A 70,845-nucleotide genomic window follows, 5' to 3' on the forward strand; every position below is an offset into this window, starting at 1 on the left:
TTTGTTTCCTTTTACTTTGTTCTATTACTCCTCCACACAGAAATGCTGATGTTTGATTCTTTTCTGTATCAAGAGAGGGTGATAGTTGCATAAAAGAGCTTGGCAACCAGAGTTTATATTTTACTTTGATTTGCTGTAATGGTATTGTTTGGAACAGCTAGTGAGGCATTTAGGAAATATATTCAGCGTCACTAGTTTTGCTTAGAAATGTGACTCAGTGGTAAGCCTGGATAAGTGAGAAAAGAGTTCTGCTTTCTTTTTCATCCCAGCTGAAGAGGTATTGGAGCACCTGGGAACTATCTGTTTGTTCAGGTCTGAGGTACTCAAGACTTCCAGCTCACCTCAAGCAATGACTTGATCAGGTTGCTGCCTGGAGGATAATCTCCTTGTGCCTTGTGGCCAGTGTTCAGAGTTGCCATGTGGAGAGAAAAGTCAGGAATGGAGGTCACATTCAAAGCTAGAGCTGATGAAATTTTCCCCAATTCCGCCCAACTGTCCGTCTTCTTTGTCCTGAAAACCAGTTTCCAGAAAGTGTTTTCTGGACATCTTTGCTGCCCTCCTGCCCTCACCATAATCCCTCATCTAAAACTTCTGCATTCTGCTTGCATTTTGCTACTGTTACACCTAGGGCTCCCTCGGAATTTGAGTCTTGAACATCTTTGAAACTGTGAAGTCATGGCTTCCCCATCTTGCTGTGCAGAAAACAATTCCCTAAGGTTTAAGTGGGAGATGCAAAGTTAGTGATCATATCTGTTTGCCTACAGCTGCTCCACTTGTGCCCTCTCATATTCCCAGAGTCACATCTATGTTCACGTAGAAGTGTCTCCACAACATCTGACTGAGACAAAGCTGTCATTCCAGGTTTCCCCCACCTTAGACCAGTGGGTGATATTGTGTCCTCTCTAGAAGCATCAGACTCTTTATTCTGCATATCTGGCTGAAGCTGACAGTGACCATTTCCCTGGCTGTATTACACATTTAACAGTGAGTTAAATATATCAAAGGCCAGATATGGAAATGAGAGGGTTACACATAAATCTCTTCTCCCAGACCCTGCAGTAGCCTGATGTATAAGGTGCCTGGAAAGGTACCATGTGCCTCTGATAACAGAGTTTCTGAGAGTATTTGATGTTAATAAGGCACCTTCATCTTACAGAGTTTGCTCCAAGGACCTGCAGAGACTCCATCACAGGCTGTGCACAGTTGAGAACAACTGAAGAGGTAGACAAAACAGGCAGGGGGGTGGGCATTTGCTGTACTTGTTTAAGGAATGGCTTGGAGGGAGCATCCTTTGCTTCTAGAAAACCTGGAGATCACTGCTGTGTTCGTTGTCAGTGGGTGAAGGGATCAGTTTAGTCCTTTAATGCTCCCTGTCCCAGAAGCACGAAGTACTATATAGATACAGGTTTGGAGGGATTTTGTTTTTCCTATCCTAGGTGAGTAGTGGGCCAGAGGCAGGCCACATTTGGATTGGAATAGCATGGCTGTATCTCTAGGCTTCTGTTTAGTGTGGCCAGCAGCCTGCATGCCTCACTGGGCACTACTGATGGTGGGTTAATATTAGGATCCTCTTGTTCCTATGCCATTGTTTTGTATTTTAAAAGCAATCTGGACTGTACTCTGTGTACTGCTGAAGTCTGGTTGTGGAGGGAATCAGAAACAAATTGAAAGTGCAGATGTCTGCAGCTGTGTCATGATGTTCTGCAAAAACTGCTGTGACCTCAGCGAGGGTTTTCATGGCATACCAGGTGAATTTATTTCCTCCTTTAAAAAAAGTGTGACATTTTTTGTCATGCTCGGCTTCCCTAAGAAGCAGGGGGAAGGATTGTATCATATATCGCTGTCAGCTGTATCATGCCCCTCAGAAGGTAAAATATTTGCCTCTTCTTGCTGTTATTATCAGCCTTTACTTTGACATTAGAACTCTCATTATTTCCTCAATTATATTTGTATTGGCCAGCAGAGACATCTCCCATAAGTAGACCTACATATTCAAGTATGATTTCTTGCACTTTGTTCCTTTACTCCAAATGACACTTCCCTCTAATAGCACTCCCACAGTCTCTTTCAGAAATTATAACTGCTGCAGACTGCATGCCCCAGGAGGTGATCTCTGTAAATTGGCAGCTCTTCCTCTCTGTGTATCTTCTGCCAGCTTGCAGAGTTCATGTGGTTCATCCTTCAGGCTAGCAGCCTCTTTATATTTAAGCACAGACATACACTCACCCTTGCAGTGAATTTTTCATCTTGACTCAGAAAATAACTGCAACCTTCTTGCTATTTTGTTAACATTTACATGAAAATTGGTGCTCCCTTTTATAGTCCAGCCACATGAGCTGGTCAGCCACTGTGTTTGAATTTTTGGTAATTTAAATGGGCTTCTAATTTTGGCCTTCTTTGTGCTCATACTTGGCTCTTTAGGAACAGCAGTTATTGTAAATTATAGTTGATATGAGTAACATATATAATAATGGATATATGTGTTCGTGAATATGTTATATTCGAACTACACTGGGTCTTAATCACGTGTGTAGCTTATCTGCTCATGTCCCATCCTAAACTGTTCTGAAAAGCCTGTACCAACCAGAGGGGTCAAAGCTATTAAAGGACCATCAGCAGATGCTCTTAATTAGTCACAGACATGTTGTATTCCTTGTTTTTAATATGATTCTTCTATGGCTATAGTCATGTATTGTTCTTGCTTCTTGTTTGGCAAGGAAATAATTAATATACAGTGCCTACATTATATATATATATATCTATGGGAAACACAGCCAGTGCCAGGGAATGTGATATTAAATACTGTATTTCAGAAAAAAAACAGGAATTAGATTTGTATAAGTTCATCTGAAACATGATGGATTTGTGGATCCACTGCAAAATTCAGTACTGTGAATTTGTGCTGAAAATGTTGACCTGAGCACCAGTTTTAATTTTTTGTTATTTGCTCAATTGCTCTTTATCCTTTATCCTTTGCCATAAAGTAACAGCTTCTGGGGGCCCTCTTGCCCCCCACCCCAAAGTCACAGGGGCTGCTCAGAACCAAAGCTGGGCATTTTGAGTATGATGAAAAATGTGCTTGTTTTCCCAAACCTGGGAAGCTCTCTGTCACCCTGTTGCTATGGCAACACCTCCCATCCACATTCCTTCATCACTGCTCACTATTACTTTACTGCTGTCTTGAAGCAATCATTGTCTTTTCCTATCGTTGTGCTGAAGCAAGGAGTGAAATCACATAGAAACTGAAGGAATAGCCATAAGCACACAAGGGCAGGTTCATTCTGGGTATAAGACCACCAAAGTGATTAGCCCTGAGTACAAGTTAGCCAGAGAATGATAAATTGATGATTGGAAAGTGCAGCTCTGGTTCTCATCAGGTAATTCACTGTGTGACTTTTGTGTTGACAATTGCACAGATCATTCCGTGGTGTAGCTGCTTTTGCTCATGATTCTGAAATTCTGGGTTGTTCCCAAAAGTGATTGCCTGGGATTTCTCTGCATGAGTTACAGTTGGCTATCTGGCCAAGCTAAACATCTGGTGAAGGCTTTTTCATAGAAAGCAGGCTGGCTAAAGGCCATGGGAAGTATTGTGAAGGTATTTAAGATGACATGCTTACACTGCCACTTCCCAGAAGCTTTATTCCAAAAAGTGATGCCCAGTACATTTGTTGAAAAAGCCTGACCCATGTGGTTGGAGCTTTAGTTGTGTAGCTGGTGATCTCTGTATAGCCTGTACATCTTTCTACTAGAAAATGCTTGATGGCAACCAACCTGACAAACTCTCCTTGTAGATACCAGCAATGTGAGCCAGCAATGTGCCCTTGTGGCCAAGAAGGCCAATGGCATCCTGGGGTGCATTAGAAAGGGTGTGGTTAGTAGGTCAAGAGAGGTTCTCCTCCCCCTCTATTCTGCATTGGTGAGGCCGCATCTGGAGTATTGTGTCCAGTTCTGGGCCCCTCAGTTCAAGAAGGACAGGGAACTACTTGAAAGAGTCCAGCGCAGAGCTACTAAGATGATTAAGGGAGTGGAACATCTCCCTGATGAGGAAAGGCTGAGGGAGCTGGGTCTCTTTAGCTTGGAGAAAAGGAGATTGATGGGTGACCTCATCAATGTTTACAAATATGTAAGGGGTGAGTGTCAGGGGGACGGAGTTAGGCTTTTCTCAGTGATGACCAGTGATAGGACAAGGGGTAATGGGTGTAAATTGGAACATAGGAGGTTCAAGGTGAATATACGAAAAAAAATTTTTACTGTGAGAGTGACAGAGCCCTGGAACAGGCTGCCCAGGGAGGTTGTGGAGTCTCCTTCACTGGAGACATTCAAAACCCACCTGGATGCGTTCCTGTGTGATGTACTCTAGGTGACCCTGCTCTGGCAGGGGGGGTGGACTCGATGATCTTTCAAGGTCCCTTCCAACCCCTAAGATTCTATGATTCTATGATTCTATGATACCACTTATGTCACCCACATTAGTGTATGTGTGCTAGTTCCCTAAGCAAAGTAATTTTTATGAGGGTTATGATCCTTTTCATATAGGTCTGTACCTCTTCTTTTGGTGTAGCTGGCTAGAGGTGAAATGTTTTTGGTGTGCTCTGAACCTACGTGCTGTGCAACACAAACAAGGAAGTGTGGGCCACATCTTATTTTGATGCAAATGTTATCTCACCTAATTACAAAGTTCTGTATGGTTACCTATCTTTAATTATAAACATTGATAATTATCTATTGCAAAGTGGATAATTGTAGTACTTCTGACTAAAACTCACTTGCTGGTGTCTTCTAGAATGTGAATGAGGGCTGTGCTCCAACTCCTGAAATGTGCATTTTACCCGTCATGGCTTGAGACTAGGAGTGTCATCATGGGATGTCCTGATCTCTCAGCTGTAGTTATCTTGATAAGCAACCCTGCCCCAGCACCTTGTGATGCTCATTTGTGCTAGATGAATATTCTGACTCTATTAAAGCAAAGAGAGTTTGGCAGGGAGTTGCATATACTGGTCTGGGACCATAAGTGTCCTGCTCTTCTGTAGTATGTGTAGTATTCTCCCAGTAAGCAGCAGTTTGAGGCTCTTATGCTGTAGTGTATGCATGTTTGTATAACAGAAGTAGCTCTGAAAAGAAAGAATGAATCTGTAAATATTGTATGAAACCATTTCCCCAAAATGTATCTGATCATGAGGTTTCCATTGATTCAGTAATGTATAGACAGCTCACAAGTCAGTGGATGAATGGACATAAAGCTGCTGTTTACATATAAAAGTATCTTTCAGTGTGACTGGAATCCATGTTAGGTAGGTCTGTTGATTTGTGATAGGAATTATTCCTCTAACTTCCATCAGATGTAGGCATTGCAGGTATGAGCTGAGGATGGATGCAGTCGGGGCAGAAATGTAAATGCAGGCATGAGAAGCCAGGCAGTTAAAAGTGATTACCATGCTGTGGGCCATGTCATGCTTCTCTCTCCATCAGCCTCAGTTTTGACTTCTGACTATCTGAGGAAGTGAGGAGCTCTGAAGAGCTTCTTATTCGTGAAAGTTGGGTTGAGATCCACCAGGAAAATACCTGTCTTTTAAAGAAACTCTTGGAGTTTCCTTAGCAATATTGGTTACATACAAAACGTTGCTTATGAATAATGAAGCTAATATTGCCAGCCTGCAAAGTGCTGATGCATACCCTCCAGGTAAGAAGCATTACTTGTTTGAGCTTGATGGAAAGACACCCTCTGCTGGAAGGGTCACTGAAGCGGTATTTCATTGAGAAAACAGACATTAGGAGTAGATAGCCTTTTGAATGCATGGCATTTCCCTTATGCTTCCAGTCATCATTCATTGTAGTTCATATTTTACTATGTCATGACACTTTTAATTTAATTGTTTTGTGTGGGTTGTTTTTTTTTGGAGTGGGGGGTTGAAATTACTGCTTAGAAAATTGTCTCCTTTCCGTTTAGTTACAAAATGCAGATCTCACAATATACAAGACTGTGAAGACACTTTTCTGTGCTTTAAAATTCCATTGTAATTGGTTTAGGAGTGGAATTCTCTCCTCAATTCTACAGCTGTGGTGGCCAGAAAGTGCAGAAGAAACTGTCATAGTGGAAACTAAGGAAAATACAAACACTGAACATCCAACAGGCTTAATAGTATTTACATAAACTTGTAAAGATTTCATTTTTAATCAGTTCTAGTAAGTGTTAATTCAAATACCTGTTGAGTTCTGCTGATGGTAGATTAGTCAGCCTCACTGACAACTGCACAAATGCACTTGAGTGTGACGCTAAAACGACAGTAGTGGTGTTGGGAAGTCCCCAGCCTGATAGTGAATGTTGCTGGTGTTTCATAGATGCCAGTCAATCAGTTAGTCGACTGGGAACAAATTCTTTCATTTTTGACTCAGCTTTGAAAAGTAAAGAGAGAGCAAAATCAACTGTTACTTTGCTGCCTGGAGTTGACTCTTCTCCTCCTACAAAGAGTACATTTTGTAGAGCAGTTATCTCTGGTTACCTGTAATGTACTCTGTACTTGTATCAGTACATTGCTGTCTCTGAAGATCACTTTTCTGTAAGCACTAGAGTGTGGGCCTTCAGAGACAGTTTTAGCCCCAGAAACAAAGGAGAGTATAAAGTCTTGACTGATCTGTGTGGAGAGAACTGAAGAAATTAGATCTAGGATGCCAGAGAAATATTAGAGGAGATAATGGTAGTGAAGTGTGGTAAAGAAGAACTGGGCAGATCTTGAAAGTCATCCAAAATGGGAACATCTTGGAGGAATAAGCCAGTGGGATATTAAAAAGAGTGAAAATGAAGACCATGCATAATGGCTGGTTTAGTAGGAACAGGAAGATATCTTGGGATATTACCCTTGCTGGAATTTTTTTTTTTTTGCCAGGATTGTGGTTCAGTATAAATGACTGAACTGCATCTTTTCTGTAGATATCACCAAACCACTTCCTTGTATTTCCAGGGAGACATTCTTTAAATTGCAGTCTGGTCTCATGATAGACACAGTACTACTGTGTTTGCAGCTTCTCAGTTGCTTGTTATGATAGCTCTGTTGTATGATCAGTTTTCACGTTCAGTTCGACCAATGCTGCAATCAGTTGGCATGTCCCATATAATACAATTTGATGTGTTCAGTTCAGTCATTGTTTCAAATTTGTAGAATTGGACAAAATATTTTGATACTCTTGAAAAAGACATTGCTAAGATTTTATTCATTGACATTCAGTGATGACACAGTAAGGCTTTGGATGGAGGTCAAGATATTTTCATTTTAACTTTCTAGGTTGAGAATTTTTCTTGGTTTCAGAAATTTTGTACTTTTTTTTCCCAGATGTTTTGTTTTGCAAAAAACAATAATTTTTAAAAAAAGTCCGATCTGTCAGGCCAATTCCAACAGGCCAAAGTTGCTGCTGTTCTGGATAGCTTGATGTCAGTGTTACTGAACTGAAACTCTCTGGTTCATTGCATCCGTAAAAAAATGCACTAGCACTTAGCTAATCTTCCTAGCAGCCCTAGAGCTTGTTTTGTGTGTTATGTACTGGTACAAAGGATCTAGCAGATCTGCATTCAACAGTTCTCTTTCATGTGCATTTGTGGGTGCATCTATGAACCTCATGGTTCCCACAGCCATTTCCCATGAGGTCTTTTCTCTCCCAAATATTATGGTTTTTGGTCCTGTGATGCTCCTTGTTCAGTCCCCGAGGTCAGTAATTCCCCCAAGGAGTCAACGCAGAGAATAAGGTATTTCCATTTACCAGCAGGTGGCATTAACAGAGCAAACAGAGACATGCTGGGGACATTGCTGGTGAAGAAATTAGCACTACTTGCTTCCTGGGAAGTTTGGCTTATCCTTGTTACCTTCTTACTTGCCAGCTCGTCCCATTAGACTGTACCTGGGTGGCTTTTCTGACACGTTGAAATCTAGAGCAGAATGATTGCCTTCGTGGGGTTTTCTTAAGTCATATGGCCTTATTTCTAATCTCTGACCATAAGATGGAAATGTTATACTAGCCTTGGATAAATTACTAGGAATAAGGTTGTAGAAAATTAAACATATTTGACAAAGTATTTTGCATGCTCCCAATCCAAATGAGAATTTGTTCACTTCAAAACTGCAATGTCTGTCAGTTGGAAGAGATTTTGGATTGTGAAATGAAGGCATTAATTTATCCAAATGGATGTTAATTTCATATATCACAAATTATGATTCATTTTCATCAGTGGCTGTTCAGTAGAATGCAATCTTCCTTGTCTTGTATGAAGTCCTCTCGTTGCTAAGAGCAATCCTTCACATTTCCACACTGATGTGCTCCCTAAGGGAATCGTCCAAACAATTCTTATACCAACCAACATCTTAGTGCAAGGTTTTCAACTGGGAAATACACACATGACTTTACAGCAAAGATTGTCAATCAAGTGCACACTAAGGAGTGTCCAGTCTCTTCTTTCATCGAGTCTTTGTCGTGGTTCCTTGTCTCTCTTCTGCCCGGCTCGCCATTAATGTCGTGGTTTGGGCCCAACACTGACAACAAAGAACAGCCTTGAGGTTGCTCACTCAACTGCCCCCCCACACACACTCTGGGACAAGGACCAAGCACCTGGGTTGTGACAAAGGACAAGGAGGGTTCTTCACCAATTAAGGTCCTGGACAAAACAGACTCAACTTGAAGGAAAAAAAATAATACTTTAATTTCACACTAATCAAACACACACAGGACAGAGACAACACAAAGAACAGGGCTTACATATGTTACCCCACCCCTCCCTTCTTCCTGGGCTCAATTCACTTTGTTCCTGGTTTCTCTCCCTCCTTCCCACCAGTGGCACAGGGGGATGTGAATGGGGTTTAGAGTCATTTCACAGGCTGGTGATTTCTGCAGGCTGGTGGTTCCTGCTGTTCCTTCCTCCTCAGGAAGAAGGATACCTTACAGTCCTTCCCTGCTTCCCCACGGGGTCTCTCCCATGGGAGAGTCCTCCACCAACCTCTCCTTCATGAGTCCTTCCCACGAGGTCCAGAGCTATTCCAATAAACTCCCCTGGCACCAGGATCTTCCAAAGCTGCGCAACCAGAGTCCACAGGCAGCAAATCCTCTGGCCAAAAAATCCAAGTCTACTGGCCAGGTTCAGCCCTCCTGGTGCCCTCAGGGAATGTTCCACCACGTTCCTCCACGAGTGCAGGGGGACAGCTGCAATCTCGCCGTGGCTTGCAGGGAAACTTCTGCTTCGTCACCTTCTTCCCCTTCTTCCTCACCAACCACCAGCATTGCTCTCCTTCCCCTGCACAGCTCTTCCCCTTCCAGCACAAGTCCTAACTCTGCTCAGGTGTTACAGCTGTTATTTCGTATGTTAATCACTGAGGTGCATCTATTGTCCCTCTAATGGATCTTTGGCTGGGTTTCTGAGCAGGGGGAGCTTCTCAGCTTCTTACCAGAGCCACTCCTGTGGCACTTCACTCGCTACCAAAAAACCCACCAAACCAGAGCAGTCTTAATAAAGGATTACACGGGAAACTATTAAGTAGTAGAACAAAAATAGTGCAGACTAGAGACGTGTATGTAACGGCAGTGGGAGGGTTGTTAAACCGCACACTTAGCACTTATAAAGGCTGTAATTGCCACCCATAAACCAAGACCTAGAGGCACCTGGTGCTGTACAGCCAGTGTAAAACAGTGATACAGATTTCTGCAATGTGCTTGGAGACTTCCAAGAAAATGTGATTTCTGTGAAAATGCCTCGATCCACTGAATTAGTAGACTTGTGCAAATTGCCATTTAAAAAAAACCATCAGGGCATGGCGGAAGAGGGTGGAATTTTTTCCTGGCTCAGCGAATAGTGATGTTTCAGAGGAAAAGAGAGTAAGGCAGGCCCATCAGTGTCAAACTAAGTAAAGGGAAATGATAGCTAATCAGTATTTATGAACACTTTTCAGCTGCTGCTGATCTCAAAGAAGTATTTTTCTGACAATGATAGATGGTGTGACCTGGGATGTAGAGGCTGCAGGAAGTGCTTTCCCAGGGTGTTGGTTTAACTCAGCAGTGTCTGGGTCTGTTAGCGTGTAGTGCGTATGTGCTAAGAAATAGCCAGCACCTGCTCAAAAATGACAGGGCCAGAGAAGGGAAATTTAGGCAAAATTCCCAACTTATTTCAGTCTATTAAATATATGGTTTGAAATGCTCAGGATTCAGCAGTGATGTTTACACATGTATGGTCCTTAGCCTCTGCTGACTAATTATGATTCTACCTATGTCTGTACTTAGCAAGCAGACACCATTTGTTCAACGGGGCTCTTGCCAGCTGTGCTGGTGAAAGTGCTTTTCAATAAGATTCAAATTAAATGCTTTATTAATATTTACAGGTTGCAGTTGTTGGTAACATGCATTTGCCCAGGAGAGCTTAAGTGAAATGCAGCAAGGAGAGGGAGAAAAATGATTCTTCAGTTGTTTGTGTTCACTGCATGGAGTGTTAAGTGTTGATACAGATCCAGCCCGTGACTGGCCAAGGTCCCTGTTCCATAAATTCCCTGCCCAGGACCTGGTGCAGAGTGGCTGGCAGGCTCTGGTGAAAAGGCAGCCGCTGCGTGTTTGTTCAGCAGTGAGGGTTGGGCAATAGGGCTAGCATAGTTTTAGTTCTGTCAATGTTTTACACAAAGCAAGTAGTTCCAAAGGTGTTTCTCAGAAACTGGCAACAGAGCTCACATTGGGCAATGCGTGTTCCCCTTGGTCCAGTACTGTACCATGAGAAAAAATGGCCCCTCAGACTAATGAAAAAGCTGAATTTGGCTTGGCCTTTTAGTCTTGATAGTTCCCAGATATAGCAAATCAAGTATGAAACAGGAGCAGTGAAATCCAAGCCCTCTGAAGTGGACACAAACCTGAGTGACTGTCAGATTGTGTGGGACACCTGATGCACAGATGCAGTAGCGTGGCCACAAGCCCAGGGAACAGATGGGTTTAAAGCATTTCCCAAATCAAAGTTTTAAATGAGTACAATCTCCTTCCCTCTGTCACAGCTGATTATACCAGCCATGGTTTTCAAACATCTGAGCTGAGTAATTTCATCAGCCAAACTCCACTTGAGTTAAAACAATTGTATGGTTTTATTAAAGTGCAAATTGTTCCTTTTCATTAATATTTCTGTATAAAATTGGTGCCTTAGAGCAAACTCACCTCTCCTTGCTTTCAGGAGTGATGGTGAGAAAAATGCGAGGTGGAGTTAAAGGCTTCCTAACGTTTGAAGCCTGGCAATTAAAGTCTTTGAATTAAATGCTTGAAATGCTGAATTTAGACACCTCCCTCTGGCCATCCCATCAGTCTTCAAGCATACATATATTTATGTATACATCTACCAAAACAAAACTTCTGACCTGTAAGCCAGACCTTTTGATTTTTACCAATTATGCCACTTTCACACTGAGGTTTTTTGAAAAGTCAATGCATTTGTTGTGCCTTTGTTGTAATCTCTTGTGGCTGTATTGTGGTTCTGTTTCTGTTATTAAGCTGATCCCAGCTGAGAGTAATTCCAGGGCCGTTAAACTAGGATGGAGCTGTTGCAAAGACGAAAGAATTATTGCATTGCTCTTTAGGATTGATTATTTCTCCTGTGCATCTGAGCATTTATGAATGATTGTCAATTCTGAACAGAGTTTTTCTTCCCCGGGATTTAAGAAAAGAACTTAATGAGATGAATTGCTTATCTGCAAGAGGCTCAAAGCTTGCATTTGAAGGCAGAATAGGCTGCCATTTAGTAAAAAACAAGTCACCATTTCTTGGGGATGGTTCAGGTTTACTCCCCTTTTTGTATTAAACTTTGCTATGCTTCACATTTTGTTTGTCAGTTGTTCTATAAATAAGATACCTAGCTAGAGTGTTGCTTCCACTGCTCCATGTTGAAAACTAAATGCTGCAGATTAAACCAGCTCCACAACTGATGCATATTGATACCTCTTCTCTTAGTCCTGTCTGTCTTAATTGATAGGGTTTATTTATGTGCATGGGGAGATTTTTCATATAATTAATTAAAACCCAGTGATACGGGTGCATTCAAAATGCTGCTATTCATTTGCAGGAACAAATTTGACTAATCAACATTGATTTTTCTTACTATCTTTTTTCATGGATTTAAATAATTTTTAGAATGTCTGAGCACAGATATAATTATATACTCTTTAAACAGATTCAATTCATGTTTAGACTAATGTAAAAGTAATGTTGGATTTAGCACAGTTTGAGGAAGTGATTCCATTTCAGATGTTTAGGGCTCAATTCTGCATGTGACAGTTGAGGAGCCACCACAAGAGAGTGTTGCAAGTTTTGTTTACTAAACGGACAGAAGTTAGGACCCATGGGGAATTGAGTTGGTAGTGGGTTATCTGAATCTGGTTAAACACTTGTAAATTTTTGTTCCAGGAAAATATTCTTGGGTCAGAGGGAGAATGAGACAATGTGCAAAGCCACTTGTGTGCCATGGAGGGCAGATCCTACCATTGTTGAAGGTTGGAGGAGCCCAACCCAGCCAGTAAAAAGGCAAACACTTGAGCACAGGAAGACTTGCCTTTTAGGCAGCCTTTTACCAGATGCTTTATAAAGTAAATTTGCAACTCTTGTCATGTATCAGGGCATGTGAGTCTGCACTTGGCCCCTTGTCTTGACACAACATCTGAGAGTGGCTGGAATAGAAATGAGAACATCATTTACCGAGATGGCACATGTTTTCATTAATATGTAATCTTGCACCTTGTAATAGGATAGATAGCAATTTCAGGATTGAGCTTCGTATACAGTGGGGTAGGCACAGTGAAAATTAATTTTTTTTCATTATCTTGAATGGTAAGGCCATCTGCCAGATACAGAGTAGTGCTGAGTATTGCTTGTTCCATTTTTCCATGAGGAAACTAATTAAAAGATTACAGCTTCTGTGTGTAATAGTTGTTCAAAATACATTGGTGGCACTGCTTGTCATTCAAATTACATCCTGTTGCAAGCAGCAAAGGGAAAGTATGCTGACACTTTCCTCTCTTTGAGCTTCAGTTCATCTCATTTGCCTTCTAATCTGATCTCCCAGGATATCAAATGAGGGTTTCTGTTTGTTAATGAATGCCCAATGCTAAATGAAAGTTAAATGAAGCCAACACCAGCAGTGATCAGGTTTATTCTGTAGTATGCCTTTCTGGCGGTGTCCTAGAGAACTCCTGTTTCATGTCCAAAGGAAAATTGACTTCCTCAGTTTTCTGTAACTGAAACAGTTTTGGCATGCTTTAGTGGCTGCATTGACAAGTCATTGTTTCTGTGGGATATTTGTAAAGTCCTCTTAATAAGGGTGCTGAGAAACACTTAATGTTAACTGCATCCCACACAGTCCAGCTGAAGTGGGAGTTTCCATCCACAGCAAACTTACGATGGTCTTTTTAAAACCAGTGCCGTGCTATCTGGGATCCCATGTCTGTCTCTTGTTGACTTGCATGACAGGTGAGAGTTAGAACTCCACTGTTCTTTCAGTGCTGTATTCTTCACTGCAGTAATTAATTATCCTTTCATTCAAATGGATGTTTCTTCTTTTTTTTAAGTTTTCACCTTTTTTCCTCTGCTTACAGAGAAAAGTAAATTATTACTAAGTTGGGAATTAAGACTCTGGAAATCTGCTTTTGAAATGAAATATGAATGAATTATCTTCCTGCTCTAACTGTGTAAGAAAGGTTTTAAATTTTCAGAATTATTTCTGCTTTATCTGGCCCCTGCAGGAAGAAATTACTATTGCCCAACAGTTTCACCAGTTGCACTTTTATAATGAGTGGGATGATTAGGGGACCTAATTTAACTAAAATTTGACTCATACCTTCGACTTTCTGCATTAGGTGTGATATTTTTCTTATTGGAATTAACTTATATCTTAATTTCTGCATTCTCTAATACTTGATAATAAAAAAAATCACAAACTGCCCCTTGGTGCCTCTTTTGGCATAGCCCCTAGATTCCATTACTTCTTTTGAAGATCACCATAGAAGTTCTCTTTGCAATGTTGGTCCCATCCTTCTGGGAGCAGTTGATCTCCCTTGAAAACAATAGGGCTATTCTAGGATAAATTGGAAAGCAACAGGTTGCAAACCTTTTGCAGATTTTGTTCAGAAAGAAGAGTTTTATACCTTGATGTGTTTGCCATTGGAACTTATACCTTTCTGAGTGAGAGCACTTTTATTGATAGTAAAGGCATTATTTAAGCAAAATTGACAATATTTTAAAAACCCATGACAACTGATCCCAGTATAGCTAGAGTTAAATTGGATTCAGAACAGAGGTTATACAGGAGCCTACTGAATTCTTTTATTTTTTGATACAGGTCTCTGTTCACTTGAGATTTATTCTTCCAGTGAGTTCCTTCTGGGAAGGATTTTCCACAATCTTCAGAATTTGTTCTTTCTCTGTACTGTTAAAGTTCTTCCTTCTCTGTTATTACAGTCTCTTTTTGGCTGAGATCCTCTTTGATTCCTCCCAAAGGATCCTTTTAAAAAAGCAAACACAAGAGCAAAGCTGCTTATTACTGATATTCACAAAGATAATTGCTCTAGTAACTCTTTACTCCCAAACAAATGTTTAAGATTATATGAAATGCAGATTTTTGTCTTTGCAACCAAGGAACTTTAGAGGTTGTTAGTAAGGTCAGAAGTAGTGCTGCTGTTGCAGAAATGTGTTTTGCTTTGAAACCTTTTCACCAGTTATGGCAAAGTTTCTTGTGAAAGTTTAATAAGAACTGGGAAAACTGTGTTAGGTAACTTGACAGGCATAAGAGAGTCTGTTCTAGGCAATCTCAAAATAAACTGCCTTCTTATTTATCTTGTTTGTGAATGCCCTCAGGTGAGGGTGAAGGGTTATTCCAGCAGGGGATTTCATACCAAGCACTGTACTGCAAATGGTCTAATACTACAGTCTTCTTGGAAAATGTGGTGCATGTCAGGTAAGGATGGAGGGTGTGAACAGGTGAACAAATGCCAATTACTTACCCCTTTTGCTTCACAGAGCATGTTTTTTAATTGTGTTTCATAAACTGGCTTTTTTTTACTTACACTTTAATGTGAAATAAAGCAAATCAAAGCCTCTGGTGGAAATAAGACTGAAAACTCAAAATTGTTTCTCCACCAATGGACAGTTTCCCTACTAGTTGAAAAGGGTGCTAATGATAAATATTGCTATCTTGTGGATCTACTTCAATTCCAGGCAGAATGGGCCCATGATTCAAATACTGGGTGGACCGTGTCTCCATCTATATGTCTGGGTTTTTTTCTGTTGCTTGAAACTGTGTGGAGCTTGATCACAGTGTTCACTTCCAGTGTGCCGTTTACAGTGGAGTGTCTGGGATTAAATAACAGGCTGATCTGGGACAGCTAATGCTCATCTGGTGTGATACACAGTGGAGGAGAAAGAGTTGAGGAATCAGACTATAATCATAACCAGATTGCCAAGAAAGGGGCAATCTCTTGGCTCTTGGTTGTGCCCTTGCTTTATAAAGAAGAGAAGCTGCACTGAACGAAGCTGGATGAGGTGAGCAGTGAATATTGGAATTACTCCAGCTATAGCTGAAATTAACAGCTAGGGTTTCTTTTTTTCACCTAAAATCCTGACTAAGTTTTGCTTCCACCTGCCAAGGTGCAGGTTCCTTTCTGCCATGGAGTATTCACTACCAGAGTGTTAATACAGTGACTCAGTGATAACATGAGCAGTGAGAGAAGAGGGGTTTTGTGTGATGAAAACAAGGATGTATGTGGGTGTGTGCCTGCCAAGCAGTGATATATGACTGCAGCTAGTGTAGCCATGCCAAGCTAGTGAGCTTGAAAACAACTAAGAACTGGTAAGAGCTGCCCAGTTATTGATAGGAGCAGTGGCTGAAGCCCATATGTGTGGCTGTGCTACAGCCAGTTCAGGTATGCCAGTACAAGGTGGGAACGTGCCTTGGACTGCACAGCAGATCAGTCAGTGTCTGGATCAAATGCCTACCCTCTCTCCTGGTTCCATGTTGGCCTTGATTTGTTCTTCTAAGAATTCAGCAAATGCCTCCAAGGTATGCTCCCCATCATAGGCCACCTCCTGAAAAGAGTTTTAAGTATTTAACTCCATACACAAAATGCTGGAAATGACAGCATAATCAGCTGGAGGATTTCAATTCTTAGGACTGACCCAACTCTAAACCTTCTTCTCAGTTTAGAAAGCGTGGGCAGTGGCACAGCAGGTTCCAACATGATCTGAAACACAAGTGTAAGTTTGAAATAGATGTATAGCCCTAAGAAGAAAAGGAGTTGTATAAAAACTATAACCATTATTATATACTAACAGCCCTGGATCCTGCCAACTACTGACCAGTGTCCTTTCTGTGTTTAACAATAAACAATTTGCAAAGTATTTTGGAGAGCAGAGTCTTTAAGTGTCTATCTGTAATGCTTACAGCTCTCTAAAGATTTTGATGGTGATTAAAATTTTGAAAAAGCTTTGAAAGACACAATCCAGAAGTACCAGCTGTTGCACAGCTTGAAAGAACAGGAGGAGGGTGAGCAGTCACGTTAATATTCTTATACTTCACCTTAAGTTGAGAGTTTACTGAGGATTTTCCTCTGAGGAAGCTTATTGGAATAAGCACTTTCAGTTTAGAGCTTTCAAATTCTCTGAGGATGTCTAGGCACCATCCTGTATTTTAAAGATCTCTCCTAATGCCTTTGCTCTCTGGAAATATAAAAGGATCTTGCACAAGTCTTTTAACATGAAATTGTAGAAGATTGTGTACATGACATTGGAAATTGTTTGCTCATACCTGAGTATATTTAGAAATAGGCAGATACCTATTCTCACTTAAGTTCACTCCCATTGAGACCAATAGTGCTAAGTTACTTTATACTAGTTACTAGTAGGTCTGTTTTGAGTTTGAAGGACTGACAATGAAACACCTCAATTTTCTGATGAATTCACTAAAGGTTTACACAGGTTTGATATTTACATTCAGTAAGGTATTCTCTTATACTAAAAAGTGAAGCCTTGAACTTATTTTACGTTTGCGTAAATGTATTTTACGTTTACTTATTTTACATTAAGTTTCTTGAGAAAGATTATTTGATTCTTCAGAGGCGATTAACATTCTCAGACAGGTCTTGATTTTTATATGCTCTGATGATGGCTGGAACAGTAATTTCTTAGAGCCTGAAGACCTGTAAAGCCAGAGAAGCAGCTTTGTATCCTGTGCTCTGACTTTCGTTGACTTCTAGATAAGGGCAAGTATATGTGGGAGGGTTCCCAGTCTAACTGCTGCTTGGGTAGGAAATGACCGAGAGCTGTTGCTGGGACTTTGCATTAACTGCTTGAGTGTGTTGTGGATCAGTTATGATTGCAGTGAGTAAAGATGTCTGTGACCAGCTGTACATTTAGTGTCATAAGAAAGAAGGCCAGAACACTTAGGTCTGCAAGATCTGAGATATCTGCAGGACACCTGTACCTGTAGTCAAGTACAAGTTAAAATGTCTGAAGTTGAATGAACTAGTATAAAAACATGGTGTGCAAGAAAGAACTTGATGTCAAATACTGTTTATTTCAGGGTATTTGTATGTATGACACAACCCCTTAATAGTTACTGAAAGTTGTTACCAATACATTTTTTATGAACTGACATTTATTATGAGCATTTAATGGGCTTCTGTGTTTTTGCATGAAGACCAAATACTATGTGAGCATGCAGGACTGCAGTTCAGTTCATTAGAAGCTGTGCATGCACATCCAAGAGGAAAATCTCTCCCTCTAAGATTAAATGAGGACATGGGCAAATGTCTTAGAATTTAATTTCAGTTTGGAACTAAGAAGAAAAATGAAAAGCTTAGTAATGTCTTGATTATAACTGTATCTTAGAATTATTTTTTTTCTTCAGACATACTTTCTTTTTAATTAGATTATCTGTATAGCTGGAGAAATATAACTCTTCAGTATTTTTCTTTGCTTTCTCTTTCAGCAGCCTTTTCTGATTATTGTGTAACATAGCTGATGGCAGCGTATCGTAAAGATCATTACTCTTGATAACAAATTTTTATGGCAAATTGAGGCTGTCATACTGGAATGAAGTAAAATTACTGGCATAAGTGTATAGAAGAAAGGTTTTTTTGGGTTTGGGTTTTGTTAAAATGTAGAGGATATAATAAGAGTAGTACCAGCATTTTAGAGGCTGTAGTCATAACCTGCTCCAGAAACAACTGGCTTAGGGTAGTTCTGTGACAGTGCACCTCTTGTCATGCTTTGAAGTAAAAAGGCACTGCAATGATGTCTGCAGGTTCACTCTGATTTGGGACTGTTGCTGAAACGCAACAGGCAGATTGGAGGTTGTTAAACAGCAAAGTGTAAGGGTGTAGTGACTTTTAGGTCCAAGTCAGTAAATGATGCATGGGCTCTTGCCACAGCCTCACACATAGGAGAAGACAGTAAATGGGTTTCTCCTCTAATTCAGGTTCTTGACAGCAATTAATCCAATGTTGCTTAAGGAACTCCTTTCTCACCACAAGACACACACACACACAAAATCCCACTCAGTGTGCAGCTGTGTCTCCACATTCTTTGCTGACAACTTCTCACCTGGTAACCTGGTCCAGCAGGGAAGAGTCTGAAGAATGGATAACGACCTAATCCAACAGACAGGATATCATTTGCTGTGACATCTATCTTTGCAATGATTATGTCTTTGTGACTTTCGTATTGCTCTCCTAGCTTATCCCAGATTTGCAGGAGTTTTCTGCAGTCATAGGACCAAGGGGCATCTGCAAATTTAAAAAAAAAAAGTAGAAAGATGCAGCCCGGCAGAAGAGCATATGCTGGTGCAATCACTAGGACCCATTTAGCCCTTAAATTTAACAGGGTTTTGGATTTCAGTTGTTGTCAGTCTCTACTTGAAACCATTCACCCTGAATGAATTTTATGAGTTTTCATGTAGTGATAACTAGTTGTTCACTAAGGCATTTCTGATGATAGTGCTGCTTTAGCTCTGTTTAGCCTTTCATTACTTTAACAAACACACTGTCTTTGTGATTTGACTTGGCAGGAGAGGAGTGCCAGATAACCAACGCAACCCAAGTAAGTCTTACATCATCCCCATCATGAAAGACTTACCAGAAGCACAGAGTGCTTTCTGCATATTAAAATTAACTGTGTTCATAAAATATGCTACATTTACATTGAAAGGAGGAGTTTGAGGTTGATAGTTCAGTGCTTTACCAAAGTAACTAAGGCACAAAGTAATCCCTGCTTGCTGGTACAGGGATAGGACAGTGGTTCCTTGCTGAGAAGACTCAAGCAGGAAAGCCACTTCCTTTGCCGACAAGAGGAAAATAAGGGGTTACAATTTGCTAAACCACAAATCCTGTCTGGAATGTAATCTTAGAACATTATAACAAACCTCACTTAACTCTCAGTCCTTGGAAGACAGCCTGTCTCACACTGTACAATGTTCCACTGTACAGCATGATGTTCTAGTGTCTTTTTGCCTTTCAACACTGAGATTTGATACAGCCTAGAGAAATATGTACTTAAGGGATCCAGTGTTACTCAGTGCAGCCCTAAGTCAGCAAAGGTATTACAGAGTTTCCATGGATGTGATACAAATTTTTCTTCAATGCTTTCATCAAACAACCAAAATTCATTAAGCTCAGCTTCTGCAGAGTGAAAAATTAGTTTGGTATTTAAGCAGGAGCTTTCATTTTTCATTTCCAATTTATCATGTTAAAGCAACTTAAAATCTGCATCCAACAATAACACTTACAAAACATAACAAACACAGTTGTGGTCTTATTGAAGACAATCCTGTTGAAATTCTTCCCAACAAGCACTTTGACAGGCATCTTCTCCCAGTCCTCCGGAATTTCTTCACTGGGGAGATGTAGCTAAGCAGAAACAGAAACACTGCTGTGAAAGTGCAGGGAGCATTTAGAAGCTGTACTCCAGCTCAAGGTAACATGAGACCAATGGGACCTTTCTCTACCTAGTGTGCACTGTTACTATATGTTATTTTTTACATCTGCATCCTAGCCAGCCTCCTGCTACCACCTTCTTTCCCTTCAGTGGGGAGCTGGGGTCTTGCACTTCTTCATTCATGGTGGTCAGAATTACTTCTCCCTCTGTTCAACACAGACCCCATTGTAGATTGTCTGAAAATCACCTTTGGGAACACATTTGCATTCGTTGTCCTGAAATCTTGTTGCCCAGTGTTCAGAAGCTAGACTCCTGAAAAGCTTACCTCTTGTGGGCTCTCAAAAGTGGTGTAAAACATGGAAGAAAGTGTGCATTCCCTGCTTAAATCTCTGCCTTCATCACCAGACACAATCTCCTTCCATTTACAGTACCTTAGCTGGGAATTTCTTTTCTTTTTTTCAATGTAGCAGTAGAAAAGCACACATTGTCTATGGAGGCTGTACCTTAGTGGGAGTGTGCCACTCAAGCAGGTCTTGGAGAACAAGAGGGAATATCCCCACCTCTTCTGTCCTGCTCCCCTACAAACATTGAGATTGAGAACTACAACTTAAATCTCTTAAATTCCGCCAGATGTCAGACTGACTACTTAGTCTTTTCTCCTCATGATGGGAACAGAAATAAATCACCCTTAAGAGCACTGAATAAGCAAAACATTTTAATGTATTTTTCACATGAGGGTGGAAGATGAACCCTCATATACTGTATTTGCCATCAGGAATGATCCCCCCAGTGAAAATTCATGCTGCTAAAATCACAACAAATACCAAATCTAGCTTTAGTCTATCAGTTTTCTATTTACTGAACTTCTCTGTAGCCTCAAAATCAGTTGCAACCATTTTTTGCATCTTTCCCAACTGAGGCAGTGAAATATCTCCATTGTAGTATTGGAAAGATTGAGACTTTAGGCAGTTTTTAAACTGCTGAACATACATCAGCTGAAATAAACAAAAATATTAGGCCATAAATGACTTACCCAGTTCTTACCTAGGAGGACTGGAGAACTTTGCAGTCTACTGCAGTTGTTAAATACAGAGGAATGCTCTGTCAACAACTGCAGATAAAAGCATCAGAGCAAGAGTAAATTGATAAACTGGTGATCCAAGCCACACACTGTTGTAATTTAAAAAGGGATGTTTTGCAAATCTTTTAGTGTTGTAGCTGGTGTATAAAGCAGTATTTCATTAGTAATGGACATACCTTTGCTTTTCCATTTAGGTAGCTGTGGCAAAATTCTTTGAGGTTCTCCACAGTCACCTCATCTGCAGGCATTTTATACTTCGCATCACTTGTCAGATTTAGGATTCTCACAGCGGGAACATCAACCTCCGTGATGCGAAAATACTCAAAAACTCGTCCATTTTTTGTTTCATTAGTATTCACCAAGACAAACATGATCTGATAACAAAGAGAGAGTCATGCATCTGGAGAGTCATGCACCTTCTAACTTTAGTTTAGCTATTTTAGATAAATGGACCATCGAGCCTGGCAGTCTTTTAACCTCAAAGGCGAGGGATTGTGTAGAGCCATATTTTGGTCCCAGCTGAACAACCAGCTGCTCTGTGAGCTTTATCTTACCTTGATCCTAGTTAGAAATAAATGCTAAAGCAGCCAGAAGGGGAATGGAGCTTTTGTCCACAGAGCTCTGTCTTTTTGTGGTGGTTTGCTGTCATCCATTTTAGTAACAGTTCTAAATTACCCCTTAAAGCTCTTGCTGCTCTTTCTAATAAATCTGAACAGGGCAAAAGAGCTGAAACACCTGCTATCTGTATGTGTTTATCAATACTAATGTGTGATATTTTATTACAAGATGACTTACCAATCTTCAGTGTCTCATATGTTTGGAGCAGGAGTAGCACCACAGTGATGGACAATGGAGAACTGAAATATTTCTGGGCATGATTATCTATACCTGTTTTTATACACGCAAGCACGTGTGCTGCAAGCAAGGCTATGCAGATGCCATGCAGTATTTTGCAGGTTTTGTAGCTAGTTCCAGCTCTTGGTTCAGGCAATACCCTGAGATCCTCATGGCATTTCCTGGTGGTGGCAGAAATTGCCAGAACCTTGCTAAAAATATCTTTAGTTGGAAGTTGCTCAAAAAAAGTCATATCTGTAGAATTAGAAAGAGGTTTATTTAGAGCAGGTGGGATTAGTGTTGGTTTATGGGGTCTTTGAGTTTTAAAGAACCATTTTCAAATTAAGTTTAATTTTCAGCTTGGTTCTTTAAATTAAAATAAAATGTTACTGAAACTATTTTAAGATTGTTTGGTACACTTATAAAATGAACTGACAGTGGTGTCAATTTACCAGTAATATTGGCAAGTGTTTTTCCATTGACCTGGGGTCATTGGTAGTCATATTTGCAAAGCAGGATTCAGTGTTACAAACCTTTCCTCTAAATTCCGCAGCAGCAGACTTGTAGTTTTCATAAATCACATTGAATGTCTCTGAGTTCATTGGGGTGAACAGCACGATGTGATTTTCAACAGGGATATCAAAAATCTTCACAGATGTCTGGGAAACAAAATACTCAACATCTGTTCCACTCTTTGCAGGCAGAACAATGAATCAGAGGCTCAGAGTATCAGTATCATTCAGTTTTGCTATTTCAAATTTTACTTTCAAGACTCAGTTCCAAATAATTTCTGTAACTGTTGGATTTTTTCATTGTTTGAAAGAAGATAGTGAGAAGAATCAGCAACTGCTGAGTGTTTTCTCAGTTCCAGGAAATCCCTCATAGTTATTCATAGATTTTTACAGTCAGAAGGGACTGCTACAATCTTCTAGTCTGACCTGCATAACACACACTGAAGAATGTGCTGAAGATAAAAGGCAATGTTACCCAGAGGCCCAACTGCAGCTGCTGCAGGAGTTTGACCTGATTGGGGTACTTCTTTCACTTCTAGTTGTTATCAGCAGCTTACATCTCTTCCCCTGCGCAGGGTTGCCCCTTTTCTCATGCCACGCCATGATTAGAGGCAATGGGGTGTCCCTCAGGCAAGCAGGTACTTCTATGTCTTTCTTTTCCTACCTGCACTATCAACAGTTACTGCTGGTTTCTGTCTTCCTTGTCTTGGCCCAGAAGACCTGGTTACTGCATGGAAGTGGAAAGGTTGGAGCCAGGATAGGGACCAACCTTCCAGCCTCCCACCCCAACTGTTTTGCTGCACAGATGTTTGCATGTTGAGGCAAATTGATGGTTTGGCCACCCATTCTCTGTCTCCGCTAAGAAACAACATCTTGGCACAGGGAAGCATCGTTTGGTCTGGATTAGAACAAGAGCTGCCTGTTGGGTTCTGCTGGTGTTTCTAGATGTGCTTAGGGCTGAATCAAACAAGTTCTCAAACACTAAGGTGCAGAGTAGCTACCTAGGTCTCTTTCTGCATGTATTCTTGTCTTTCCTGTCATTCTCCTGTGACTTTTGTTAATACAGTGAAACACACATACCTCAAGATTATATTCAGTGACCAAATCCAATGTAAAAGTTTTGATTAGCCTTGTTAGATCCAGCTTGTTCTGTCTGCCATCTTCAAGTATTTCATTATGCACAGGTTTTCCCTTGGACAAATAGTGAAGTTTGTGAGGTTGTTGGCCTTATCAATAGGAGCAGACTCTGTCTTTAAAATGTTGTTCTCAGCCTTGTCATTTTATGATCCTCAGTAACTGAAATTCTGTATCTTGTAAAGTAAATGTCACAGGTAGATTACTGAACAAGATTGTAGCTAAAATTCACAGTACAGCTGACAGTTTTAGTTTGTTCAGTAATCTGAACATTCTGAAAGAACTTTTCTGTATCTGTACACTCTATCTGTGACATATGCCCACTCAGTATGTCCTTGGTCTGACTACTTCATAGCCTTGAAGTTGGTGCTACTTCTGTGTAGTTTTGTTCTTATTGTTGGGCACTTCTTCTGTTGTGGATTAGAAGAAAAGGAAGATTTCTGACCAAAAACAATACAAAGGTCAACGTCTGTGAAACCCACTGAACCTGGCAGCATGTGTTGAGTTGGAAAACAGCTTTTTTTTCTAGATCCTTAACAATAAATTAGGAGATTGAATGTAGGCAGCGAGATTGAATGTATCAGTTGTCCAAAGGTGCTGTTTGTCTCTTGCTCCTCTGTAAATATAACTCTGTGTGTGTGTTAAACTGTTTTAATTTCAAATAGGAAGTATTTTAACCTGTAAAATTCCCAAACTGCTTTTCTGTAGCTCAGAGCTGCCCCAGCAGTCCCTGCACATTGCCTGCCAAGCTTGCATTCCTACCTTCTCAAAGACAACCAGGGTGTTCTTGTGGATGCCATAGTTAGCACAGACGTCCTTGCTGGCTGTCATCCCAAAAGGCATCTCAGGCACATCTCTTGCTGTCTCACTGAAAACTTCCATACTGTCATCGTCAAGTTCCTAGTCCCAGAAAGAGTATGTATTAAGACTGTGTCCTGCATCCAGCTAGGATGTGTAGGAGTGAGAGCTAGAGATGAGGCAGGCCCCTAAGGGCTTGTGAGGCAGAGACAAGAGTTTAATTGTAAAGTGGTTAGAGCTTGCCATGATTACGTCTGAGGGAGACCTTCCCAATAGGGAAGATCCTGGGAGTGCTGTGACACCACTAGCATATTCACCTTTCCAGCTAGTGTATGGTCCCCTATGTCCTGCCTGTGTTAATCTCATCTGCCCTGCACTCCCCTGATGTTTCTACACTCTGCAAATACTTGTGCAGGTGTGGAAGGATCATGCCAACAGCTGGTCCTCTGCTGCAGCTTGTCTGCACAGCTGGCAAAATGCAATGGGTTAGAGAGGAGGGCTCTTGGCTTGCAAGAGGACCTGACTGATGTGTTTGGTGCTGTGACTGAGTGCTCTTCAAAGCAGGGACCTTGACTCTTACAGCTGTCACTGTGCTGTCCACCCACAAACTAATAGTAAATAACCATGATAAAAGGCAACAGCACTTCCAGATTGGGTTTAATCAGACAATTATTTCATGCTAGATGAATCGTAATTTGTATGCTGAGACCTCCCAACACATCCTGGCACTCACATTTGTGAGCAATCTGTGACTAATAGAAGGTCAAATACAGCTCTTTATTTACTTGGGCATTATTTTGTTGGCATCCACCCGTTACATTTCTGACGTGCTCTAGCTCGTGCTTATCTATTGTCATTTCAGCCTCCGAGTGAAATCATGGAGTGCAGTCAAACACATCTGCAGGCAGTAGCTGCCATCAGCAGGGTTCAGGGGACTCTCCAGCACCACTGTTACAGCAAGGGCTTCTCAGTCTGGACCAGCACTGGAAAACTGCCTTCCTTCATAAATGGCTGCAAGCAGATTGCTGTGCAGCAAAATTCTGGGCACTCTGAGCATTTTCACATTTTGTCCTATTACGTTATTTGTGTTCACCAGCTCTGTTACTATGGGGCATTTTGGGAATGAATCCTGTTTTCCACATCAATAAAGCCTGGACTACCCACTGTAGGTAGCACATTTGGGACCTTATCAGTTCAGATACGAGTGTAGGCACTGTGCTTTTAACTGGGCAGAATAATACCAGAATAAAAGTCTCTGTAGTGAGAGAAAATCCTTGATTGAAGGTTCAGATTTTAAGGACACAGTGAAAAAGCAGGAAAAACCTATTACTATTTTACTGACTTGTGATTTCATACCTTGACAGCTGAAATTTCTTTTCCACTATTTCACTATTGTTCTGTATCATTCAGCCCCAAATCCTAAGAACCATATTCAGCTCTGGAAACAGGTAGGAATTTGCATGAGAAAGGACTACATGAGTTGGATCTTATACAGTGTAATATTTTATGACTTCCTGTCTATGCAGATTTCTTATCTGACAGGAGCTAAACCCCCTGTTAGCATGATATTCATGGAGCTGTGCAGCCTCTCTGAGTTTCACTGACATTGTTTAAATCATCAAGTGGAAAGATGGAGAAAAGGCACTCCAGTATATTAGACAATATTTACTGCTTTTTTAATGGATTGCAACAGGAAGGGAACATTTCTTCACCAAAACCGCCTGCAACAATTCATGTCTGTGATTTTACACTGTTTGCATAGAAATACAGTGATCAGGTAACCCTGGAGTTTTAGATCAGTGGTAGGTCTCTGTGCCTGGGAAAAGTGCTGTGGTGTGAGTTGTTCTTATCCTTGCCTGGGTTGCTTATCTTGAAGTGTAAAAATGTAGATGGAAACAAAGTTTTTTTAAAAATGCAAAGAAAACTGAGGGCCTGTTTGTTTTTTTTTCATGTGAGTTCTAGGTCTTTTGTATTTGAGAGATTTGGTGGCCACAGCAGACAGTCGGGACAGAAACCAGCCTTAGTTTTCCAGTAAATTACCTTAAAAAAGCCAATCACTGCCAGATCATCAGCATGAATGATGGCTTCAGCCTGCTCGATAGAGTTGATTAAAATAGTGCTAGGTCCTGTTCTTCTCTTTACCCATGTAATAAAGGCTGAAGCCTGTCTGACTCCTGTGGACGGAAAAGAGAGTTAGAATGAATAACAAATTTCTGTGCAATCAAGATAGAGGCAGTGGAGGTGCAAGAGGATGCTGAATAAAAATGGACTTCTTAGGATTGAGGTCCAAGCTCACTCAAAGCAGATATGGGGCATCCAAATTCAGCCTCAGGTTCTACCCACTAGATAAACTTACTGACTCTAGAGTATGAATCAGTTCTATGTTCTCTGAGACCTCTGCAAATGGCTGTATGTCCAATTAGCTGCTTAATCACAGATGGAGAATTGAGATGAGGAAATTTAGACAAGTAGAAAACCTGCTCTGGAAGATTTCATGTATCCCAAAATCACATCAAGCTATAAAGAGCTATCGACCCGAGTTTTAATCCAAAATGGCTTCAAACCAATTGCAGATTTTATTGAACTGTCTGTTCAATTAAATTAGGTGTCAAAATTGTTCCTTTGGTGCTGCAGAAGGGATCTGATAGGCACAGAGACATGTTAAAACTCCTCCATGGTGCTGCAGCTTCACTTTTCATTTCAGATATAAGAAAAAAAACTGAAGTGGCAAACTTGTCCTTTTGTTCTGGATTGTTCCATCTTTTGGGTTCCAAATTACTGCTGCCTGTTTCACTGAGTTTACAGTCAATCTGTTTATTTAGTAGATTCTCTTCAAGCTTTTAGGAGTTTTACAAATCTCGAGTCTCTTTAAAAAATATATCTTTTCTAACTGTCATCTTTTCTGAGGAATTAGAACCACTAATCAAGGCTGAGGAGGTGAAAATCTCAGCTGTAAAATAGCCCTTTCATCTCTGTGGGTATGACATCTTAGTTGGACCAGAGCAAGAGTCCAGCAAAAGGTTAATGAAAATTATATATAAAAAAGTCTGTATGGTGTGAAGTGCTAGAGTCAAGATGTACAGTACAAGTGGGTTATCAAAGATGCAAGTCCTGGTACTGTGCATTTTAGCAATATGACAAGATCAAAATTGAGTCAGACCATTTTACTGCCATCAAGTCATTTTGAAGCAGGCTGCAGTGCAACTAGTTTAAAATACTATTATTTTTTTTTAAGGTGAAGCAGGCAGATGTCTGCTCAGGAGTGCACAGGCTGCAGAGAAAAGCACAGAGCAGTATCTAGTGGCCACACAGTGCTTGACTTCTGCTGTCTAAATACGGATTTGAGCTCTTGGAGTTTATGTCAGTGACAGAACCCCTCAGCATGTTTTCCATGTGGTTAATCTTTCTATCAGGTTGTTATGAACAGCTTGTGCAGCTTTTTTATACTGGCCAAGTTCTGTCCTTGGAGTTGTAAATGGTGATTGTACAAAACCTAATATTTGGCTTTCATGCTATGTCCATTGCCAGGACAACCATTCAAAAATCCCATCTTCCATAAAACACTTAATTTATTGTTTTAAGTGAGGTCTGCAATGTCTTTTGTGGTATGAAATATGCCAAGTTCTGTATGAGAAGTCACTGGGTGGTCACTGTGCATTTTCAGTTGCCAGTTCTCAGTGGTTGATGGGTGAGATTTTACTGGTTGTACATAAGCATTTATCAAGTCAACAAAATATAACTTAACTCATTATTGGTGGTACATGTTGGTGGTACATGTTCTCTGAACAGTTGATGCTATATTCCACAAACCACAGAGCAGAAGCCAGTTCCCTAACTTCTGGAGATTTGCTGGTCTCTCATACATAGCAGCTCTCTGCTGAAGGGTGACCATGTGTGTGCTGTGTTACGATACTCGTATTCACTAGTTCTCATTAGTGTAGCTGTCAAATAGGTTTACCAGTTTAAAAGGTTTTCTTGTCAATGCTACAGATTGAGACAGAGACTGAAGGTAGGTGTTTTCACTCTCATGTATGAGCACCTCTAATAAAGGTTTAGTATGGAAAATCACACTTCCAGTGGCAGAAGCTGCTGTTTGCACAAGTCTAGATGATGGGAACTTGGTGAGAAAACTCAGTAACAAGGAAAAGCAAGTTACTAAAATTACTGAAGACCAGCTTGCAGCAGCAGCAGCTCAGCACTTAAAGAAGTCAGAACACTCAGTTGTGTACAGGCACAGCGGGCAAACTTTTAGGTCCTTTTTTTTGTTGTTGGTTGTACTAAACTTGCGAATCAACTGTATCTGCTTAGAGTACACTAGCAGACACTTGGCCAAGTAATGCAATTTTTGTCAACTCTGAAATTTCATCATTTTAGACAAAAGAAAAAATTAAATATCTTTTATGCATATATGTTCAGTGAGAGAAAAATTCTAACAAGGCCTGGATTTCTTAGGATTGCTCTAGTCATTCCCATTCCAATATTGTTGTCTTTGCTTAATAACTTTCCATCAAAGATTTCAAATTATTCCATGTTTTTTCTGAGCCACATATGAGCTCCCTCTGATGGCTGATTTGCAAATTTCTTTTCCTTTGTTCAGGAAATGTATCTGTATACTTAGTGTCAACTTAGTGAATTGACAATTTATTGTTGGATGCACAGAGTATTGTTCCTTCTGTAGGCGTGCTACCCATGGGAATTGCAGTGAACTAGAAGTGCAAGTGAAGCAGGTTTGGGACCTGGTGTAGCTCATTTATTTATGCTTGTTGTAGTAAATGAGAGTAAGTAGTCTTGCTGGGGTGATTCTCTGTAGTTGCTGGAATTAAGTGAATTTGGCTGTGTGAACTAAACATACATTTCAGCTACACACCTGGAAGGTGAATTCAAATCCGAGTTCTTGTATTGGTAAAGGCATAATAATATGTTTTAAACCCTAGGCAAAACCATTTTGCTACCTTGCATATTCTTTATCTGAGCATATCTTTATCGTTATCTTAGTGCATAAGACAGTTTACCTTTGCAGTCTATGGGATCTTCCCTCCTGCCATCCACAAAAAATTTCACAGTAGGAAACTCACGAATATTAAATTCTTTTCTCAAGTCATGTTGGTGTGTGACATCAATTTTGCCAAATTGGATTCTTGGGGCTTCTTTTTTAAGCTGTCGTGCAGCCTCAGCAAACTCTTCAGACAAATTCTGAGATGACTGAGATAAAGAAACATCTGGAAAGGATCAGCCAAAAGAGAATGGGTTACACAGGCTGAGCATGAAGCTTTCTAATGCAGGTTGTGTCATGTAGTAGCTGGAAGGGTTGAATAAGATCTTTTATGACTCAGAAATAACTGACAAAATATCTTTACTTTTTACTTTGTGTTGATGCTGATTGTTCACCACTCAACATGTCCTCGGATCAATCACAGTGAAAAACTAGTAGGATTGCAATGGTTCTCTGCTGGGAAGAAATTTTGTGGAATTTAAAAGTTATTTGACTGACTGACTGACTATGCTGGGTAAGAATTAAAGGGAGGTCAAGGGTAGAGTTAACTGTTATTCACATTAGGACTCTTTGATAAGATACCTTTTCTTTAAGCACTTCACTGAGGCAAAGCTTTGTAATGCAAAAGGCACTTTTCCAGATAAGATATGGGGCAAGGAAGTAGAGCAACAGAAAATGGTCTTTTAGAGACTAGCAGCATATTTCTACATGCCATGCTGTGTTACCAGCCCTTCTCTAGTTCAAGTGTTGTGTGTTTGGAGGAGGGGGAAAGATCTTCCTAATCTGGGCCCTGAAGTTATATTAACATGAAAAGTAGTCCCACATTTGCTCTGTATTTAAGAGCTGAAGACGTGGAGCCTTTACAGTATTGCAACTTGGGTTGAAAAGAAAATCCATTTAACTTTCCGTTGATAAAATTGAGATATGCTATCTTTTTAGATTTATTCTATCAGAGCAAAACGTTTTTCTTTAGATTCTGCACAACAAATCTTTCATTTTTTAAATGTACTTTTCAAATAGGAACAGATGAAAAACATCCTGTTCACCTTGGTTTCATACATTTGTGTGTGTATGTGTATATACACATGTTCAGATCTATACTTACACAGGCACACACACACGTGCCAAAGCATAAATCTGACAAAATTACAAGTGCACTTCTCTACAACCTACCTGGTGAAGACATTGCCCAACATAATTATAACCAAAAAATGAATGAAGACTTCTGAATGAGCTCTAAGAAATGAAAAATAAAACCACTAATCTAGCTCAGTGCTGAGTTAAATTCCTTGTGTTATTCATCCTTACCCTTTCTCAGAATCCCAGCCATCAATATTTTTCTTCCACCTAAATGCCACAGCAAGGTGTAGCATTAAATAATGTTATTTTCTCAAAATAATGACCTGATAGGCCCTTTCAGATTCTTCCACATGTAAACCCTTCTTGGCTTAGGCTTACAGAAACTCTGGCACTGGAACAGCTGCTCCACCTGCTGACACGACAAAGGGGGTCCTTGTCAGTATAAAAAAACTTGGTGTTTGTTAGGGGGACACTCAGATACCATCATCATGAATAGAAGGTACTTCTCTAACTAAAACCATAAATGAGCCTTAAGACATCAGTCCAAAGCAATCTGTTTTAATTGCCTGTAAAATTAGTTTCGTCAAATACATTTATTTTGATTTTTAGAGAGATTTGACCCTAACGTCCTTTTCCTTAATTATAAAAAGGGTCTTATGAGGCTTTTTACCAGCAAGTTTGTAATGTGTTACAAACACAGGACATAAGAAATTGGAGTTGTATCTGCAGTTGTATCTCAGTACGCTTCATACGTGTCTGCAGAAAAGCATGGTGTCTATTAGAAGCTCCAGCACATGTCTACTCTATGAAGATGTTGCTGCTTCTAGGGACAGTGTGCATTGAGCCTTGATGAAGTACCTTTGCTTAAAATGATGTAGATATTGGGGGAGGGGGGGTGTTAGGATCAATTTTTCTATTAAATATTTAAATTCCAAACAGATATTTCAAGAATGCTCTCTTATTGCTGAATGACCTGAATAGGCAGAGTTGCACTTAACTAGTAGTGTAACTAGCATGGTTAGATAATGAGAATTGGTAGAGTTGTTGGCTACTGGCTGGAGCTGGGAATAGTGCGAAATTCATCACATAAGGAGTAATCACTGCACTAAGAGACCTGGCAAAATCTGAATACCATTAACCTGATAACTGAGAAAGTTCAGCAAGTGAACAGCCTTTTTCATCAGATAGGTAAAAACCGTTTCCTTGACTACCCAGAAAGCCTGTGGAAATACCCATCGTGCACCTTTCCCCTGCTTTCCTGAGTGATTAGACTCCTCTTCAGCTTTCCATCAATTCCTTTTCATTCCGCTCATTCTGTTTCCCTCCCAGGTGCTTTATTTTTCAGGGCACTTGAGTGTTGCAGAAAATCATCACTGCTTTTGTTTGGAGTCTTTTCTGGAGTTTTGTTTTGCTTCCTCTGTTTCAGGTTCTTATTCACACTGATTGTTTGAGGCATTGGGGTGAGGAAGTAGCTGCTGAGGCTAAAGTAGCACCACAGGTTCCATACCTGAGGAGAGCTGAGTGCCAGCAGAGCAGAAGGGCAGACACAGTTGAGAGGTAATAGAGTTGGTGGCAGCATCAGCAGGGAAGACATGTGTGGGTGATGGGATGCCTGTGTAAATCAGTGTGCTGTACCACAGCTGCCAGAAGTGAGAGGCCCTTCAAAGGTTGTCAGCTCAGGAACAGCACTGTATTGACAATGGGAGAATGTCTTCAATATCAGTAGTTTTATTTGGGTCTTAAATTAAAAAAAAGGAAAATTTAAGGTATTGTTGAGATTTATTTTTTTATCCTTGTTGGTGTTTTTGACCTGTCTTTTGGAAGTATCACTGAATTCTCTCCCACCCTCTGTCATTGCGGTTTTGTGAAATGTCATTTTCAAAACAGATGGGAACCTCTCCAAAGGAGCATCTTAACAGATTGCCACCACTGTTTGAGGGTTCTGAGGACTGTTGTTGCACAGAGAAATATGGAACAGTTGCAAATTTCTGTGAAAACCATTGTGATGACAAATTTGGAAAGGTTTATGAAGGGCTTTTGAAGAAAATTTAAATAGGAGTTGTGTGTTACCGTGTTGAGACAGTTGCTGTCCTTAGGAAAACTTGAGTTAGCTATTACTTCAGCTGGTCACAGTTTGCAGCGGTGTGCAGCAGTGCTGGTCATGTTTGTTTTTGTAAGTGCACAGAGTTAGCCCTCCCTGTGGTGAGGATTTTTGTTACGGTGCTTGGGAATTTTTGGTGTGGTGTTTTTTCTTCAAAGCAGCAATATTCTGCAATGAAAGTTAACACAGGGACTTACACTTAACCTAATGTAAATAGGAAAACTCTTCCATGTAGGCAGCACTGGTATAAGATCTACCTTATGCTGGTGTCAAATGCTCTATATTCCCTGTGCTCTTAGGCATTTGAGTAACATTGAGCTCAGTTTAACATGGATGAGGAGATGCCACAGGCTGCAGAAGAAGAGCCCTTTCAGGAGAGCTTTGAGATCAGGTGCTCCCAGGGCCCACAGAGCACATGTAGTTCAGCTGGGCAGGCAGCAGGGGTGGCATCCACAGGAGAGCAGGCACGTTGTTGTGTGCTGCTCAACAGCGCTTTCAAACATTGTTCCAGTGCCTCTCCTAAAAACCAAAGAGAAGCTGGAATCTCTGTTTTGTATATCATTCTGCTGCCCCTTCAGGTACTTTCTTGTTGCAAAACTCAGCTGGAACAAGGGCAGAAGAGTGCCCTGGCTCGTTACTCTGTTTCCATGCTGGGTACTTGCCCTGTGTACTTTGCTCAGCTCACAGAGTAGCCTGATACTGTGTGGCAGAAAGCCAGGCTGTTTTTTTATAGTAGAAGAAGGCAGACCTGGGACACAGCGAGGGTGGAATTGAAGGGCATTAGGAGGACTTGGGAAGAACTTGGCCAGAAGATATGAAAGCAGGCCTCTCCTGATAAGTATTGTGGGATTGGTAAGTAGATAATGGTATTACTAAGGAAAACGTTGAGGTTTTTACATAATCAATAATCATAAGGTGGATCCTAGAGCTTTGAATCAAATTTGGAGCTCAGACTTCCCCATGTTGGTACAGCAAGAGAATAAATCCCACTTTCTGGGAAGTATGGGATTCCTTCCTGTTCTCTGACGTGTCTCTGTGGTTGAGAATGGGTCAAGAAAAGAAAGGTTTCACATTTTGTGTTCGTTCTGGATTTCTGAAGCTAATTCCTGGCTGCTCCACAGATTTCCTGTGTGATCTGGGGAATATTGCTTTGTCTCTCATCATCTAAGTTCCCTTAATAGTTCCATGTTAACACAGACTATTTATTTAAAAAGCCTGTTTTAAGGAGTACGTCATAAAATACTAGGGCTTTATAGCCTTTCTTTGCAGGTGCATGTGTATGTCCCATCTTTAGTCTCTTTGTCCTGTGACAATGCAAATTATTATGGCAAATGAACCAGCTGGTTTAGCATTGTGGACTCAGGCTTCCTACATCCTGGAGCAGTGCCTTGCTGCAGGGTAGCTTTTCAGTGCCCCAAAGGCATGTCTCCCAAGGGAGCTATTGAGACTGAGGCCAGTGATTTCCAGTTAATTTATCTGAGCTGTAGAGCTTGTCACTCTCATGAGTGGTTTCATAATTCTCTACAGGGACTGTAGATGCTTTTATGGTTTGTGGGGGAAAATGCAGTCCATGATTTTTCAGTAATCTCTTCAGGTAGACATGGTAACCTTGAATCCCAACTAGAAGGCAGTGAGGATCACTGGAGAAGATGTGGTTGGGGAGCAGTGTTTCAACTCTGACTTGTGGAAGATGTGGCATATAATGGAAGAGTGTGTTTGTCCTTCCCTTCCAGAGAATGCCAGTTGTGGGGCTGGTGGGAGATCAGATAATTTTTCTGACAAATTAGTTTTTTCCCAAAGTAATGCATCTTCAGGGAGATCAGAGGAGTTCAGAACTGCAGATTGAATTTGGCAAATAGCTTTATACTCTCTACAGTTAAAAATAAAATTGTGCTGAATTTCAGCACTTTAAAAAGTGTTTAAGTCTTAGACATTAAGATTTCAAGACATAAAATGAGTGTTCTGAAAAATTTAAAAATATTTAAAGTTTCCTGACATTGTTTCAGGATTAATGAAATGCTTGATATGATCCAAACGTATTTTAGTTTAATCAATCTGTTAGTGTATTTTAGTTTTTGTTGTTAGAAAAATATAAGTGTTTTCACTGTAGAGTGGCCTACACTCCTACTACCTATTATCAGATTTGGTAGTGAGGCAAAAGAAACTGTTGCATGCATTTCTGCAAAGTTAGGATGTTGCCTTAATTTTAAATATCCTTTCCAAATACAGAATAGATTGGGTTTTTTTCTTGTTCCTGTCTCTAATGCTCACCTCTAAAGGAGAGCGAGTTAGCAACATGTTGGTATAATTCAAGGCTAAGTGGATGTGTGTTCAGTGAGTATAGCACAGTGTGGAGCAAGTTCAAGCCCAAGCAAGAGACACTAAGCTTTTGCTGTCATGCAGATTGAAAAGTTTCTGCTACCAGCAAGCTGCTAGGAAATACAGCTCCATGTTTATACAGAGGGAAATTATTCAGCGTCTGAACTTCTAGATGGGTAACATCATGAGAGTATACCATTTGGCTTTTGTGATTTATTTTCTCTAAGGGTCAGGTGGCCAGACCTTCTAACAAAGTTAGTTACTTAAAAGGTCCCAATGTTTTTCTCCCCGTGAGGAATCAACATGAACGTAATAGAAAAACCACCAACCAGGCTCTGCCTAACCAAGTGCTGATTTCAGTGTAGTTCCTTATAATGAAATTACAGGCACCAAAATATTGTAAAAAGTCATTCCCTGAAGCCCAAATTCTCACAGAGGAGAGATGCCATCTGGCAAAAACCTCATAAAAAACACTGATGAAAATGTAAGATAGAGAAAATCCCTCTCTGATTCTTTTTTTTTTTTTTTTCATATCTAGAGTTTCACCCATCACTGTTGTGAAACACTTTTGCAAAATTAGGCAGTGGAAGCACAGAATGCCAACTGAACTCTGTGTGAGGACCCAGCTGACTATCAGTATCTGAAGTAGCAGACTGGTATTTAACCACACCAAAAAGGAATTAATTACAGTAGTCATGGTCAGAACTAGATACATGGAGAAAAAAAACAAACTACCAAGGAGTACTGAAAGACAAAGCAACAGTAAAAGGAGTATACCTAAGTACCCCAGCATCAGTCATGCTCTGCAGAGCCGTCAGGGTAAGAGACAGTGGAAATTGATACTCACAGAACTCCACCAGCAGGTACTTAGTTTCCTTCAGTGCTCTGTCAAAGTTGCTCTTTTTCAGCAAGAGTACGTTGTTCTCCTTTTTTATTTTGGGAATTTTGGGTTTCTTTGACTTTGTTTCACTTGGGCTTATGCTGTCTGCTGCCAGAAAGGCTGTGAGAAACAGTAATAGCAGAAAGAAAAACACATGATTCTTCATCTTCCCCTGTCTTTTATCCAGTTATTGAGACAGAAAGAAGAAAAGGAGCATGAGGCAGCAGGGTTTGTTGCCTAAATGGTTGATTGGCCAAACTAAGAGGCTGATAAGGCTGATAACAGAGTCTAGCACCAGCGGAGACAACTGCACCTTTCCATGGGATGATTAATGTAGTTCATTACTTCCCCATCTTTAGCAGTGTTTAGGAGAAAAAAATAATAAAATATCTGTGTGGAAGGTGAGTTTACTCTTTCTGTAAATAATCAGAACCCTGGGGGGAAGGTGAGAGAGCACAGGAGGAAACACTTGCCTGTGGAAGCAGCAGTAGATTCACAGTGCACTTCTCTAGTTAGGCAGCTTACTCTTGTCACCAGTACCCAGTGCAGAGCTACAGGCAAAACATTAGGTGAGGAACCTGGGAAAGTATTTGATGGCTGCTCTTCTGCTTAGTATTTGTTTGTCTGTTGCACTTACAGAGCTACTTTTTATGGATCTGATTCAGAGCATGCTGTAGTCAGGGAAAAACTCATTACACTGCAGATGTAATTTTAACATCTGTATTTCTTCAGTACCCTGTCTGTGAGGTTCCCATCTCTGCTTAAGTGCCCAGTTGTAGCTCAGGTAATATACTACCTTGTGGGTTAAACCAGAGGATTTTGCCTTTGATTTTCAGTGTTGCCTATTAAACAAGAAGATTGTGGCTCAAAAAGTTTTAAAAGCAAAAATTCCACACCACACCCCCATATTGAATGAGGGGAAAACTCCCTTAGATTTAAGGTAGTGGGTAGATTAAGGACTTAATTACACTCAAAACTAGTTTATCAGAAGATTCTGCATCTGTGAATAAAAATTCAGTTTTCTTGACTTCCAAGGTTGGGCTTTAAATAACTGCAGTGTCATCTATTCTGTTTCCTCCACATCTACCTGCATGTTGTGTAGGAAAGACTGGGAGAAACTGGAAGTTCTGGAATTTTATTTGCAAATTTTACATGTATCTTTTTTGAAGTTGCACACTGCAGCTGAAGTGCAAAGGAAATGGAAGCCTTTGGCCTTTCACCTTTGCTTGCCTAGTGTTCATTTTGTGTTTATTCAATGCCCCCAGTGAAAACAGAACTCACAAGGGAAGAACTGAGATAATAGTCAGTTTTATTGGTGCATAAATTCAGCGTGAATCGCCATCTAGTGTATATTTAAGACAGCATAATTACAGAGGCCTTTTAAATCAAGGGGATATACAAAATGTACTCAAAACTCTTTCTAGGTACTGGCATTTTATTTCTGTAAGCAGAAATTTACAGGAATCAAGAGAGATATTTAGAAAAGGACTGGCAAGTGAAAGTTTAGAGAGGAGATAGGAGATTCATTCATCAGGTGACAAAGTAGAGGATAAATATTATTATGAAAAAACAGTGTACAATCTCTTAGCCAGGAAAGGAGGAGCACTTACTTTAAGAATCACGTAAAATAATGGGGGGAAATGGGGTTGTGCAGAAACAACCTCTTTATTCAAGCTGGTTTGCATTTAATTTTCCAACATCACAAACTCCATAGCATGCAATACCTAACTGGCTTTACACATATTTTCTTTCATTTCAGATGACTGATTCCTGTAGTTGTGCACCTGATTTTTTCCCCACTGTCTGATAAAGCATCATTTATCATGAGAACATTAATTAAATCATGGATTCCTCGGTGTCTGTGGATTCTCAAGTCTCCTTGCAGATCATTCCATGGATGCAATAAGCTTCTTACATCTCAGATTATTTTGCATTATGACTCTATAAACCAGTGTAAAAAGGAACTGCCAGAATATTTCAACTTTGCAACTGATGTCTTAGATGAGTGGTCACAACTGCAAAAGGTAGTGTTTTCTTTTACTTCATAGACATTGGAACAAATCTCAGATGTTACAGATCAGTTTTGCTGATGAATACTGCATAATATTGGCTGCAGAGTAGAATGCACTACTTTATTTTCTTTATCACTTTAAGAGACTAGTTTCCAGGGATAAGTTGCTGAGTCTGGGGTTCTTACCTTTTAAGGTAATCAATCCTTTTAAGGATCCTTATTTTAATGTCTTCTGTTGTGTTCTAGGATGGAAGACGACCAGCAAATCCAGCTTTTTGGTGGGTAAATGATGAGGGAGAGGAAGTGAAGTGGAGCTTTGAAGAGCTGGGATTTCTGTCTAGGAAAGCAGCTAATATACTTTCAGAGGTGTGTGGTTTGCAGAGGGGAGACAGAGTTGTAGCTGTTCTTCCTCGTGTTCCTGAGTGGTGGCTACTGTTTATAGCCTGTATACGAGCAGGTGAGTAACCTTGGATGCAGAGAGAAAATAAATAGAAAAGATGAAAAACATGCTAAATTAATTTGAAAAAAATGTAATCAGGAATATGCTGCTGTGCCCTATACGATTCAGCTTTTGCACAGAAGGAGAATTGGCAGCACCCACACAGGAACAAAAGTGACCTTGTACTAGGTGCTGAAGAGACATTGTCCACCTAAATGACATCCTCAGTTGAAGCCAGTGAGGGCTGAATGGTTACAATCTTAAGGCCAGATTTGACCAATATATTACCATTGTGGACAGCTGAAATGCATTAAGTTATGTGACAGTCTGGTTAATAATTAAAACAATATTTTTTTGCTCTGCTGCTACAGTTTTGCAGATTTAGGAAAAAATTGACCCATTACATTTTCAGACTGCTAATGATCCATGATGGAACAACTTGGCATCAACAGGGACATGATCAATATTTTTGTCCCACATGAGGCTCTGTAACTCTTGCAGGTTGTAAATGTGCTTAAGACTCAGGGAATCTGATTATATTATATCCAAGATTTTCTGGACAGTGACATGAGAATATTGTTCAGTATCTCAGCGTGTCTGTTTTCCAATTGTAAAATTTGGTAGATACCTCTGAAGGTGCAAGAAGACTGAAATCCATCTGTAGGTCAAGTCTATTGTAGTCCTTGGGAAAAGGAGGTATAGAAATGCACTAAACTGATATTCCCTCCCCCTCCCAAAACAGTGTGATTTCAGGCCCATTGTACTCCGTATCCAAATTCATATTTGTTCACATTGCAAAATTAATCCAAATTTAAGAGATATGTTGACTGAGCAATGTATGTAAGCTACCCAACCTCCATCTATTTGTCCCATATCAGAGCTATCAATTCCTTATTGATATGAATTATTAATTTATTCCAGATGTAAATATAATCTAAGTGCTGTCCATAAATTGCTTGTTTCTCTTTTCCAGGAATTGTCCTTATTCCGGGAACATCCCAGTTAACAGCCAAAGACATCTTATACCGACTCCAGGCTTCGAAGGCCAAGTGCATCATTGCCAATGATACACTGGCACCTGCAGTGGAATCTGTCATGTCCGATTGCCAGTTTCTGAAAAGCAAGCTAATTGTAACCAAAGGGAGCAGAGAAGGGTGGCTGAACTTTAAAGAACTCCTAGTGTGAGTATATACCTGTTTTATCATCATTCTTGTGAGGTGAAGGAAGCTGTATCAGTCAGGTGAAAAGGCTGAGTTTTGGGATTATTTCCAAAATACAAGTTATTTATATTTTTATATATATTTATATTTTTGCATCCATCTACCAGCCCACTGTAATTACAGCAACTTCTCCAACACACTTTTTGGGAGCTGTATTCAGGTCTTTCAGCTTCTCCTTACTAATCAGCCTGCCAGCTTTTAAAGGCTTTGTGCTCCTACTGTAATCACAAGACAAGCACACAGGCTACTAATCTTGCAGTTGTTTTGTCCTTGTCTTGTAGAGCCTAGCCTAGTGCCTCTTGATTTCCATGGGAAGACAGCCATTGCCAGCTCTTGGTGCTCAGCTAAGGTGGCACCAGTTATTTCTTCCCTTTACTGTCTTGGTAGCCCAGTCAATCGAAATTGATCATTGGTCTCTTGAACATAAGTGGTATAGTTCATTATACAGTATGTCCAAGACCACCTTATCTGGCATAATAGCTTGAATATGGCCCCCATTGACTTCATATTAGGAGAAGGTATATGTTGAAGGCAGAAGTTGTGTTTGCATCTACCTGCTGTTCCATAACAAGCACCTTGAGTACCTTTGCAAAATAGCTGTAGGCAAAGTCACTGCAATATGCTGTAGTTGCTTACTTCTTGAAAATGATGGCATACAGAGCACACTTTTAACTAGCAAAATGTGCTCTCTGACTCTTTTATCTGTGGTATCTGATGAAACTACTTAGTGAGATCATACAGTTTTGGTCCATTTTCCTGTTTATGACACAAACCTTAAAAAATACTGCTTTGTCTGTGAGAAACTACATGTAGTAACCATCATATGCTGTTTCTTCTGAAGGGTGACATCTGCTGACCATAAATCTGTCAAGACAAGGAGTCAAGACCCAATGCTGATCTATTTTACTAGTGGAAGCACAGGCTATCCAAAAATGGTGGTGCATTCCCACAGCAGTTATGGTATTGGATTTGCAACCACTGCCAGGTATACCTTGCAGTTGTTCCCAGTGTCCTGATCAAGTGACATGATCACAATTAAATTGAAAATGTGGCCATAAAAACTCCAGTAAATGTAGACATTTCATTAGTGTAGGAACTTGCTTCTTTCTGACCTTTCCCCTCTTGCAGTGAAACCCTCATTATTAAAAGCTTTTTGAAGACTCAGTTTTGATCATCAAACACAGAGTTCTGTCTCCCACAGGGCTGACTGCAGGATAGCAGTAAAGATAGCCTCTTTATAGCAAAATCAGAGTGCTTCAGTATTATGTAAACCTTCCTTGAGAACCAAAGCAACTTTGAACTGTAGCATCATACCATAAAAGTTACAGTTCAGTTTGAGTCTGTGACTTGTTACTGATCTGCTTGCATTTAACATATTTTGTTTATGCTTCTCTGGGAGTGAGAAATTCCGTTGAAATCAAAGGATACATTTCCTAATGTGTTCCGACTTGGAAGTTGATGGTATAGAGTCCATAGAAGTAATTTGGTTAGTTTCCTAGGGAAATAAGATGTGATTTAGCTGGTTTCTCTAATCCACAATGTGGAATGGAGTAGGAATGCCTACTCCAAATAATCTGTTCAGTCTTTGATCTAGATTCAGATTCTGAAGCTCAAGCCAAAGATGTTTTGTATTGTTCAGGAGAAAGGTAAATGCTTGAAATGTTAAAGGGAAATAACAGAATGTTTATGATTCTCTTCCATTCTTACAAACTTTCTAAAGAGCCGCACTTGCTGACACTGCATCTTCTAATGGAAGCTTCCTGCCCTTTAATTATGCTGTAATCTGTGACTGAGTCTCTCACACTCTATGAAGCATTTTTTTCATCTCTGCTTTATAATCAGGTACTGGATGAATTTGACTCCTTCAGATATTATGTGGAATACCTCTGATACTGGCTGGGTAAAAGCAGCTTGGAGTAGTGTTTTTGCACCATGGATCTCTGGATCATGTGTCTTTGTACACAACATGCCACAGTTTAAACCAGCAGTTGCTGCAGAGGTAAGTGTAATTTTTTATACTGTGAGTTATATTTTCTTTTTGCATAAATGAAGCAAGCAAGGTGGTCTCCAGTGCATGGGTACCCACTGCTCTGTAGCAGCAGGCATAGTACTTCCCACATCCCAAGCAATCATCTCTCTTTTAGGTGCCCAGAAAGCTAGAGGAACAAATGTTTTACCTCCTTGTTAGACCATGTGACATGACTGCAGTGTAGAGGACATATAGTGAATGATGCAGGTCAAAAAGAACTCGGGATCACTGCTGTCTTCTCCCATACTTAGCCTAAAGCTCACTTTAGAAAGTTTGCTTTAAGTCTGACCTTCCAGCTATTTTATGCTCAGGGTGAGCATGGGCGAGTAATCAGAGTGTGGCATAGACCTGAATCAGGGCCCTGTTACCCTGAATTTTCAATGAGTTACCAGAATGCCTGTTCCTCCTCTCTGCCATTTCACAAAACCAGTCAACTGACCTGTTCTCCTTAACATTGGCCTGTTGTGTGGAGAAGAGACCCAGACTTTCCCAAGAACAAAATTGGAAAAGCTTTCATCTAGTTCACAATTGTCACTTGGTCTTAAGCCTGGGACACATTCACCTTGGTAAACAGAAAGCAGTCTTAGTTGGAATTACTACTCTCAGTGGTCATTCATTTCCATGAGTGATTTTGGTTGGGCAGAAAGCACAGTGTTTGCTGCAGCAGCAGGACTGACTGGTACAGCCAGGAGTCATAGTCACTAATCCATAGTCCTTCTCTGGATTTAATGTATCTTGCATTTTTATGGTTTTAATTTTGCAGACATTTGAGCATAGGAGTTGTGCTAATTGCCTGCACATTTCAGACCCACCATTACATTTTCTGTTCAACCAAGTAACTTTCTGTTTTTCTAGACTCTCTCAAGATATCCCATCACTGTCTTTTGCACGGCTCCCACCGCCTACCGCATGCTGGTCCAACATGATCTGAGCAGGTACTGCACATCTGTCTGTTGCAGGGCTAGAGAGGCTGGGATATAGTGCTGTGGCAGCTCTGGCTGTTTAGTTCTATGTTGCACTTTTTTTTTTTTCAAATAAAGGAAACTTAGTTAGCAAAATCTGCTCTCAGAAAAGAAAGCTCTGTTCTGAAATAGAGGATAACTCGTCACGCCTTAGGCCATTCCAGCTTCAGGAATGGGTCTTTGAAACAACAGCACAGGGAAACAACTGAGGGGTTTGTTTTTCTAAGTTGTCACTTCCTCTGAATTTAGGGTTCACAGTTAAGTTTAAGTCAAGGTTTCGGGCAGCACTGGATCAGGAAGTTTCTGGAGTACAGTGGAATTGTACTAAGAATGTAGAGAACAGTTAGAGGACTTTCACATGCTGAGAGTTATCTGGCAGCTGTTCCCACTAGTGTGTTACACTGTAAAATACTCAAATAATGAGAAGCAATCAATGTGGTCTGCAAGGAGTTTTCACACCTTCAGTAAGGTACTTATTCTTCTCACATCAGTCTTTCATCCTGACAACAGCCAAGCCCATTTTAGCAGTGCTCAGGCTCTCTGTTCCTATTTAGCCTTCCTTTTCCTCTAGAAAATTCTAAGTATGTTATTTTATGTTGGATGTTGGCACATAACAGCTTTCCACAAACATTTCAGATTTCTCCTTTCTTGTCAGCTCTTCCAAGAAAATACCAAACACCTTTGCTCGCTCTTTCTCCAGAATAAAAACCTACTTCCAGTGAGGCAGAAAGAAACCACATTATCCTCAGTGGTCACATGAGCATAACACAATCAAAGACTGCGTAACACAATTATTACTAAAATTTTCAAAGTAGCTTATGAATTTTTAGGTGTGCTTGCTTTGAAAGTTGGAAGGAGGCTGCTTAGTTGAGACTATTCACTACTCTTTTCAGAAATTAAGAAAACTATTTCATTTGCCGTTTCTTTTAAGCTACAAGTTCATGAGTGTGAAACACTGTCTATCCGGAGGGGAACCACTCAATCCTGAAGTGATGGCAAAATGGAAAATCCAGACAGGACTGGATATCCATGAAGCTTATGGCCAGACTGAAACAGTACGTTAGCATTAATTCTTCAAGTATATATATTTCAAAGGTAGCAATATCAGAGACACAATATACTTGATAAATCAATGGAATTTAATTTTTATAGGAAATACTATGACTACTGAGTTCAGACCCCCACAAATTCATGCCAGAGATTACCTCAGATCAAATAACTTGTAGTAGATACTTTGATTATCTTTACTTAGAAGGCAAACTTAAAAAAAAAAAAAAATTCTGGTTATCAATTTGGCCTGTCTAAGATTTTAATGAAAAATATTTAATCAGTTCACATCCCAAACTTCTCTGTAAGTGAAAGTTAATGAACCTATTAAGAGTCAGGTTTCAGGCATTCTCTCCTCTTACCCTTGATATGGTCCCAAATTAATTGTCCCTTTATTGAAAAAAGACTGTAACAATTTCACATTTCCCATCTAACAAATTCAACTGTTTGCAGAAGAATTCTCTGGCTCAGACTGAGCACAAGCAATATCATTCCACAGGGCTGACCTGAAAGGCCTCTTGGCCCCCATCTGGTGTGCTTGAGTACCACAGGGCTTTAGTCCTGACTCAGCCCTTGTGGCGACAGAGTCATGAAGAGGTGTAATGCCTAATGCAAACCTGATGTTGCATAAATAAAAATTAAAAAAATCTGTTATGCAGGTGACGATATGTGCCAATATGAAAGGAGTGAAAACTAGACCTGGCTCTGTGGGAAAAGCTGTTCCCCCTTATGATGTGCAGGTATGTTGAGATGTCACATCTGAGCTCAGCTGCACTTGTGGGTACAGGAGTAAGGGAATCCTGGCTATGTCCCTTCTTTGTCCTGCACTGGGCTATAACAGGTACAGCAGTGAGCTAATCAAAGGAATAATGGTATGTCCTTTCTGCAGATCATAGATGACCATGGGGCTGTTGTGCCTGTAGGAGAAGAAGGCAACATTGCTATCCGAATTCAACCGACACGACCATTCTGTCTATTCTCTGAGTACTTTGTAAGTCTGAGTTTGTCTGTGACTGCTTAGAAGCTCAAGACACAAAGTAGTATTTAAATACTCATTTTGAGAACAATTTAAGAATTGTCTAGATCTTTTTTGGCACCACTGCAAAGTAAATGCATCAAATTCCAGATGCATTTTTTGAAATGTTTGATCCTTGTCAGAATGATCCAGAGAAAACTGCTGCCTCCGTGTGTGGAAATTTTTATGTGACGGGGGACAGAGGAACTATGGATGAAGAAGGATATGTCTGGTTTGTTGGAAGAGGTGATGATGTAATTAATTCTGCTGGGTAAGTCAGTTGCATTTGGCTTTGCTTCTTTGCCTGTTAAAAATATCTCTGGAAAGACCTCCTGAGTGGCTGTCACATCTGCATTTCCTCCTAGGTATCGCATTGGTCCATTTGAAGTCGAAAATGCATTAATACAACACCCTGCAGTCTCTGAGTCAGCTGTTGTCAGCAGTCCTGATCCAGTTCGAGGGGAGGTAAAAAGAAATGCACTAAGCATGGCCCTATATATGCTAGGCTTCCTTGGAGTTAAATGTGTTGCAGATTTTTTAAATCAAAATGGGTTAAAAAACTTTAAAAACCTTTCCTTGACAGATCTTAGAATTTCAGAATTATTTCTATGTGTTCAGGGTTTGACATGGAATAAAGTTAGGCTCTTCAGACTTATTGTGGCATTTTCTTGTCTCAAAAAATAGAACCCAGATTATTTCTTTTTGTCACTAATTGGCAAAATGGTGGCAATGATATCAAGAGGGTTTAATTTTTCTTTTATTTTTTGGCATTTTTCAACTTTGCAATATTTCTTTGCTCTTTGAGCCCCAGGGTGAGATTTTCAGACCTCTTTTTTTCTGTTCTGCAAATTTTTGAAAGTTCAGTAGCATATTAAGTTAAGAAAAAAAAGTGGAAAAATAGCAAAAAACCCTATGTACTTTGTAACATTGCATTCTGTAAGAAACAGCCAAAGAAAAGGGAACTTAAAGAAAAAAAATCAAACTTTTGTATTCTGAATTTTAATACTCAGTTTGGGCAGCAAATATAACACTTTATTGCCACATCTGGAAGTTAATGGAGCCCCTTAACTTTTGTGACCCAGGTAGTCAAAGCCTTCATTGTTCTGGCTCCTGCTTTTGTATCACATGATCCAGAAAAATTAACTCATGAGCTTCAGCAACATGTCAAGAAGGTGACTGCACCTTACAAATATCCGAGGAAGGTAAGTATGCCATAAAAAGACAGGTCTTCTAATTTTATTAAAAAATGAACAGTTTTTTGTCCTGCCTTGGCTTTATTTTTACAGCATTCTGACAAAAACTCAAACTATAGTTTAAAAAAAAAAAGTAAATTACAGGGTCTCTTGCAGCTTTGGCCTTGAGTTCACAGGATGTGCTAGAGAGGACCCAAAGGGAGGGATGTTAACTTATCCTTGTCATGGTCCAGTCTTCCTTTCATGAAACACCAGGGTTTTCACAGCAACTCAGCTGGGCATGGTGTTCAGCTCTTACTATTCCTCCCTTCTGTTGGTACTCTCAGCCAAAGCTAAGGGGCAATTCTTCTGGCATCAGAAGGGTTGGAATCCATCCCATACAACCAGGAAAGCCACCAGTAACTCCCTGTCCTGACAGCTGAAGTGCTTATTGCTTCAGGACTGTGGTACTTGTCCCTGCAAGCGCTGCCTGTGCAGTCAGCTAAGATGTGTAGTAAGGAATTTCACTGTCTCATTCCCAAGCTGTGCAGTTTCCCTTTTTCTCTTCAGCCATAATAAAAAGCTGTCTTTACTTGCACCTGAGAGACTAATCAGAATGTGTTTGGCTAAAAGTGAACATTTTTGCCTATCAGGTGGAGTTTGTTCAGGACCTGCCGAAGACTGCAAGTGGGAAAATCCAGAGAAAGGTTCTAAGGAACAAAGAGTGGGGAAGAGTATAACGTGATCTGGAAATTGAGGAGAGAAAATTTTCATCATCTGTACTAGCCATAGCACATCACACCTGGCATGTGGTCATGACCCAGAGCACAAGGAAAACATATGAAAACAAAAAGCTAAAGGAAAAAAAAAAAAAAGAAATCACAATCACATGAGGATGTGTGGTATCGGAACCACTTTTGCCATTGACCTACAGATTTTCAGAATGGAGAAGGTGCAAGTAATTAAGAATGATGAATGGGAGAGCGAAGGGTCAGATCCGGTAGCTTACAAAAGGTTAAATTTTTTATTGGAATTAGTAAGAAATCACAACCACATGAGGATGTGTGGTATCGGAACCACTTTTGCCATTGACCTACAGATTTTCAGAATGGAGAAGGTGCAAGTAATTAAGAATGATGAATGGGAGAGCGAAGGGTCAGATCCGGTAGCTTACAAAAGGTTAAATTTTTTATTGGAATTAGTATAAACAGCTTCTGAAAGACTTGTATTTTGGTAATTACAAATAAATGAGAAATGAGTATCAGCAGCAAAGTGATATTCTCTCTTCAAAAACCAGCACTATAACATTTCCAAATGCTGCATAGGAGGATAAAAACATATTATTTAAATTAAAGTGGGAGAAAAGGGAAGATACAAAGTGCTTTAGGTTAAGGTACAAATAAATTATGCATAATTAATGGTGTAAATGATTACAAAGAAAGGTTACTCCAGAGAAAGAATTGGGCTGCCTGGTCTGTTTTGTGCTATGTTCTGTTCTCATTACTTCAAAAGAAGCAAATTATAAAGTAGAAGGGTTTCACTCCAAATCTTTTTTGACAGCATCCAGGTTTCACATCTCTAGATAAAAGCTAATGTTTACAGTGCTTCATTTGGGAAACATGTCCTGAAAGCTGAAGGAAGAGGATCTACCCCAGCCAGCTCTAATCCACACTATCCACAGCAAGCAGGTCAGAAAATGTTATTTGTCTGAATTCCTGGTGTTGCTGATCATTTAGAAGAAGCAGATGGTACTAAATCAGGGAAATAATTTCTGTTTCTTTCAGCAGTTCAGAGGACTTTGCCATTACTTGATCTTTTTCTCAATTGTCTTTGTTTTCATTTCTGAGTTTGCAGGTGAAAAGTGCTAAAAACTGTTGAAGACTTAGAGCAAAACTTTGCAGACATTTTTGTAGACCACTAGGTAACCCTGGATTTAAAATGTTTTTCATGTTGTCAGTTTTGAGTACCATTTGCAATCTTGAATGCTAATCCCAAATGTGCTTTCTCCTCTTTTCTTTACAAGCTATTGAGTAGATGTTGTCACTGCAATGCTCTGAAATCTGTAGATTATAACTAAAACACAGAATTAGAACATGCTAAAAAATGAGAAATATCTTTGTTATTTAAAAGAATAATAAAAATTATTAGGCTTTTCTGTTAAAGGAATGAAAGTGAATTGATTGGGTTTTAGCATTAACTGATGGTCACAATCTCAAGGAGAGGTTAGATTTAACAAAAATCTTTATTTGTACTGACAGTTGTTTCCTTAAGTAGGAAAATACAGTAAGAGTGAACATGTATCCCAGAATATGACATAAAAACTCTTTATTAACATCTATTTTCTATGGACATATTTAGGAAATATTTAAAAGATAGTTTTTCACCCATAAAACCATTTTAGATTCTTTTTTTTCCACCAGGTCACGTTAATAGAGTTTTGATATAAAATGTAAGTACCATCTAACTTTCTGCTCTATAATCCTGATTCTGAAGTGGGTGGCACATAGGGACATAGTAACACTTAATTTTACATCCATGTCCTGTGATACTTTCTCAGGAGCAAATGTTATCCTGTAGGATTATTTACATCTGCTCAGTATTTCTCTCCCACAATCTCCATGTAGCATGGAGAACACAGTGAATTACTGCTGGTTTTCACAAAGTGTTCTGGGGAGAAAATCTGCATCCAGATTTGTTATGTTGTCAGATACCACAGAAAAGATTAAGTTGTGCAGTTTCAAAGTATTTGAGTTTATTCGTCTGATAGGCAGGTTAAATATTACTGTAAAAGCTCCTGCTAAGGAATAAGGAAATAATTCCACTGTTAAATAAGTTACTTTTTCTTGGAGGATTTAATTTGACCTAAACTGAGATCCATGCATCAGAGATGTAAGGATGAGTGGTTACGGTTGAGGACATGGGACAAGAGGTAAATGAACAGAAAAGGAACTTTAAAACCTGGGACGAAGGGCAAAACTTGGCAGCTTCATTCTGGCCACAGCAATTCCACATGGAAAATAATTTAATCAACACTTTGCCTCTAGTTTTTGCCTAGTTTGTGGTTAGCTTCATTCTTTGTAAGAACAGAAAATTAACCTGTATTCCAACACTCACCTAACCTTGTATTGAGTTTAGTAACTTGAGTTTAATGGTTGAAAAAGGAAAATCAATAGATGGACCCAGGTTTTGGAAACATCATAGACCTCCAGGTCTCCACTGGCTTCTGCTCTTTTATTTATTTTTCCCATGTTTGATAGTCCTCATGTGCACTTATAAGAAGCCTTTAAATAGCAGTAAAATTTGACAGTTGAGCACAGTTCTGAAGAAATCTTCTGGACTACTTAATAATTATTGTAATATTAAAAGAGAGAAAGAAAAAGAAGAAGAGTTCCAATAATTTGACTTAAGAGCTTTTAGGATCATCATGGTGATTACAGATGGAAGAGAACATTTACAAAGAGTAAATGTAGAAGTGTCTAAGTCAAATTTGAGGACACACTTAAGGGTTTAATGAAGTGAAGGTTCTTGGGATACGTGTGGCGAATGGATATATCAGCCAGCAACTGTTCAAGCTAAAGCAGTGAGAATCATGATGGAAATCGTCTGGAAACATCCTTCAGCTCCATGTGAAAGAAAAGGAATAGAGAATCAGCTACTGAATGCTTTGGTGTAACAACCAGTAACCTTCTTATAATGCAGACAGTAACATCTGATGTTGTGTTTGCCAAAGAAGAATTCTGGACAATTAGCAGCCCCAAGGAACACATCAAGGATCTGTAAGGATCAGCTGAGCTATAGACAAGATGCCAGATCAGTACAGTACATTTACTCCTTAAAAAGCTGATGATAAAAAATATGAGAAGCAGAAACTGTTAAAAACATCAGTTTGGCTGTGACTATCCTAAGTGACTTGAACTCATAACTGAATTGTCTTCGGATAATCTCAAGATACTTTTTTTACTTTTTCTTTGGTTTTTTTTTTCTTTTTGTTTCAGAATTCATAGCAACAGTTCTGCTATTTTCTTGGCTAGTCTACAGCATCTACATACATCATCTTTTTGCCATGAAATTGTTTAAATTACAGACTCTAAAATCCTTTTGGACTCTGAAGCCTCCTAGTAGGACTTTCCATGGACACCTCAGGTTGCTTGCCTCTGATGTATACTCACAGTACCAGGCTGTCAGGCGGGGTGAAGAGGAAATACCAAAGTACTTCAACTTTGCAAGTGACGTTCTGGACAAATGGTCTGAGATTGAAAAGGTAGATGATCTTTTGTTGTGCAGATGAGATACTTTAATTTGAAATTTAATTTGAAAGAAGTTGGGGGGGTTTGTCACAAAAATCAGTTGCCAAAACCAATTCACAGTATGAAATTATACAAAATCTCGTTTCTTTCTTCATTTTAAAAGTCTCTTTGACCCTTTGTACTCCTTATGTAGGTAGAATAAGCAATGTTAAGGCCCTTTTGACTTTAATCTCAGAATGGCTGTGCTAATTCCTTCTGCGTACTATAATATTAGATATTGATATTGTAAAAATATGGGTAAAATAACAAGATTGCATGCTTGGGAAAATTTTCCCACAGATGTTTAACTGCCTTCCTCCAAAGTGGATTCTGTATTTGTTCAGATGATCTGTAGTTAGATACAGCTGAACTCCCCTCTTCCTGAGCAATCAGACAAGAAAGAATCCTAGGATACTGTTTTGTCCTATCATTTTATTTTGTCCTCTGCATGTGTTGCTTCTTTGTAATAGTATTCCACAACTCCATCCAGAATATCAGGAATATTATGTGAAGCATTTCACGATATCTGTTCTTTTGTAGGAGCATTAATGCTGAGCATAAGGCTGAGTCCTAACAGAAGTAGGATCCAGACTAGGACTTGAGTCTGGAGACAGTTGGGCTGGTAAACATTTCAGGTTCAGAAAACGAGAATTTATTTGGAATAGCTGAGCTTGATCCATAACACATCTCAAGCCATTAGGGACAAGGGAAAAATAATTGTTTATGTGTCAGTTGTGAAGTACTCAGATCTTTCATAATTTGCAGGTATTTGTGTATTATAATTTCACGGTCTTTCAGAAGAAAATGTTTTTCTTTTGAATTCCTGTGTTTTGTAGGCTGGAAAGAGACCATCAAACCCTGCCTTTTGGTGGATAAATGGAAAAGGGGAAGAAGTGAAGTGGAGCTTTGAGGAGCTGGGTTTCCTGTCTCGGAAAGTGGCCAATGTGCTGACTAAAGTATGTGGATTGCAGAAAGGTGAAAGAATTCTTGTGGTCCTGCCACGAGTCCCAGAGTGGTGGCTGGTGAATGTGGCTTGCATGAGAACAGGTCAGTGAGCATACGAGACTGGGAAAACTGTTTAATGCAAATTGGCTGAGAGGGTCAAGAATGTATATGATTTATAAAGGAAAAGTAATAATCTAGTGAATGGCCTAGCTACCAATTATGCAGGCAATCCTGATGGATTTGCACTAGGTTGCCTATGGAGGAGGTGTGGAGATGACAGAAGGCAGGAAAGAGCTATGGAAGTCACCAGACAGGTCCACATTTCATTCCTTACAGGAGAGCAGCACAGGCAGCTGCATTACTCCCCAATAATGATTCGGCTTGAGAATGCCAGGGCAAATTGATCTCAGAGGTCAGTTTGGGAATAATTAATAGTTTAGATTCTTAGAAAAGAATCAGACGTAAAAATTGCCATCCCAAACTAACTTTATTGCTCTTCCAGGAATTGTCTTAATTCCGGGAGTATCCCAGTTATCAGCCAAAGACATCTTGTATCGGCTCCAGGCATCAAAGGCCACATGCATCGTTACCAATGACACTCTGGCTCCTGCTGTGGACTCCGTGGCACCTGAGTGTCCGTTTCTGAAAAGCAAGCTAATCGTGTCCAAAGGCAGTAGGGAAGGGTGGCTGAACTTCACTGACCTGTACAAGTGAGTATGAGTTAGTGGCACTGCTAGTCATGATGCAGAAAGCAGACCTGTTCTCCACAGGAGCTCATTTACAAGAGTTCATTGACTACAAATAATCATCAAAAGCCAACATTAAGGTGTTCCTCATGGCTGCTTGATTGCTGATCCACACCTGAGTTCTTAATAACAGTGGTCTTGTTCTGGGAAGTTTCTGTTCTTAAGGGGAAGTCTGTCTTTGGAGGAGCGTAACTCCACACTATTTTAGTCTAATTGGTGAAAAGCTTCTGTGAAGCTTATTTAGGGTAGGGGTTCTGCAATATAGGATACTTCATTGCATTCTGAAACCTGTGTGAAGTAACCATTGAAGTCACTATTGTATTCTCTGTTTCAAAGAAACCAATCTGCTGACCATTCCTGTGTCAAAACAAGGATTCAGGACCCAGTGTGTATCTTCTTTACCAGTGGAACCACAGGTTCTCCAAAGATGACTGAACATTCCCAGGGTAGTCTTGGTTTCAGACCACTTTTAAGTGAAAGGTATGAAAGGTTTGAGGCTGGTTGAATGCGGGATAATGAATCCACATCATCTGGGGGAGTGGTTTACACAAAAATATTTGTCATGTGTTAGCTTCTTGTTCATATTTTTTCTTCTCTATCAGATACTGGTTGGATTTGACTCCTGCAGACATTATATGGAGCACAGCAGACACAGGATGGATAGTAGCTTCACTGGCATCTGTTTTTGATCCCTGGGTTTTTGGATCATGCATCTTTATACATAGGCTACCACAAATTGATTCAGCAACCATCCTAAACGTAAGAAAAAACTCATGGAGATGTGTTAATCTGCAGAAAGGGTGCAAAAAAAGAACAGCATCCATAGATTTAGATGGTTGTATCTGTAGTTGTGTTTGAGATGCTGCATCCATTGTGTAAAGTCCCCATTTGCATTTTTAATGTACACAGAGGGGGCCAAAACTGAGTTTATTCGTACAGTTTACTTATAGCAGAGACCATGTGAATGGAAGTCATCCAAACACAACACTAATTGCCTGCCTTTTGTTCTAGTGACTGTGGAAGTAATATCAGCTGATTTTAATGCAGACTGTAATGGAAGTGTTTCTGTGTCCACTCTGGCCAAGATGAAAGTGAAAACCTCCCTATAAGGCAGGCAGAGACAGGCTTATTCTGGCCATGCTTCAAGCTGGTCTGGGTGTCATGTAGGCATGTTAGGATGAGATTTTGTCTAATCAAGTATACTCTGCATATTACACCAACTGTAGAAGGGTTTCTTACCTACCAGAGAGCCTACGGTGCTTTTACTTTACTGTACATCCACAGGCAGTTTTTTTGTCTGAGCTACACATGTCCATCTTGTTTAACTCACTAGACTCTCTGCAGATTCCCCATTGATGCCCTGGTTGGTGCTCCAACATTGTTCCGCATGCTGGTGCAAAACGATCTCTCCAAGTATGTCAAGAAGTTATTTATTAGTGTTTAATTTACTCTAACTAGAATTTGGTGATTTCCCAGACTTCACTGCTTAACCCAAAATAGAGTAGTAATTTGGTTTAAAACATACTTCGTGAAAAGGGTGCCATTCAAAATTTGTGAGTTTTGCTGACTTTCATGATCAAATGTAAACTTGATGTTTTCCCTCAGAAATTTGAGACTTTTGCTACTGAACTTGAGAGCAAATTCCTGAGGGTATGAAACTGAGTGCCTGTGAAATTCTTTATTATAATATTCAATTACCACTGATCTGTGCCTTGGGTGGGACTGTCATCCTGGAAAGTCAGTGTCAACATAACTATGAGGGAGTGACTTGTGACAGTTGTACATCATCCCCTGCTCCAGTTCTCACTGCCTGCCACCATTCCTTCCTCCCCTCTTGCACTTCCTCACTTGGGCTGTTGCAGAGGGTCAGCAGTCAGGGCCCTGGCTCAGCAAGTCACTCTGGTTAGTTAAAGGCTTTAAATCCCAGGTGACTTCAGCAAAAATTTTACTTAATTTTTCATGCATGTTTGGCTCTCACTACTGCTACTTATATGTACAGTATGGAGCACAGGCTGATACCTTTGCTGTATCAGGAGCCAAAGGATCAGAAATCTTCTGATTTCCCCGCTTCATGGGACTAGCTCTCCCAGTAAACAGCTCTCCAGTATTACTTGATTATTGTTGCAGACTCTTTGTCTTGCCCAATAGATTGAAGCATTGCCTCTCTTGTTTTTTAACGCCCTATGAAGCTACAAATTCATGAACCTGAAGCACTGCACGAGTGGAGGGGAGCCACTCAACCCAGAAGTCATGGAGCACTGGAAAAGCAAGACTGGGCTGGACATCCATGAAGTGTATGGCCAGACTGAAACGGTACATCTGTAGGATCAATATTCCATGAAATCTTAGTAATTCCTTTTTGCTTGATGTTGTTTTAACATTTGTTTCAAAGAACTCAGCCTGTTTCTAAATCCACATTTCTGTGCATATTTCAGTAATGATAATCTCTGCAAGAACACCCTTTCTTGGCTCTCCTCACAAAGCCTGCCAGAGGCATGATTGTTGGGAGGAGATGTGCTCTAATATTTCCATAAATGTCCTTAAGCAAATTTTAAGTGACAGTGACAGGCAAGAGTGCAGAGTTTGAATCTAGGGAAGAAGGCTGGTTAGCAGAGGATATGAATTCTTAACAGATAATGGAACAGGATTCTTTCAGGGAATTTCTTGATTTTGCTAATCTGTGCTATAGAGCACTGACATACAGAATCCTATGAATCTTAAATTCCTTTTAGTTATTCTAGAAAATACACTTAATGAATTGAATGTGAATGTAGCTGTTTTCTATTGCAAAACTTTGTTTTTATTTTTACAGGGAATAATCTGCTCTGTTTTTAAAGGAATGAAGGTTAAACCTGGATCAATGGGGAAGGCAGCTCCCCTTTATGACGTTCAGGTTTGTTGGGTGCTCCTTAGGTTCCTTCATAGGGGTTTTTTATTTGGTTGGTTTGAGATCTGTATTGTTTTTTTCTTTCCCATTTGTCTAAAACATCTGTTGGTTTTCATTCTAGATCATAGACAAAAATGCTAATATTCTGCCTCCAGGACAACAGGGGGAAATTGCTGTCAGAACCAAACCTATAAGACCACTTGGTTTCTTCTCTGAATATGTAGTAAGGACTTTTCTTTTATTCCTCATCATCAAAATCTCTCCAGAAGGCTGAATGTTTTGCACCTGTTTATTATTTATTACCAGAATAATTTGTTTGGATTGGTGGATGTAAGAAAAGGGAAGGAAGCAATTTGCTCAAAAATTGAGTTGTTTGTTCATTTCCTAAAGCAGAAAAATGTTTTTTTGATTTTTAACCCCATTTTATTGTATCTTATGGCAATGTTGGTACAGTTTTTTAACATCCTTGCCTGAAAAATTAGTTTCCAGTGCATTTAACATTATATATGTTATAGTACAGTGTCTAGCTAATGAGTGTTCAAAATCTAAACTGCTGTTTGTAACCCCCTTTGAGGATAACCCGAAGAAAACTGCAGAAAGCGAACGTGGGGATTTTTATGTCACTGGAGACAGAGGGACTGTGGATGAAGATGGATACTTTCAGTTTATTGGCAGAGATGATGACATAATTATTTCTTCAGGGTCAGTTTGCATGCTTCCTTCCTGCCATTGTGTAATCTTGCATGTGAGCTTCTGACATTACAGTCTCATGATGAATATATTGGCCTCTTGACTTAGGAATAGTTGCTTTTATTATTAACTTTTCATAGACCTGCTATATCATCTTGCTGATGTCAGTGGCATGTCTGTATCCATTTCCCCTGCAACATCTCATCTGTTTCAACAAAGGATGAAGAATTCCATTGGCAGGATTTTTATCTAGTTTGTTGTTTGACTAAAGTTGAATGACATGTCCTGGGCTGCATCAAAAGAAGCAGAGCCAGCAGGTCAAGGGAGGTGATTCTCCCCCTTTACTCGGCTCTTGTGAGACCCCACCTGAAGGATTGTGTCCAATTCTGGAGTCCCCAGCATAAGAAGGACATGGAGCTCCTTGGGAAAGTCCAGAAGAGGGACCACAAGGATGATCGGAGGGCTAGAGCACCTCTTCTATGAAGACAGGCTGAGAAAAATGAGGTTGTTCAGACTGGAGAAGAGAAGGATCTGGGGAGACCTCATAGCTGTCTTCCAGTACCACCTGAGGGTGGTGAGACACTGAAACAGTTTGCCTGGGGAAGTTGTGGGTGCCACATCCCTGAAAGTGTTCAAGGGCACATTGGATGGTGCTCTGAGCAACCTGATCTAGTGGGAGGTGTCCCTGCAGGGGAGCTGGAACTAGATGATCTTTAAGGTCCTTTTGAACTCAAGCCATTCTATGATTCTGTGATTCTATGAAACTCTAATAGCATTGAAACATTTTATTTTTAACATGTTGAAATGAAACAATTTAATATTGGGTGATGAGATACTGTAACATGGCATCAGCTGGTACTGCAGCACTGAAACAGTTTGCCTGGGGAAGTTGTGGGTGCCACATCCCTGAAAGTGTTCAAGGGCACATTGGATGGTGCTCTGAGCAACCTGATCTAGTGGGAGGTGTCCCTGCAGGGGAGCTGGAACTAGATGATCTTTAAGGTCCTTTTGAACTCAAGCCATTCTATGATTCTGTGATTCTATGAAACTCTAATAGCATTGAAACATTTTATTTTTAACATGTTGAAATGAAACAATTTAATATTGGGTGATGAGATACTGTAACATGGCATCAGCTGGTACTGCAGACCCCAGCTATCAGGGTGGGATGGAGCTCCACCTTGGGAGCCACATGGAAGAGGGAGAGATGGAGGGGTATCCATAGCCCCAGTAGTTCTCTACCACAGGACCACCAAGAAGCGCTCCTACCTTCAGCCAACTTGACCATTCTACTGAAAGTTTCTATAGTTGATTGTTGGCTTGTTTCATGGTTTGTGGGTTGTTCATTTTCTTCTTCCATATAAAAATTAAAAAAACATTCAGTACTGGTTTTCCAGCTCATAAAACTGAATCCTACATTTTTCTTTCCTCACCTAGATATCGCATTGGGCCATTTGAAGTAGAGAGTGCCCTGATAGAGCACCCAGCAGTAGCAGAAACAGCTGTTGTCAGCAGCCCAGATCCCCTCAGAGGAGAGGTAATGATGTGAAACTGCCATGGGGGAAGCAACATATTTGTTTAAATATATAACTTTATAAAGCATTTCCTACTTTACTGAGTAATGTGCAGCTCTAAGGCAGTCATGTCATCGTGAATAATCCTACTTGGGGTGACAGGTGAAATCCCTTCCTATTTACGTGCCTTTGCTCTTCTTACTTTCTTTTCATCCCAGTAAGATCTTCTCTGTGGAGATCCTTACAGGGATGTTACATTCCCCTTGTTATTAAGCACTTGTCTATACACTGAAACTGACTTTTCTGGCTGCCTTGGGGTAACCAAAGTTACACTACAATTCCTTCAGCATTAGACTTGGGCTACATGTATGAAGAAGGCAGTCCTGTGCTGGGATGATACAGGTCTACTGTCCTCAGTGTGAACTTCAGAGAGAAACAAAATGTACCTCAGCTTGAGGGAGAGCTCTACAGGAGCACCTCTTTTTACTCCTCCTTCTTGACCCCTGATGTGAGGATAGAGCAAATGCTCTTGCAAACTGTTCTTTCAACTTTTCCTTCTGCACATACCTGAGCAGAAGCTGGACATGGCCATGTCTCACATTGTACTGGTTTCTCTGTTCTTCCCTTTTGCAGGTCATGATTCACAGCACTACTGCTCTCTGGTAACCTGTATATCAGTCCTTAAAAACGGATGGTGTCAGATCACTTTTGTTGATCTTACCTTACAGGTTGTGAAAGCATTTGTGGTCCTGTCCCCAACCTTTTCATCCAGTGACCTGGAGAGCTTAGCCTATGACTTGCAGGAACATGTCAAGAAAACTACTGCTCCATATAAATACCCTAGAAAGGTAAATGCTTCTGAGAAGAAACTTTAAACCAGGTCACCCTTCCATGAATCTCAGGAGAATTACTATTTAGATTTTCATGATTCACCTGAAAGAGACAGTAAGTCAAGCTTCAGCTGGAGCACTGGCTCCAGAAAATCTTTCCTAAATAACAGCAGTTTACAATGTTTTTCATGCATTTGGTTAAAGGGTTTTTTTAAACCTCTCAAAAGATTTCTAAGCAGCTTTGTATGTATTCTGGTTAGATCTGCACATTCTGCACAGGCTCACAATCATAGTTTTCTGTTTTGTATTTAATCTTCAACCTAACACTCTCTGATGACTTTAGGGTAGTACCTGACTGAATCTGCTGAAGTTTTTATCTACTGCTCCTCACAGTTAATAAATAAGAGGAAAGCCCAGGAGGATACACCTCATGTTTCTCAGTCATCGCAGCACTACAGTAAGGGAGCTGATGGCAGTGGCCTAGGTCACTTGTGCAGAACTCATAGAAGCTAAGGTCCATTAAAGACTTTGTGCCAATAACATCCATTTTCTCTTCTTTTTGCCATTCATCTCTGACCTCTGATAGCCTTTAGGCATTCAGCCTTCTGTTACAGTACTCAGTGTGATCAGTGGGCAGGCAGCTACACAGGTGCTTGGTCATCTAGGCAGCCAAGGAAATAGCAGCTCTTACTTACAAGAGTCCTCTTAGTTTTCCACATATGCTGAGAGCCAGTCCTGGAAAATCAACTCTATGGAACATGCTACATTGTTTTCTGTCTTTTTTTTTGTAGGTGGAATTTGTCCAAGAGCTGCCAAAGACGGTCACTGGGAAGATCAAGAGGAACGAATTAAGAAACAAAGAGTGGGGACGCATGTAGCATTATTTGGAATTTAACGGAACTGCTTGCATTCCATTAATGCTGTATAAATTCCTCTGATGTAACTGCCATCCTTCTGATCTGTTTTTGTTAAATGCCTGAGCATCAAAAACAATAGCTAACACCAAGATCTGGTGTTTGCACCTGCTTGCAAAGCTGCTAATGTCAGTACCATGGTTTCAGTTCCTGAAGCACTGCTGGGAAAGGGAACAAACCACACAACTTTATTCTAGTCCTGAATGTCTACAGGTCCACCAGAATTTGGCTGGTGATCCATCCCTTTTAGATAGCAGGTAGAGATATTGCTGAGACCCATAGCCTAGCTCCAAGCTGCAGAAAAGGCAGGCATAGATTTGATTGGTTTAAATGCAGTGTGCTTCAGCTGAATGCAGCCCTCCAACCATTTACTGAAGGTGGAAAGACTCCTCGAGTGAAACCACCGGATGGCCTTTATAAGCTTTTCCTGCTTCACACAAGCAGTCCCAGCTTCTCCCATTCTCCCATGCTTTATTCACAAATACTGTGTTATTCAGAAGTAGCTTTGTTGCTTGTCCTCTGTTCTAATCTTAACACAGAATAGACAAAACTCCTGTACCACTTCTGGTGATCTTTACAATGAAGTTTGCTGTTGGGCAGGTGACCCATCTGTAGAACAGACCATGGCTCTTTGCCATAGTAGACACTTGCTACAGGATCACTCTATTTCTGCAGCTGCTTGGAGGTAAAACCAGTGAAAAAACTTCCTTGATCTGATTTGGATGCTCACATCTCTTTAAAATTTATCTCTTAGCTTCCTGAAGGGCTATGTCCTGTAATGTACACAGTCTTACTCCAACAGTTGCACATGCAGTAGTGGGCCAGACTTTCAGCTTAGATCAGGTCTTAGCTGTTCATCCTCCATTGTTTTTTTTTTTAAATTTGGTGTGCTCAAGAAGTTTTCATTTTCTTGCAGGAAATTTTATTACTTGACAAAAACATCTCCAGCTTTGGATTCCTCGTCTGTTCAATAAGAAGGAAGAAATTGCTGGAGAACAATAGCATCTCTACGCAGGAAATAATGTCTTTTACAGATGTATTTCGCTGCCTGGAGTTCTGTGTCTCTGCTTCATGGCTCAAACCAGGACAAGCTGTAAAGTGAAGTTCAGAAAGTTCTGATTTTGAGAAAGTAAAATATTTTATTTCTTGAGAGTAAACACTTGGCTTATGTCAGTGAAAAAATTTCTGTCCTAGCAACTGCTGAACTGAAAAGAAGTGTCAATAAATACTAAGTTTACTTCCTTCTTTTTTGATGGGAGCTTCATTTTTCATAATGCTTCTTAGTATGTCAGAGATTTCAGAACACTTTTCACTGTTTCACTCCTAAGGTTTCTTAGAGCATTAGATGACATGATTATAAAACTAATAATTAGTTTCTTGAAAGCACTTGTTTGGGCATTTCACATGTCCCTGCCTCAAGCACTTTTCTGAACCCAGTTCAGCTTCCTTTAAAAGCCATGTACTCCTGAACCTTCCAGGATCTCCACATCTTCTATGTCTCCTTGGTTTCAAATGAAGAAGTGTTCAAAAACAACAAAAAGCAAACAAAATAACAAAAAAAAGCGCGGAATGATGAACAAGTGAACAAAGAGAAATTCAGAGCCCCTGGAAATTAAGGACCTAAAATCAAGCAACTGAAGACTGAATTGGTAAAGTTCAGAGCCTTAAAAAAACAAAGGTTTGAATCTACCACTCTGAAGGCAAGAGTTTTACAACTGATTTCAGTTGGGGTAGTGACTTCTCACTCTCTAAATTCTAGTGTGGCTCATTGGAATAATTTGCTCCAAGCTTCAATGCTGGAACTGTCACCTACCTGATCCCTTACTTAGCTGACCTTAGAAACTGGGGTTCTGTTATGCTCTAATACCCCATTTTTTGCTTGAACAGGCTGGGATCAAAGTCAAGCAGACTGTCAGTTATTTGTGCCACGTGCTCTGCTCCATGCTACAGCAACCCCTGATCACTGATACTCTGTTCAAGGCAGATGGTTTGTTTCATTCTCCTCCTCTGCCTCACATCAGAGAATTGTCAATACAATTCCTTTGATCCATGCAGAATGATTTCAGAGAGACAGGCTGGCAGCTACAACCCGTTGAAAGCAAAATGCAGTTCTCTAGCACATGGTTTTCTTTTGGAGCCACAAAGTTTGAAATGTGACTGCATTGTATAATTCTGGCTGAAAAATGCAATTTTCAGTAGACTAGCCTTTTGCTTTGAGACCTCCTCTCCAGCCCTTTTACAGCCCAGCTTCAATTTGTTATTCTCAGAGACAATAGAAAAGCAGGGAACATGTTTCCTCTTCAATGTTTTCTCCTTAGTGGTCATACAGTTTTTTTCTGGTTTGGGACAGAGGCAGCACAAGTCCTGAAAATGCAGGTCAGGGACTAGCAGTTTTATTGCAGCAAGATTCAAACTGCACATTTTTAGTGGTAGGATGAGAACCACATGTAGGTGTCCCTTTCTTTTGAAGGTATGTCTCTTGACTTCCAGCCACTAGCCAGGAGTGCAATTCTTAATGCAAGTTTGGGAGTATTTGGCATGGTTTTAGGCTATGGGGCATGCTATTATGCATAGTATAAAACTATACAAACAACATGTATTTGTACTGAAGACTATTTTGAAATAGGCATGAAACATAAGACCCCATCTTTTGCTTTAAGAATCCCTCTGAGGTAAATGAAAGTAAAATTCCTAGTACGTGCTTCATATTCCGTATGTGTGCATATATAGTGCGTATATGTATTTTGTGTGTATGTATTTTGGCACATAAAGTTGCTCTGCTTGCATTAGCAAGAAAGTTAATATTTAATTTTATGTCTAGAAATCCTTAATACATTTCCAGAGTGTATTTGGAACTCATCCTTGCAGATTTGCTGGATGATGACTTTTGTGACTGCCTGTGTTATTTTAGCCAGTCCACTGAGCAGGAGCATTTTGTAAGTGATCTGCAACTTCATCTCCTTTTCCACAATGCAAGAAATTGGAATAAAGCTGTAACAAAAAACAGAGCAGCCATTAGGTGAGTTTGGGTTTAGTTATTCATGAGGCTTTTCAGATTGTTGATGTAAACCCAATTATTGTGCTAATACTTGATCTCAGTCTCCTTTAAGAACAAAAAGGAACACAATTTATAAAGTAAATGGATGTAAGCATATCTGTGTGAGAAAGGTTAAGTATTGAAAAGATAGGTTAGAGAAGGGTATTTTTCCAAGTTTGGCCATCACATTAAAGTGTTAAATTTAAGATAGAGACCAGAACTTGCCATCAGTGTCCGACTTCCATCAGCTGTGGCAAAGCTAGAGATCAGCAGCTGCTTGTATCATTACAGCTTCTTGTTGTTTTTGCCTGACATATATGAAGTTACAAATTTGAGAGCCTGCAACACTGCACAAGTGTAGAGGAGTCAAACCAACCTGCCATGATGGCAGAGCAGAAAAATAAGACACGTTTAGATATCTATTAATGTTATTGCCAGATTGAATCAGTATGTTTGCAGTCTCGTGGAAGTATCAGAAATGTCTAGGGTGGAAGTTGCCTGGAGAAAATTTTTAACTCAGGCCAGACTGTTTCATGGTGCCACTTCAGTCATTCAGATAAGGAGAAACTCCAAGTTCCATAAATCCAACTTTGTGAACTTGCATGTCCCCCTGGAAGAAAGGTCAGTAGAAAGCTGACACTAATGACAGGGCAGCAAAGAACATCCTTTTGCTGCTTTGCTCACATAAATCAGAGCACATTTTGGAGGAGTAAATGGACACAAATTACTGTAAAGTGAATCTAGATCACTTCAAGATCAGTTGATTTAATCCAAAACACCACTTTGAATGACAACAGAGGATTTTTCCCAAGTAGGATCTTCCAGTGATGTAGGTCAGTGCTGTTGTATGGATTTCTCTCAGCTGTGCTGATTTACACTACTAAATAAACAAGTTGTAGACTTTAAAATCACAATGAGAAAACATGTTTTTGAACTTTTTTTATTTCTTCTTGTAGGTCATTTAGTTAACTGCAAAATTATCCATTTGTACAGAATAACAAAGCCCACAAACTTAGTTTCTTTTACAGGGTGTTGTACTTGCAACTCAGGAGTTAAACTTGGAGCATTAGGTAAAGCTAATGTAAGTTCCACCTTACAATGTTCAGGTAGTTTGATGACAGTGTAAAGCATTCTGGTTATTTCACTCTGAAATAAGATAAGGTCAGGGCAGGACTGTTCTCTGTTTAGCAGCAATATTGCTTAACTACTCATGAGTGAACTTTCTTTCATTTTAAGTGATAGGTGAAAATGGAAACATTCTGCCTCCAGGAGAAAGCAACCTTGCCACCCAGGTCAAACCAGTAAGGCCTTTGTTAATGCTAGATATGTGGTAAGGAATCAAACACATTTGTGTCAATATTTTCAGTTCACCGGTGATTTCAGCAGCCCAGACCCCATCAGAGGAGAGGTAAGCACATTGATACTAGGAGCTAGCTAAAACATCTAATGTATGTGTGTATTGAGAAACAGCTGTGCCTGTGGGGGGAATCTTGGCTTGTATTAACATTGTAAAAATGTAGACTGATGTTTTCAAACATACTTGAGGCAAAGAGGCATCTAAATTCCTTTTGATTTCAGAAAACTTAGGGGCACTTAGGCCAATTGGAAACTCTGGCAATGGCTTCTCTGAATCCCAATGATATCCTGTGCCTTGAAGCAATGTCGCCTACCTGTTGTTCTTAGTAAGGCCAAGAAGCAAAAGTGGCCTACCATATCCACCCCTCTTCTTGAAGGCTATGAGTACATCACGTGGCTGCCCAGACACTGGTGAAGAATGCCTGTCTACTGGGAACACCACTGTGCTTACTATGAAAAGTTTTAAGGCCCCTTTGTGGAGCTCAACAAGCAATAAAAAACATAAAGTTGTCCAGCATCTGGCTTGGAAACTTACATTTCCACTGGCTTGAAAGAAATCTGATTGTAGAAAATTGCATTGTCTTAATCTTTCTGTTGAACATTGTTTAAGTTAGTGATTACAGAGTGTTGCCTTACTTTAGGTCTCTCCTTCAGGAGGCAAAAGCTTTTATTTTTCTGTCTCCTGAATTTACATCTCCTAATTCTGAAAAATTAGTTCTTCAACATGTGAAAAATAGTTACTGCATCTTACAAATATCCAAGAAAGGCAAGTATCACTGAGTTGTGAATATACATGTAGTTTCTCGCAGTTCACCATAAAATTAAAACTCCTCTAATCAAATCTAATATTCAGATTAGAAATATAATCAGGTTATATTTTGGAATAGTAGAATTTTGCTTTTTCTCTCCTGGAACCTCTTTTAATCGGGTTCTGAAATGTAACATTGAAAATCTGACCCCATCCTAACTGCATGAGTAAACATTACTTAGCTGAACATCATAGGCCTATCCTGATAGGATCTGATGTTGTCTTCTTAGGTTGAAGATACAGATGAACCTATATTAGATTTCACTGTGATTATATATGGGGAAGCAAAATATTCCTTCACCTAATCAAATTCTGTCTATGAGCATAAAGGTATCCTAATTATTTTTTAAAAAGAATCAGATTTTACAAATCAAATACAGTCATAAAATATTAAAAGTATTTATAGACATTTTTAATGACTAATTGAACAGGGAAAGATAATGCTTGGATGTTACAATAACAGGGAGTTGAATACTACAGTGTGGGCAAGTGCCTCAGCTGGCAACAATCAATAGCCCATCAGGTTCCTTAGCAGAGTTACCACAGTTTGCATTGGTCACAGATTATGGGGCTCAAAGGGCAGGTTTGGGGGAATCTCAGTGTGATGTTCACATCTCATCACTGTTGGCAGCAGGCTGTGCAGAGCAGAATACTGCAGTCTTTCCAGGAGAGGCAGGAATCAAACTCCACTAGCTGAGTATCTAGAATTGTTGAAAAGAATCCCAGGACATCCACATGCAGAGTTAAACACAAATAGTTCATCAGGAGCTGCAGGATAAGCCCCAGCTGGCTAAGCAATGATGTGCCAGCTCCCAGTAAAAGTCTTTACAAAAGACTTCACTGTGTGTCTTTGGCTTCCCTCAGTTTCTGCACAGGGTTCCAACAACTGTGATGCAGGGTTTTAAATTTCCCTTCTCTTTTCCTGAGTAACAGTGTCATTCTGGGAGACAGTTTTTTCTCTCCTAGATTCAATCTGAACAGAGGGAAAACATATTGGATATTTTAATTGTAATCCTGTTTTTGGAGCAGAATAACTAGAAATAGGATTAGTTTTTAAGTGCAATCATAAAAATATTGAAAAATGTAATCTGGTCATAATTTCAGAATCTGATTCTTTTAGGCACAGTCACATTTCAAATATAAGTAATTCTCGGCAAAGTAATCCACTTTGTCTGCAGTGAGGTAATCAGATTGTTCTCATAATCAGTTTATTCTATGTAAGTAATAAGGTTTTTAACATAATCCAGTTATGACCTTGGGAAGTAATTGTTTTTAAAGCAATCTTATATATATAATCCTGGAACAGATTCTTGGGATTTGGTAATGTTCTATGTTGGGCTTTAAAGAGATCTGGCTAGATTTTCCCCTGAGCCATGAAAACAGAAATTGGAAAGTGGTGAAAATTGCTAATTACAGCAGGAAAGGTCTCACTCTGGAGGTTTCCTCTCTGCTGCAGTCACAGACTTCTTAGTCTGTGACATTGGGTCAGTCTGACTCACCAACAGCTTAGTGCAGTTTTGTAATGATTCAAAACCTGAACCTGACCAGGAAAAAAATGAAGAAACAAACAGGTGAATCAAAATATTTGTGTTCAGTGTGTGGGCAGGAGACCTAGCTCTGGCTCACTGGCCAGTGTTTCAGGCCTTCAAACAAAGTCACTTAGTTGCTCCCTTTGAGGTCCAAGTTGTGCTCAAATTCAGTGGCATATGGTTGTCCCACATGACTGATTTAAGGAATTACTGAGTCATGCAGGTGATGAGCTCTGTTTCTCTAAAAGAGAACTTATTATTTTAGTTGGGCACTTGGACTGATGTTCGTGTGGCTTTTAAAATCACAGTTTTGCCACAGAAAGAACACAGTTTGGAAGAAGCTGTGTCCAGCTACTAAGTATTTTTATTTCTGTTTACTGTGGCATTGGGAGTTTGTTCAGTAGCTACCAAAGATGATGTCTGGGAAATCTGAAGGAAGAAACTAAAGAGCAGGGAAAAGCTTTGCTGCTGAGCTCCTGACCAGAAATGTGCTCACCCTGGACTGTTTTTCTGCCCTCTGGCATCCTGTTCCTTGTGAGTTTTAAGAGGTGCTGGGCAGCCTTCTGAATGATAGTAGAAGAAACCAATTTTTGTTCTTGTGCTTATATCCCCAATAACTTTAAATGTATGTGGGAGAAAGTGTTTTGCAAATAGCGATGAAAGAGGAGAAATCAGACTTGTGTTTGGTTTTGTGTGTGCATTTTTATCCCTGAAAGCCACAAAGTATGCAACTATGTGTCCAATATTGCTTTGTGAAATTTTTTTTAAATATTTGTTGATGCTTAGACTTCCAACCTTAGCCAGTGTTGTGTCCTATATAGTTTCAGGATTAAATATAATCAGTGATTTCCTGGACTGACTAGTGAGTTCAGACTGTGAGATATTTCCATAACAGTCAAGCACAGTTGCGTGGGTATGGGTGCAGCACAGGTTTAGATCATCCCTGCTAGGTCACATCTCACATTTCTTGTTACCCTTCTGTAGCAGTTGCACCTCACACAGTGATGCTACAGCACAGCCTGTGTACTCTTTATTCTTACTTTAGAAGATGTAAGTAGTTGAACTCTGTGACCAAGGCTGTATTTTATGGGAACAGAAAAACACCAGTGAACCAAAATAGCCCAGGATTATTTATCTCAAAATTTCCTGGTTCTGTTGTAAACCCACTATGCAGTACACGAGCACATCTGCTGTTGTACGAAGTGCAATAGCAAACATGCTGTGTAGTAAAGCTGTTGATGACCTTTCAGAACAACTAATTGAGTTATTAACTGGCAAGCAAATACAAGTCCCAGGAGAGGCTGTGCCATGAGGGTTCTGCAGGTGCATCTCTCCTCTTTCATACCCCTAAGCTCTGAAATGGATACTGCTTTGCTTTCCAGCTAGAAAGCATATAATTGCCTGAGGTCAAAAACAAAGAGAAAACAAATCTGTTTCACTGTTTGATATAACCTTTCATTTTTTAAGGGCTGCCCCTTCCAACCATAACTGCATGAAGACAAAAAGCCAAGACCCAATGATAATCTATTTTACCAGTGGCACCACAGGCTCTCCCAGAATTGTTGAACATTCTTATGGAAGCTTTGGTCTGGGTTTTTTTATCTGTGGAAGGTAAAGTATTCAGCTACTTATGCCTTTACAGCTCTGACATGAGAAGCAAACAGAAGAGTTTTTGCATGTGATAAAATTACAGTAGATGATAAGGTTCCCACAAGACTGTATATGTCCCTTTGTTTAGTCTCCTCAGCTGAATTGTACGCAGGAAGCAAGGATCTTGCTTGAGATGGTATATGCCTCCATTTTAGAAAGTACTCACCTGTAAATCCAGGCTAAAATAAGGAGTTAGGATACTGTTTTATTTTCCTTATCCTTGCCACCAGTGCAAAGGCAAGGCAAAAGGCATTTATTTGAGTTTTTTGAGTTTCAGATGAAATTTACCAAGCAAAAAACCAAAAGTAAAACCCCCTAAAACCCTCACATTCTTACTTTCCACTTGCAGACTCCCTTATATTGGCCACCTTTGTCTTCAACAGATACTGGATGAACTTGACTCCCTCAGACATCATGTGAAACATGTCAGATACTGCTTAGATAAAGGCAGCATTTGGGAGCATATTTGGTCTGTGGTTCCAGGGCACATGTGGTTTTGTACATGCCATGTCACAGTGTGATCCAAGAGCAACCTTACGTGTAAGAACACCATGCTCACAATGAACAGTTACTCATATTTCATATTGTTGTCCAGGCAGGCCACAAAACTAAACCTCTTAGGTTTATGGGATTAGCTGTTTTAAGATGGTATAACCACGAGGGGATTGTTCTTTGATCAGGAATAGAATACAGGAAGGATTTTACAGCATGACTCTTCTAGGTACAGGATGTTACTAGCTCCTTTCAATTGGTAGGAGTTGATGGTATTACTTAAACCTCCCCCCTACTGTATTTCACTATTGAAATTATAAAAGACCTGAATTACATGTAAAATAATATTTTAATTATGCTGCTGTAACCCTTAAGAAAGGCACTTCAATACTGGAAAACACTGAAGCTGTGAGATTGGCTCGTTCTTAAAAGAGATTATTTTCAAGTTTTTTAAGTCAATCTGAGTTTTAATCTAACACAAAGGGCTAATCCCTTAATCTAAGGCCAAATGGCTCAAAGCACCTACATGGAAGAGTGTAGGTTTCTAACATGTAGAGGTTATTTGGAGATTTTAATCCTGTTTCCTTTCTAAAATGGCAGTTGCTAGTTTCCTTTTATTTTTGTATAAATTTCATGGCCTTGCGAACATGAAGTCTGATATTAGAGGCTACTTTTACACTCAGTGTGGCTGCAGGGAAGGCTGCTGAATGAGAGGTCTTCCCCTAGCTTTTATTTATCACTACCTGTCCTATTCATAACACTCAACTTCCACTTAATTTATTAGACTTTTAATATAGTTACATAAACTTGTCCATCATTTTACCCAAAGCAAAGGGAGCAGTAGTTTGTGTATCCCATATTCCTTCCTTTTTACTTTTTTGTTGTTTAAATCAAAATATAAACCTTAGTTTCCTAAAGAACATGACCCTGAGTATAAATGTTGCTCTGGTAAGAACTGATGTACACATTGGCCCACTGCCTTGAAGAGTTATATTCCTTAACAACATATATTTACAGAAAAGGCCCTAGCATCTAAGTACTTCAGTCCTTTACAGAACTCTTGTAAATTTTGAAGCAGCACTTTAAAATTTTATCATGTATTACTTAGGACCTTTACTAATGTAAGGTAGAAATGCTTTTCATCCTAATTTTAAATTTGCTTACACAAAAGCAAATTTTGCTCTACCGTACAGGTATGATACACTCTCAATTAATTGCCTCATTTGTTAAGTTGCTCTAGTTTAATTAATGCTGAATTTTTTATTTATTTTCCCTCTGCAGGTGGTAAAAGCACTTGTCTCCTTCCTTTCACAAGATCCAAAAACCTGGCCTGTGAATGATCATGTCAAGAAACTCACTGCACCACACAAATACCCTAGAAAGGCAAGTAAACATGAATGTATTAAAAAAATAAATCCCAGAAACCATTTTTAATCCTGGGGAGGCTAGAAAAAAGGTTATGCTCAGTTGAAGAAAAAGCCCAAACATGGGTTTTGCAATAAAAATTACAAGTATTATTTTAAAGACAGTTGTGGAAAATAGACTCAGGACAGTCCCAAACAACATTGGAGTTATTGCCCCAGTCAGCAAATTCTTACTGAAATTAAGTAGCATGGAGACCCATGCTGTTATGGAAGAAAAAAAATAGTTTAAACAAAATCTGCTTTTTTACTTTTCCTCTTTTGAATCAGATTGAATTTGTGCAGCAGCTGCCAAAGACAAACACTGGGAAAATCAGACAGAATGAACTGAGGAACAAGGAGTGTGGACAGATTTAGTTTTGATAAGCAATCTCAAGAAGTCAATCTCTATAAATTTCATTCACAATGGAGCTTTTTTTATTACAACTGTAAGCACCAATATAGCATTATAGTTCACCTGTTAGGCAGTGATTGTGTAATAATGCACAAGGTTGAAAAACTCCAACTGTGCGGGTTTTAAATGCTTATGTTCTTGCTTAACAAAAATCAAGTCTACTTAGTAAGGCTGAACACTTTTCAGGATTATGGTGTGAGCAGAATCAGGTGGTTACCAGGTGAAGGAGCAGCGTGTTCATATAATGAAGATCTCAGAAATTACCACAGATCTTAAATGCATCAAAATTAAGCACCCTGTTTGATTGTGATGTCTTGAAAGTCTTGAGATTTAGGAATTAATGTGTTAACAACAAATGTTCAGTATGTGCAAATTATGAACCATCAGAAGTAACAGAACACAGACATCTTTAAGACTGCAGCACAGGCAGCATCTAAATATCAGACACGGGCTTGGCAGATGATGGTAGTTACTCAGCCATGTCTTCTGAAAGCCAGGAATTATCCATGAGTCTGTCTTTGTCCTTAGTAGGATCAGCAGGCTGTCTAGAATCACCACTGACATCAGCCACCAATAAACACTCACTGTTGGCCTTTGTCTACTCTCAAATGGTGCTTTCCTATGTTTCACCTAGACGTTGCTGTTTTTAATCCACAGACAAAAAGCTTTAAAATTTAAAGAAAACACCGATTGGGATAAGAAAGCAGAGCTTTAATAAATGGATAGTAAGGGAGACAGGATTTGAGAAAAAAAGTTATATTAATTTTCCAACTTCCAAAAAAATTTTGAGAGAAGAGGAAAATTAAAATTAAATGCTGTTGAGGGACTTGAACACATTCTTTCCACTAAACCAAGACAAGTAACAAGTGAACATTCTTCAAGATGAGTCTTTTCCCATTAGCAACCCACAGACTTTTATGCTAGAAATTAAATACTAAAGCTAGACAGTTGTACAGGAAACAAAACCCTTCTGGAAAGCAGGTTACAGCTGCACTGGTTCTAGTTAGTTTTTAGAAGTCACTGGGACATCAGAAGAGTTGCTGTAACAGGCAATGGAAAGACTCACTAACTTTACTTTCAATATGAAACAAAACTAATACTATAATGCTAAAACGTACAAAAAATTAAACTTGATTCCTCTTACCTAGTATGGTATAATAGAATTCTTTGTTCTGAGTTTTCAAGCAGTATTTAAATGCAAATTTTGTTACCAAAGGAAAAAATAGAAACAAAAAAAGACTTTATAACCCCCCCAAGTGTTAAGTGTTTGGGAAGACCAGCAAAAGGCTATTTGCAGGAAATTGCTCAAAAGGATTCTGTTCAGTGACTACAGGATCTCCTATAAACCACTACCTGCTGTATACACAGCTAATGTAAACACACATGTAGTTTTTGCTAAAACCATCTGCAATGCCTGCACTGTACTTCTGCTGTTCTAGAACAGTCAGATCGATGACTCTTAACTTGTCCCATAGCATTCAAGTATTTTGGTCATAGCAGTTCTTTCCATTCATTTTCAAGATTCAGCATCCCCTTGTAGGGCAAGTTGTATTGATCCACAGAACCTGCCATCATACAGGAAATTATCAGTTTTACTCATTCTGTTGTTCATGCAGAAAATTGTATCTGAATTCTGCAATCACACAAGTTGTCAGATCACTTAAAAACCCTCTGCAAACTGTTTTTCTCAGATCTCATCTGTCAGTACTTCCTCTCCAGCTGATCCTGCACTGCCTTTTGGTTTCTGCAGCCATCAGATGTAAGAGTGTCAGTATGTCAGGATGGCCACATTTACATGTGCATGC

General features: G+C 39.8%; 3 protein-coding genes across 3 annotated transcripts; 2 read left to right on the forward strand and 1 right to left on the reverse strand.

Annotated features, from left to right (window-relative positions):
- Window positions 1-14,419: 14,419 nt before the first annotated feature.
- PDILT (protein disulfide isomerase-like, testis expressed) lies at window positions 14,420-35,812 on the reverse strand. Its single transcript, XM_010003230.1, has 11 exons — window positions 35,614-35,812; window positions 29,286-29,492; window positions 26,314-26,447; window positions 24,238-24,375; window positions 23,422-23,532; window positions 22,363-22,488; window positions 21,172-21,369; window positions 19,766-19,886; window positions 18,586-18,767; window positions 15,982-16,071; window positions 14,420-14,491 (listed from the first exon to the last, which is right to left on the reverse strand). Exons 1-11 carry the CDS (start codon window positions 35,810-35,812, stop codon window positions 14,420-14,422), a joined length of 1,578 nt encoding a protein of 525 aa, XP_010001532.1.
- A 1,657-nt stretch (window positions 35,813-37,469) lies between these two features.
- On the forward strand, window positions 37,470-46,281 carry LOC104393717 (acyl-coenzyme A synthetase ACSM4, mitochondrial-like). Its single transcript, XM_010003231.1, has 13 exons — window positions 37,470-37,670; window positions 37,904-38,114; window positions 39,070-39,277; window positions 40,158-40,301; window positions 41,159-41,315; window positions 42,201-42,280; window positions 43,239-43,362; window positions 44,014-44,094; window positions 44,244-44,345; window positions 44,513-44,640; window positions 44,735-44,834; window positions 45,452-45,571; window positions 46,195-46,281. Exons 1-13 carry the CDS (start codon window positions 37,470-37,472, stop codon window positions 46,279-46,281), a joined length of 1,743 nt encoding a protein of 580 aa, XP_010001533.1.
- A 3,323-nt stretch (window positions 46,282-49,604) lies between these two features.
- LOC104393719 (acyl-coenzyme A synthetase ACSM4, mitochondrial-like) lies at window positions 49,605-58,317 on the forward strand. Its single transcript, XM_010003232.1, has 13 exons — window positions 49,605-49,802; window positions 50,664-50,874; window positions 51,275-51,482; window positions 51,855-51,998; window positions 52,121-52,277; window positions 52,852-52,931; window positions 53,708-53,831; window positions 54,331-54,411; window positions 54,527-54,628; window positions 54,980-55,107; window positions 56,533-56,632; window positions 57,338-57,457; window positions 58,231-58,317. The coding sequence occupies exons 1-13, from the start codon at window positions 49,605-49,607 to the stop codon at window positions 58,315-58,317; spliced, it is 1,740 nt and encodes a 579-aa protein (XP_010001534.1).
- Window positions 58,318-70,845: the final 12,528 nt, after the last annotated feature.

Source organism: Chaetura pelagica, unplaced genomic scaffold (assembly GCF_000747805.2).
Source record: "Chaetura pelagica isolate M959 unplaced genomic scaffold, ChaPel_1.0 scaffold138, whole genome shotgun sequence".
NCBI classification, from domain to species: Eukaryota; Metazoa; Chordata; class Aves; order Apodiformes; family Apodidae; genus Chaetura; species Chaetura pelagica.

Excerpts from the sequence above, each read along its gene's own strand:
- PDILT (XM_010003230.1), bottom strand. The coding sequence starts at position 35,812 with ATGAAGAATCATGTGTTTTTCTTTCTGCTATTACTGTTTCTCACAGCC. Across the intron at positions 29,493-35,613 it reads GTACCTGCTGGTGGAGTTCT|ATGTTTCTTTATCTCAGTCA; the intron begins GTGAGTATCAAT and ends GATCCTTTCCAG. Across the intron at positions 21,370-22,362 it reads CTGCGGAATTTAGAGGAAAG|ATCATGTTTGTCTTGGTGAA; the intron begins GTTTGTAACACT and ends CTTTGTTATCAG.
- LOC104393717 (XM_010003231.1), top strand. The coding sequence starts at position 37,470 with ATGAGAACATTAATTAAATCATGGATTCCTCGGTGTCTGTGGATTCTC. Across the intron at positions 43,363-44,013 it reads CTTATGGCCAGACTGAAACA|GTGACGATATGTGCCAATAT; the intron begins GTACGTTAGCAT and ends TCTGTTATGCAG. Across the intron at positions 44,641-44,734 it reads GATGTAATTAATTCTGCTGG|GTATCGCATTGGTCCATTTG; the intron begins GTAAGTCAGTTG and ends ATTTCCTCCTAG.
- LOC104393719 (XM_010003232.1), top strand. The coding sequence starts at position 49,605 with ATGAAATTGTTTAAATTACAGACTCTAAAATCCTTTTGGACTCTGAAG. Across the intron at positions 51,999-52,120 it reads AGACCACTTTTAAGTGAAAG|ATACTGGTTGGATTTGACTC; the intron begins GTATGAAAGGTT and ends CTTCTCTATCAG. Across the intron at positions 52,932-53,707 it reads GTGCAAAACGATCTCTCCAA|CTACAAATTCATGAACCTGA; the intron begins GTATGTCAAGAA and ends CGCCCTATGAAG.